Source organism: Saccostrea echinata, unplaced genomic scaffold, assembly GCF_033153115.1.
Source record: "Saccostrea echinata isolate AGI-Se365-2 ecotype Australia unplaced genomic scaffold, CSIRO_AGI_Sech_v1 ptg000023l, whole genome shotgun sequence".
Taxonomy (NCBI): Eukaryota; Metazoa; Mollusca; class Bivalvia; order Ostreida; family Ostreidae; genus Saccostrea; species Saccostrea echinata.
The window spans coordinates 14,237,303-14,309,391 of record NW_026889772.1 but is presented as its reverse complement, the minus strand read 5'-3'; the positions used below and the strand labels follow the sequence as shown (position 1 = coordinate 14,309,391).

The following is a 72,089-nucleotide window of genomic DNA, read 5'->3' as shown; positions in this document are numbered from 1 at the left end:
ATCAAAGATAAATGAATATGTTAAACATTGTTAATTGTTTCTTGAATCTAGAAGTATTTTGCTTTTTTGTGCATGAGGCTCATTAAGATCTTGCTAGTAAAATATTGCATCTATTTTTTCTGAGAAACGTCGAAGTACGAGCATGACTTCAGCTCTTTTGATCAGAGCTAAAAATAGACAGCCCAATTGAAAATAAGCCAATCAGTCTGAATATTTTTTTCATAAGCCCTGTCTCTCCTCAATAACAAAAAAAAACACTTTTTCTAGTATTAAATCTTGAGCTTTATGCAAATCACAAACGCATGTTATATTTGCAGCGTGTTGTGGTCCGTGAATTTGAGTATAGATCCTTAATCAAGACAATTAATCAAACAAATGATTAGAAATGATAAGTGACAAAGCATGTGAAAATAAACGAGTCAATATATGCAGATATAATAATAGGATTTCCTATCCTTAACATAAAAGCATACAACTTTTTTTAAACAATAATGGTATGGGTCTCGCACACGGACAGGTCTGTGTCCTGCATGTATCAGTACCAGGACAGGTATGTATCTCGAACCGGGATGTGACCTATACTCGGACAGGTCTGTGTCCTGCATGTATCAGTACCAGGACAGGTACGGATCTCCGAGGTCTCTGTCCTATACACAGACAGACCTTAATAAAATTCCAGGAAAAAGTAATAACAACTTTATTAACCTTCAAATACTATGACCCAGTATACTAGACACCGTATACTGTATTAATGACAAGCCTTATTATCCTCCGCCGTACCTCACTGTTACGCTTCTTAGGACCTTCTACCTTGAGCTCCTACCGTCAACTGCCAGCTTTCTGCTGAACGCTCATATATATATATATATATATATATATATATATATATATATATATATATATATATATACTGATCTATACCCGGACTACCCTTGGCCGCTATCGTATCACATTACGATAAAGTCCGGCTGACGTAATGCATAAAGACATCCCGAACCCGATCTCTGTCACATTATATTACTCACAAGACAACAGTTCAAAAATAGGGTATTATTATATTAAGGCATAGCTCTATAAACTTAAACAAGATTACACTAAATTATGAGGTTTTTTGTGCTGTGTATTTGAAAAGCTTTAGAAAAATCAAGCATTTTTTCATGATAATTAAGTGATCATTTTATTGTGTATATCCTTTTTATCAATAAAAGTGCAACTATGCAAGAAATAAGAATAAGAGCGAGTATTTCCCATTATATCACATTTGTACAGAGTTCATCACTCAGAGTCTGACCGACTTATTGTTCTACACGGATTTTCTGATAATAAGATGTTTAGCAATGTATCCCTCAATAAATTTCCTTTCAAATGTTTTATGAGTGTGTTTTTATTATCACTTCCCTTATAATATATATTTAAAAATATCTTAAATAAACCAAAAAAAAAAAATGACATCACCTTTTCGAATTCTAATGGCATTTAAAACAATTATTCAGGTCAAATTCTTTATAAAACTGTCATCAACGATAATTACATGATTGTTTAATGACAACATATACAGTATACCTTGAACAAATGACTTAATCTCTTGTTCGCATTCGAAAACATTCTAAGATATCTGTTGTTATTTCAACCTGGCAAACAAAACTAGCCATTAAAAACACACCTCTCCCTATCAACACCACTAATTAAGCAAATCACCTACCCTAACCAATGGGATTATCTATAGTTATACTCCATGCTGATGACGCAGGCTTAAATTGAAATTTCAGAGTAAAATCTAACAAGACGAATAACATGAAGACCCCAACTACCATTTAAACCAGTAATTTATCATATACTTATGGTCATATTCTCACAGAAATTTATGAGCTGTGCTTAATTTTCTTAGAAGCTTTGAGAGTATCTATCTCTTTTTATGTATTTGATTTTGAAAATGATATGACCCTAGCCTACAAGTCTAAATTTGTAACAGCTTATATGTATTAATGTCAGTGAATGACCTTAAAAGAGGCCATTAAAATGATTCTCCGAACTCTTATTAATACCTTTTTTTATGAATATCTCTTTGCCATTTCCAGGTATCTGCACGAGCAAAATACCACGAAAAAAAGTTGAAAATGGTTTCCTATTTTTCTTGATTTGACATGTTCATTTTAGAGGCTGAAAGGGGAAAATCATAGAAATCCCCTCTTAAAATCCTTAACCATAAGCTATAAAAAAGAATGAAATGAAATTTTTTTTTATCATAAGGAATTGGAAGGATGTTTCACTTCATCTTTGTGGTATGTTGTATATTAATATGTTATAATATAAATGAGAGAAATTAAAAGTTTATAGAGGTAATAGGGCCTTATATCAAACCTTTATTGCAAACTTAAAACATGTTAGATAAAAGATTGACTGCCAGCTTTTGCAATGCTTATGTATTTTAATATATTAATCAGAGTTAACAATGATTTTAAATTATCTTTATTTGAATGATATAAAAATATTATTTTAAAAAAAATTAATATTAAAGTAATCCATCCCCAATGCTAGCCTCAGATTCATTGAAATTGAATACATAACAGATACATGAATGTATACGTATAGGTTGAAAATTCAGTATATTCATTAATAATTCAGATTGTGTTTTAATTTATGACCTTGGACTGCTCTTGAAGAGTTATCTTCCTTTAATTAATAATACCCCCCCCCTTTTTTAAATCTATCTTGTTAAAATGTTTTAATTGTTTGTTGTTTTATTACATTTTCAACAGTGAAATAAAAGTGATATTTTGACAGAGTGTGAAAGGATATCAAAATGGTATTCTCAAAGTGTGAGAGAATATCAGAAGTGCGGCAAAACTCGAGATTTTCCTTCCCTTCACGTAGAGTGTTTTTTTTTTAAAAAAAACTCCCTGGCCTGTTATAAGATAAAGTAAATGAACCATCCCGACAGCTAGAGACTAAAAATGCCAGAGTTTCTCCAAATATGTTGTTAAAAATCCATGTTTATTACATTTTCAACAGTGAAATACTGTGATTTATTCATTGAATAAAAGTGATATTCTCTCACAGCGTGAAAGGATACATAAGTGATATTCTCTCACAGTGTGAAAGGATATCATTTATATAGGATTTTTTTTTATATATTTTCACTCTTGCATTGCACTCGTGAAAATACCAAAAAATCCTGTCCCACTTGTGAAATAAATTCCATATCCAACTACACAACATTGAATATCCTCTATTTACAACGATTTTCAATCTCTCAGTCGCTTAGCTATGACGTCTCAACCGCACAACTATGACGTCACAGCCTATGACACTATGTTACGAAAAGACAGAGGCAAAGGGAGAATCAAAGAAAATGTAATCAAAGGGAGAATCAAAGAAAATGTAATAAACAGAAAATTCAATGTTTCGTAAATGAATATGGAATTTATTTCACTCGTGAGAGAGGATTTTTTTTTTTATATATTTTCACTCGTGCTTTGCACTCGTGAAAATATAAAAAAAAATCATGTCCCACTCGTGAAATAAATTCCATATTCATCTACAAAACATTGAATATCCTCTATATATTCATGGTTAAACACATATTTCCACCACAGCATTGATTGATATTCTAAGTATTTGAATTTTTATTTTGAAAAATATGATTGTGCACATAGACCTCAAAGCAATAATCGATGATTAATTACAGTTTAGGTAATTACATTGTTGAAAATTTCACTCGGTAAATCCTTTCTTACTCATGATGGATGTTTAAGGAGAGAGATATTTAATCCTATTAGGGATGGAATACCCAAAGGTACGTTCGGGTTTTTCAAAAACTTTTACCGATCAACATTTTTTTTTAAATTTTGATACATGTAACTAAAACAACTCACAAAGTAACTAAACTCCCAATCAAGGAATATCTTTGCATGCTTATTTAAATGTGTACCCCAATTTTGGTGATATCAAGTTCTTAATAAACGTTGCAAACTTTGAAAAAAGTAACATGGGAAAAGCAAATACCTATACAGTCCTAAAATTAAGATTAAAAAAGAAAACAATTCAACTGGATGAAAAATCTATGACATATGGTCTATCTGTCTGCACAGATCACAAGCAGAGTAATCATTTTCATTTCATGAAATTATTGACAAACTTGCCGTGTTTACTTTTCGATGATCTGGCTCTCTTGGCTTTCTCTAGTCTTCCAAGCCGGCGGAGATGCAATGCTTTCTCAATCATGCCTGTTTGATCGGGGTAATCTTGTATTTCTATTGTCTTTGAATATGTCGATTGACGAAATGACAATCGGGAGGTTATAATCGGTGTATGAAATTTAAACCGGTTGCGTAGGACAACAGCTTTATCTTAATAATAATATACCCAACAAATCAATCAATTAATCCTTGGTTTAAAGATATATCTCAGGTTACAGAAAAACTTCGGCCTTTGGATTTAAAATCCATCTTAACGTCGTTAGCCTGTCATCTACTGAGTCTTTCCTCGTCATCAACTTTTTAATTATTACACGCATTTGGTTATTTGCATGGTTCTGATATTACCTATGTGAAAATTGAAAGCTTTTGAAAACCCAATCAAAAACATCAAGACTAGCAATCAAGAAAATATAATTTTAAAAAATGAAACTTAAAATGTATCCATGAACGAAGTCTGATTTTATTGTTTGGATATTTTCATACTTACGTAATTTGTAAAAATGAAAATGGCTTCATATTTGATGAATAAAAATATAGATTTCTTTATATATCATATAAAAATTATGTATGGGTATTGGAATTTCAAGTTTAAAGAGAGAAAGCATGAACATGCTAAAAAGTGTTTAGAAGTTGAATGGAAATCAATATTTTAACTGAGAAAATTTCTCTTTTTTCCATTTAGGTGTTACTATTCAGTAGTGTTTCTTGTCAATCAAACCCGGCTTCAGTTGAAAACAATGCCCCGCCTACTCTTCAAAACTTCCGTGAATTGTTACCGGCAAATATGTTACCGGAACTCGAAACCCTATCCTCAGGTGATGGCCTACTGAGGGGAAGTTTGCGACAAGCAACAGAAAACATCCAAAGGGTTATTCCAGATGGTCGGTTATCTGCAAGTAGTCCGCCACTTCCGGAAGTAAATATCGGGGAAATTGACTCTTCACCCATCAATCAACTGAGCCTTGGTTCGCATATGCTCCCACAAGGTCTTGAATTTTCCAGCCCTTTCAGCAACTTTCAAAACTTTCAGCCAGGTGGACAAAACCAACAAGCAAGAGGTGCACCAATTTTGACGGCACTCAATCAGAATGTGTTACCATCAGCTCTGAGGAATAATTTTGATCTGCAACAGTTGGAGAATTTCCATGCTCAAAGAGAAATAAATCCTCAGTTTTTCCCATTAGCCCCACGTCAAGAAAATCAACGTTTTGATTTGCGGTTTGCTGAAAATAATTTTCGAAGACCACCTTTCCCAATGAGTTGGCAAAACAACATCCGAGATCTTTCTTTCCTTCCAATATTTTATGGACCTTTTAGTGGTCGCCAAACCACTCGTCAGAGAATACAATTCAATCGAAGAAATTTACAACAACGTAGAAAGCAACAAAAGAAAACAATTCCAACAAAAAAACCGGTAACACCAACACCAGAAACCACAACACATATATCTACCACAACTAGGAAGTATCAATATTATATTCCAAAATATTACGCTCGCGATAGACTTACAAAAGACAAAAAGAAATACAAAAATTCAAAAAATAATCAGTATGATAAAGGTTACACAGGACTGACGAAGAGCTCTGATAAATACGAATCTCCACGAAACAGTCACCCAAAACAATACGACATAATTGGAAAGGAAGAGTACTCGAAATATAGACGCCCCGGTTACCAAAAAAGACAGAATTCACGGAAATCAAGGCAAAATAAATTGTCACGAAAACAGTCACAGAGAAATCAAAAAAGAAACCAGAGACGAAAAAATTCTAGTTCCTCTGATGAGTCCAGCGATGAAAAGTCAGACTCAGGGTCCAGCGAAGATAGGTCAAGAAAAAGCAAGCGGGGAAAGAAAAGAGGGAAAAAGCCACGTAAAGCAAATAGAGATTCGTCCTCGGATGATTAACGTATCTAAAAAGATTTCTGCCCAGTAATATGGCAGTGAACTTTACTTCTTAGTACCAATTTTTTTTTTTTTTTTTTTTTTTTTTTTTTTTTTTTTTTTTTTTTGTAAAACAGTGAACATACTTTTTACATTTTATTCTTGTGGGTCGGGGAAACATTTTTATTTATCAGTATTTATGTTTTGAGTGTGACTTATATGACTCAAATTAAAAAAAATCTTATATTTCCATGTTTTGAATTACTTTTATCCATTAGCAGTATGGTGTCCATTGGTCGAATAGTGATGTAATGCCCTTCTGTTATAGCTTGCCATGATATATTTGTGTAATACGAATCTGCTCGTGTAACGAGCTACATTTCTATGTGCAAGACAACATTAGCGAAATAACGTTTAGAGAAATCTCTCGAAAGGAGAAACAAGGGGAAAGAAAAACATATTTTAAAAACTTAATCTTTAATGGTAAGCATTAAAAAACTGTACCACTCTTATACAATGAAGTATAAGTTAAACTTGTTTGGGGTCAGCTTTATGTTATAAATTCTAAAGAATGAATACTTCGTATGGAAGTTTCATTTTCATGTCGCAAATCAACCTTGTAATTTTGATTGAAATACAACGTCAGCAAATGAATATATATATATGTATATATATATATATATATATATATATATATATATATATATATATATATATATATATATATATATATATATATATATATATATATCATAAATCCATGATTAAATTCCATACCGAAAGCATTAAGTGAGGAACTATATTTTGTGGCGAAAGGTTTTTAAGAAGAAAATGGTCATTTTGTTTTCTCTTTAAGTATCTAAAGTAAGTTAAGTTTGGATTCCTATTTTTCCATGCAGCCTGCACAGAGTTATTCTGTGCCGTGAATTATTTTATGCCGGTCCTAAATTATATATCAAATAAACTATCATGAATTCTATCATCATATTTGATAAATATAGCATATATATTGTGAACATCCCTCTCCCTCCCCCCCTCCTCCCAACAATAGCTCCAATTTAAGCTTAAAATTAGCACTATTTTAGTAATATCTAAAAGTTAACATCACAGACCCCCACTTTGAATTTTCTTTTCTGAATATATAAGATACTTCTAACTATTCTTCTCAAATTCAGTAAAATGTCATTACTTTCAAATGATTTTATTGCTTGTTAAACATTTAATGCCAGAAAAATAGCATTTTTGAGTGTGAAAAGGTCAAATAATTAACATGCGAAGTAATTTGAAAATTTTTTTTTGTCAAAAATTTTAATGTGTCTATTCAAGATGAAATAAGACTGTGTTTGTTCCCATAATTTATTTGAATAAGAAATATTGGAGGAAAAACTTTAAAAATTGATTTACCGGTATGTGTAAGACGTATTTACAGTGCAAAAAGGTCAAACTAAATGCTCCGTAGCGCCAAAAGAAGGGCATTGACCCCCATTTTTTGTTTTGATTTTTAATTAAGCTATGTGTGTTGATTCTGAAAATATACTTGATAAAAAATTCTCATTACTTTTCATGGCAGGACCCAACCTCCTTATTAATAAAATATTCTTGAGTTTCTCCTTGACAATTCTATCTAATCTTTGGATGTCAGACATTCCAACAATCTGTTGGAATTCTCTTAGGTATTAATTGTGCCTCGTTATTAACAGATCTGTATTTTTTCTTATGAAGCAGAATTTGTTCAAAAACGTCTACATGAAAAGAAGAAATCTTTTGCTGTGGCCTTTTATATTGACGATAGTTTATCAATTAACATTGTTATATTCAGTAAAGAATAGTGTCTATATTCTCTATATAGAGAATCAGTCAACATAATTGATATTAGCTCCTCCAAAAAATATTGACCGGTCATTTAATTATACCGGTAACTATTGACCGACAAAGAGAGTTTTCCCACATTTTTATTGATTTGGATTCTGATAAGAAGATTGATTTATTGTGACGTAATGATACCGTCGCAATTTCCAAAAAACATTACGTCACAATAGAAAAACCAAGTAATACACTCAAGGCAAGATTCGCTAACACTAGGTCTACACTCAAGTTGCAGATAATTTATTTAAAACAAAATCCTATTTTAATGATTTTTTTTCATATAACAAAAACAATGTTTGACTGTGTTTTCGGGCAACATTGATTATGTTAGCCATCTGGGGATGAAAATATTGCCCTCGCGTCGGGCAATGTTTCATCCCTTTGAGCTAACATAATCAATGTTGCCCTCAACCCCGGTCCATATTTGTATAATATTCCTATGTTGATTCGAAATATCTCTTTGAACTAAAAAAAACTCCAGAGTGGCTGACACATTTTCCAATTTAGATGATTTACTAGAGATGACTTTGATGGCAAACTGACAACTAAACTTCAGGATAGAATTAAACTTAGGGATAGAATTCACTTTTTCTTTCGTCATCTTCCCTTATTAGTCCCCTACCGGTGAAACCGGAGGGGACTATAGGTTTCCTCTGAGTCTGTCCGTCCGTCTGTCTGTCTGTCTGTCCCTCTGTCTGTCTGTCAGTCTGTCTCACTTGGTTTTCCGCACTTTTTTCCTAAACGCTTGCAGATATTGAGCTGATTTTTGGTATGTGAGTGTATCTTGATGAGTTACAGATCAAGTTTGCATTTTGTTCCGCTTCATCGATTTTTTACGGAATTACAGCCTTTTCAATTTTTAGGGGTTTTCCGCAATTTTCTTCTTAAAGCTTTCAGATATTGAGCTGATTTTTGATATGTGACTTTACCTTGATTAGTTATAGATCAAGTTTGCATTTCGTCCCGCTTCACTGATTTTTGACGGAATTATGTTATTTTCAATTCTTATTGAACCAGATTACACTTGCCGTTAGGGGACTAGTATTGCTAATGCAATACTCTCAGAATGCTTGTTTATGTAGCAAATTAACATTATCACCTGCATATTGGATTTAAGTCTCCTAGTTGATTCGGTACGCAAGAGCATGTTCTATGTGTGAACAATTTCTTAAATCAGGCAGTCTACTGGCAGATAAGTTTATGATACAAAAATATCCACAATCTCGACAACAAAGTTTTCATTTCGCAAATTTTATGGTCGACACAATGTCCTTGTTTGCAAATACAATTTATTGTAAATTCGGTTGTTGACTGAAGTCATTTATAAAAATAGTTAGGCCATTTCTAACTTACCGAAATTGTCCATGGATTTTTCCGATTATCCGATCATGACAAATGGAACACAGCGGGTGTGCCCGATCGACAGGGAGATGCCCACTCCTTTATGGCACCTGATCCCATCTCTGTTTTTAAATGCCTGTGTTTTTTCTGCTCACAATTTTTATTGTTTAATTGGATTTTGAGCATGATTACTGTTCGTTTTCTACACATTTCATGAAAAATAAGAATAACAATAAAGATATTAATTAATAATAACTGTCTGTGCATTTTTACTTTGTGTACAGTGTGGCTAATTTTTCTAAAAAAAATTCTCTCCTCAAATATAGTACATGCTCTTTCAAAATCAAATAAGGACATGGAAACAAAATTGCCATACATATAGTATTTTAAAACATTTGATAGAATCGTAAGTTTCTCCGTATTACTGAGATATTGTGCATCAATTTTACCAGACACTGAGAAGGTCAAGAATGTCCATATGGCTTTTTCTGGTAGAGGGTTGTCCTAAATATAACGTGTAAGAGAGCATAAATAACATGTTCTTCACTTTTCAAGTCTGTTTTACTAAAAGAAACCGAAATGGATACACCGGAGCATATGTTTCTTTGTTGGCATGGAGGATTATACAGCTTAGCACAAAAGATCAGTGTACAAATAAATCATGGTAAGCCCTCATTGTGTTATGTCTCTGCTGTGTGTAAAATTAGTCATTTTTACACTAAGCTGGTCTGAGCTTATATTTCCTAAACGATATCTAAAGTCTTAATCAATACTTTTTGTAAATCTTTAATACATTTTTGTAATTCTTATACAATCCTGAGTTTTCCTGAATATCATAGTTAATTATTGTTTAGGGGGTTCATGATCCTATTGCATTCGTAATATATCTTATTCAATTGTTTATTCCTATCAAACCTGACAGTATAAATAGTATATATTTAAAAAAAAATATGTTGAAATATCTACATGATACTTTTTCTATTCCAAAACAACAAATCAAGTCTGCATAATTGTACTGTTCCTTTATTGATGAGAATTTAAGCACAGATAATCTTGAATACTGGTCGTTATCTCCATAGGTCATTGTTCGTAAATACAATTTTATATATTTATTATATTATTTATATCTGATTGTGAAACGGTATTTATTTACCTAAATAAGAACTATCTATATTCTTATTCAGTAATACATCGATATTACATCGAGGCATTCTTGTTTAAATTTTCTGAATGAGAAATTGTTTTAATCAAAACTTGAAATTCCTATCTGAGATTAATGTTAATTTAATAAAATGGCAAACAGGAAAGCTGTTACCATCAAACAAGGTTTATTCTTGGAATAACAGCTACTGAGGGATAACTCTATGAAAAGTATCATGAAAAATTCTAACTCATGCTTATGAATTATTGACAACTATTCCAAATTTTCAGTCTAAACTTAATAAATGAAATTTGTTTTTTATGACCTAGCTTAATATATTACAAAGCGTAAATACACCAAAGATACCATTAGAAGATATCAACATGAAGTCTATTCCTCTAAATTTATCTTAAGCCTATACTTGTGCATGCATACATCCTTAAGTTTATACATGTGAATATATTTTTAAATCAATACGTATGTATACGTTTGTAAGTCTATATATATATATATATATATATATATATATATATATATATATATATATATATATATATATATATATATATATATATATATATATATATATATATATATATATATATCCAAAAAATGAAAAGAAATATCACAGTGTCCGGTAATTAATATGAAAATTAAAAATAACAAGGCAACAATGTTAGTAAAACGTAAGCGCTTTCATTATACTTCTTCAGACGTTTTACAATTCAAAACAATTCAAACATGTGACGTTATAACGCTACCTGATGATAACGTCAACAACAATGCAATGACGTCACAATGCTTATAGAGGAAACAATTATAGAGTCTAAGTAAAATTACTTTGTTCATTAATAGCGTAATAAATAATAAAGTCATGAAACAGTCTATATTAAACTATTTAAGGACGGTTTAAAAATCTTGATGAAATGTTTTTCTTTTTCCCGTCTTTCTAAAAGATTTTCTGTTTTGAGTTTATAAAAGGGATAAACTGAGAATTGTCCCTGTCCACAAACAGCAAGATGTTCACTGAGTTTTATTTTTCTGTACTCGGGTTGGTTGATATGTTGTCTATGTATGCGTATACGAGTGCGTAGTGTGGTCCCCGTTTCTCCTATGTATAATTGTCCGTATCCAGTGCATGTTATACAATAAATAACGTTTTTAGATGCACAGGTCATATCTGCATTGATAGTAAATTCTTTATTTCCGAGTGTAAAAGTACTTCCCTCTTTAATATACTGGCAGGTTCCACAACGTGAATCAGAGCATTTATTGACCACATACAAATTCCGTTGGTGAAATGTAGATTTACACAATATTCTTCGGAGGTTTTTAGGTTGTCTTTTACTGTTGATGAATTTATATTTTTCCAGTACTTTGGACATTTTCTCATCCGTCTGTAGAATGTTGTTGAGGTGACGCACTGTAGAGGTTATATTCCTGTTCTTTGGATTGTATGTAGTTACAAGCGGTAATATTGCAGAATCTGATGTGTCACTTTTTGAAGAATTAATAAGTTTATCTCTGTCGATTTCTATAGCCTTTCTGATTCCGTCCTCAATGATTCCAAGAGGATATATATATATATATATATGTATGTATCCTTTTTGAGACTTACAATTAATTTTTTTTTATTTCCCCAGAACTTTGATGAAAACTGGCTTACACTCTCCTTGTTTATTTCATTTCAAATGTAATCATTATCTTCATTATTTTTGCTGCGTATTCAGGTGTTAGAAATGCCAGGAAGCTTCCGCTGGTTGACCTTTTAAATCAACTTGTATGATAAACGAAGTATCAACTGCAAAGGTCGGGAGAAGGATGTTTAGGGGAAAACTAAACAAGTACCGGCATCGCAACTTATATAAAGACAATTCCAAGTATAATTTATATATCTGTAACGACATACACACAAGATGCTCGCAACATTACTTTTGGTAAGTCTTTATTTAGAAATGGTACTTATATGAAAAAAAATCAAATTTTAATAAAATTGAATCGTCCTTTGTTTAAATATTCAACCGAAATCAATTTTATCTCTGTTGCATTATTGAACATTTTGGCTTTTATTATTTAGGTATCAATACATTTAAGAATAAATTAAAGTGTAAATCAGAATTTTTTAACACTCGAAGTATATCTCCTTGCATGTAAGAGAATGATTATTGTATGCTTACGTTTTCAATACTTTTGTTGTTTTGAAATTTCCTATGACTTTCGTCGGGAATTTTTCGGAATGAAAAATATTTAATTCAGGCCTCTTCGCGCTCTCTTTCATCGTAGTTTTAAGATGGACGTTTTTACCTCCATCACGATCTTCCTTATCTTCTCCTTATTAAAAGTTTATTAGTTTTTAAAAAAAAAATCTATTTTTTTAATTTCATTTTGAAATCGCTGGGATTTTGTAACGTTTTTTTTTCTTCATTGGTCTTTGACTTTGTGTCCGTTAAGATAATGGCATCTTTAATGTTTCTTGAGGTAATTGCAACTTATCATTAAACGTTACAAGTTTATCAGTCATTGGAGAAAGGTGAGAAATTGCATTTTACTGAAAAAAAAAATTGTGGAAAGAAATGATAAAGTACTGTAGTCATCAAAAAATGCCTACTACAATGATATAAAAAAGAATATTCACATAACATCATAAATGATATTTCAAGAATATTTTGAAAATTGATCGCAGCAACCTTGCATTTCTTAGGAATTTAAAGTCTGAAGAGAGTTCTTTTTAAGCTGGCGACTTGTAAGAAAATCTGTTGCATTCTCTTTATGCATAGGAGTACCATATGTAAGATGGTTTTTGCATGTATTACAAACTCTCTGTGCATAGTGAATATGTTTCAGATGTTAGCCTGAAATAGATGACAAATTTATTACGAAATTGAGCTAATTTATCTTTTCTTGGTCTTTTTCGTAGGTTTTTTTGTTGTTGCAATTTTATAAAGGTAAAGTAAACACATACATATAAAGTATGAATCTTACTTTAACTTCAGTTAAAATACCAATCCCTTGAGATGTGTATGTAATATATGGAGAAAACGAACAGTATTCAAGTCCATTAAACAATACAAATTTTGGAACAGAGCAAACACGGACTTTTAAAGCATCAGAGGTGGGATCAGGTGCCATGGAGAAGTAAACATCCTCTGCCGGCCGGTCACACCGGCCGTGTACTCCTTGTCGTGTTCGGGAAATAACGGACAATTCCTCTGGACAATATTTCATCAGCAGAATGAAAATGTTTACAATGCTTATTTTTTCAGAGTCTATTTTTCACCGCCGTTCTCTCCCAAAATCCAATAGACCAAAGTCAATTTTCTACATGGAACGGTTCACCAGACGCATCTTCATGGACTCCTGGCATTCAACCAGATCAGCTTTCTACGAGTGGTTTTTCTTCAACTTTTGGGACTCAGCCTGGGGGAATGATAAGTGAAGGGCAGTCTAACCTGAATAACCAGTTTTCTACTCAGCAATTTGGACAAAACTTTCAGATTCCCTCTACCCAACAAGACAATACAGGAAGTATAGAAAGTCCAAATTTTGCAAGCCTAATGGGTTCAGGTATGCAACAGTCGTTTGTGCCATCTAATTTTATGAATGACCCGAGCACTCCTCGGTTGTTTCAGAATGAAGGATTGAACCAGATCCAAGATTCATCCATGCTTGGTGGAAATTTCGGTGCGTTAAATTTTGCAAATCCAAACCAAGCAAGCATGTTTCCAAACTCAAATTTTCAAACTCCTTTTCCCAACAATTTCCAGGGTGGTTTCATGAGCAATTCACCGATGAATTTTCCTAATGGTCCTGGCGGTGTAGACATGTGGAATGCAAACCGATTAGATATGATGGACACACCTGTCGCACCAACACTTTCACAGGGACAACAAGATAACTCTATATCTTCTTTTTCACAGGGACCACAAGATAACACTATATCTCCCTTTTCACAAGGACAACAAGATAACACTTTATCTTCTTTTTCACAAGGAACACAAGATAACACCGGGTCCCTATTTCCACAGGGACCACAAGATAACACCATATCTCCCTTTTCACAGATACCACAAAATAACAATTTATCTCCCTTTTTACAGGGACAACAAGATAACACTATATCTCCCTTTTCACAGGGACAACAAGATAACACTATATCTCCCTTTTCACAGGGACAACAAGATAACACTTTATCTTCTTTTTCACAAGGACCACAAGATAACACCGGGTCCCTATTTCAACAGGGACCACAAGATAACACCGGGTCTCTATTTCCACAGGGACCACAAGATAACACCGGGTCCTTATTTCCACAGGGACCACAAGATAACACTTTATCTTCTTTTTCACAAGGATCACAAGATAACACCGGGTCCCTATTTCCACAGGGACCACAAGATAACAATTTATCTCCCTTTTTACAGGGACAACAAGATAACAACTTATCTCCCTTTTTACAGGGACAACAAGATAACACTATATCTCCCTTTTCACAGGGACAACAAGATAACACTATATCTCCCTTTTCACAAGGACAACAAGATAACACTTTATCTTCTTTTTCACAAGGACAACAAGATAACACCGGGTCCCTATTTGCACAGGGACCACAAGATAACACCGGGTCCCTATTTCCACAGGGACTACAAGATAACACCGGGTCCCTATTTGCACAGGGACTACAAGATAACACCGGGTCCCTATTTGCACAGGGACCACAAGATAACACAAGATCCCCATTTTTGCAGGGACAGCAGGATAACACAAATTTCCCTTTTATTGCTTTAGAACAGAATAGATTTAGAGACAATCGTCCAGGACAACTAATGACAGATCAACAAGAATGGCGGCGTAATAATTTCGGATAGCCTGGCCGTGGAATAATAGACCTAGATCGCTGGATATCTTCTCACAGTTTGACAACCCTCGCCTTTTTGCTTGTTAAAACTGTTACAATGATAATGATAAAAATTATGCAGATAATTCAATAGGTTTTTGAATATAAATAAAAGTTCTATTACGTCATGATATGAATTTTATTAAACAAAAGTGACAAGCATAGATATTTATTGAATGTTTGAGATATTTTTACTCTGAATTCAAAGGCCTATGTGTTTAAATAATGAAAATTCAATTCCTGTAAACTTTTGAACATGTAAAATAGAGTTCAGTAATACTTTCAGGTAGATTAATTCGACATGGGCATAAGATTCAGTTTTTAAAATTATGATAAGAATGTTTTTGAAAGATTGTTGAAAGATAGAAAATAACTTAGGAAAAAAGTATTAAGGATGTAAAGAACTATGAAAGTTCATAATCGATTCACAATTTGAACGAGGAAATTACAAATACTTTAATTCAAGTTTAATGAAATAAATGCATATATACATATTTCATTATAGATATGCATGTAAATGTATGTCCAATTAAGTAAATATGAATTTTGTTTGAGCTATTGCATTATGTAAAATATTTGTTAATACTATGATTTTTACAATAAAAATGAAATTCATATTTTCAGCGATTATCTTCTTTTATTTCAGTTTTTGTACTGTTTTATTGAACAAATTCAATACACCCATTATTTAACAGGTAAATGTTCTTTTACCTTAAATATATCTCTTGCACATAATTTTTTTTCTCAAAAATGAACTTAAAAATCCAGCTTTAAAGTCCTTTTACATCAACAAAATGGTACCCACAACATTTGTTAACTTTTGAAACAACTGCAACATAGTAAATTATTCTCCAGATTGTGATGATGTCAATCATGTCAATGATGCTAAAAATGTCAGGAGTGCAACACCTTTTTGTGGCATTTTGAAAATGCAATAATTTTTGATGATCTGTGAAATAAATAAAAATGGTTTATGTTGAAAAAAAAGACTTTCCTGATAATATTCAAAGTAGTGAGCTTTAAATGTAAACTGTAGCAACTTTTGTTTGACCAAGTTGTGGTCATGGTTGATGTTGAGAAAAAATAAGTAATAGCATGTCAGGAGTGCAACAGAAAAAATGTAGTGTTGCCAAAAAAATCAATTTTAAAAATCTGAAAGACAATTAAGTCAAAAAATAATTTCAAAGTGTAAAACAAAAACTGATATACAATTTTAAAGTTAAGAATGTTATATAAATCACAAGCAGCATCAATGGGAGTCAAGTATCTGTGCATACCCGACAATGTTAGGAGTGCAACATTTGACGTTTTGCTCCCCAGCATAAAATTTTTTTTATACGTATATGATTCTCTGATTTTTATTTTGGATAATAATGACACAGAAAACATTTTATCCAAAACGATTTATCAATTACAGGGTCTGTTTGTGTTTCAGATCTATATTTCTAAGGTTGGGAGTGCAACACATTTTTAAAGATTCAAGTTATACGATGAAAAGACTCTTATTCACTGCTAAGAAATATTCTTTAATTAATAGTGATCTATTTAAATAATTTTGTACTAGATTATTGACAGTTTTCTTTAAAAAAAAAAAAATCTTCCTCTTTTTCAATTTTATAAATTCAGATGTGTTTTTCTTTTCATTTCATATCAAGTACAATAACAGGCCTGTCGATTTGGTTAATCAATACATAGAGCTCACGGCCGGTGTGACTGATGAACAGGGGATGCTTACTCTTCCTATCCACCTGATCCTCCTCGGGAGTTTCCAGTGGTCCGTGTTTTATGTCCTATTCACAGATTTGTTTGTAGGTGTTTTGAAATCGATCATTGTTCGCTATATTCGCCTATTTCAGAATTAATATACTTTTGTGTATCATATACCTATACACTGCCGATAATAATATCATCATAATATTATGAACAAAATGGTGCCCTGATGTTAATAGCAACATACGGATCCAGTATAAAAATATGATTTCTGGATGATAAATAAATTGTTATTACCAGGTAATGAAACTTGCCTAATACTTTGTGGCATACCCTTATGAACTAATTATCTTGATTAATCGTTCTGGAGGTGATTGTAAAGGTTCCGTATATAATGAATGGGAATGGTGGTCTAGCTTTTCTCCGAATTTCCAGTTCAAGGTCGGCTGCATTACTAAATGTGCTTGAGCATTTTCTCAGCTGATCTTTCACCAATAACCAGCATTTTTCAATAATGTTAGCATCTGGTCACTGTGCAAACCACAATAATCATCGAATATTTTTTTTTCAGTTTTGTAATTTTGCACAATCCTTGCACGATGCACTGGTTCATCCCAGTGCATCGTTTCGAAAGATAATCATTTTGTGGGAAATGCTGGGCAACAACTGTTCACACTTCATTATCAATCATTTTTCTGTAGTTTTCTGCATAAATATAACAATTGAAAATTGTCAGAGTAGCTGGTCTATTCAGATATATACCCAATTTATCAGACTAACTCTTGCGCATGACTGTGACTAATGCATTGCGGCATCCACACCTCTCCGCCACACATATACGCGATTATTCTCGGCAATGATCACTTTCCATTCATAAAAAAATAAATAAGTTACCATCAACTTTCCAAAGTCTTTTCCCCCTAGCCCATACAACGCGTTTTCTTGAAGTTGACATCTCGGACTCGTATGTTTTTTCTAACAACTCGGCTGTAGTATTTATGTCAGAACAAGCATCTCTTAACCAAAACTTCTGAAACAGTAATTCTCCGACACTTGTTGAATCAAGCAGTGTTTTCTTTCAGACGTTTAACACTATGTAAAAAAAAACAGGATTTGTTCAGTAATGGCCAATGTCAACAATGATATGTCATCCATTTTCTCTAGATCGGCCGACCGTAATACTAGAAAGTCAAACAACATTATGGAGGTATTGAAATCTGCAAATATGTCAATCGTGAGAAGTCTGTCCCCGATATAACAACCTTCATGTGTGTGTCCAGTGCAAACAAATTCACTCTAGGGTAAGATCAACAGAATACCCCCCTCCCCCCAAGAATCAACTAAAAGAGAGAAAAGATAGTGTTTTAGATGTGCCAATCAACTCAGCCTCTTGTGTAAATACCAATGGATTACAAGACCTATGAGCATCTTACTCAACCAAACCATTAATTCATTTGTGATTTGCCATCAGAGTAAGATAAAGATTTAACTCTAGTTTGAGTACTTGTTAACAGAGAATCTGATTTTTTTTTAAAATGCATTTTGCTGGAAATCAAACTGATATACCAAATGACCTGCTACAGAAAAAAGTATATAAAATTTTTATAATCGCGCAATTGTCTATTCATCTGCACCACAGTGAGAACGCCAAAACTTGGAATTAAGATTTTGAATGATCTAATCAATATACTAAATAAAAGCAACACACAAAACTGTAGGTCGAACATCTTGCCTGGAATATCTACGATTCATACTTGATACTTCAAAGATGGATGCAAGACTACCACAGGAAAAAGTTGTTCTTACTGGGGAAATAATCAGAAATTTTTCTGCTCAGAAATCGTGTGCTAAGAGAGAACTATAAAGTTTACTAAGCCATTTGAACTTTGCATGCAGAGTTATAAATCTTTCATCTCGTATCTTATAAAGTTGTCTACAAAAGTCAAGGAATTACACCACCACAACTCCTTGTGTTCCACCTCATCAACAATGATGGATTGAACGAAGAAGTGAACAAACTGTGGGATACTGTCACCAGTCTCCAAATAGCAAAGACATATCGAACTGCCATTGATCATTTTTGTGTGTTTTGTTGTTCTATGTAGCATTGTTATTAAAGACACATTACCTTGTAAAACTGGAGACGGTTTCACTCATTACTGTTACAATTTATTTATTTTATTATTATTCCATTTAATTAAGCTACAATACCACCAAATTACATGTATATTTAGCAGGTGTAAAATTAATAATAACCATAATTAGTAATGATATTCGAGCAAGATTAAAATGTATTTTGCTGAATATAGATCGTTTAAAGCGAATTTCTAAAGATAAACGAAGATCGCAAAGTTTGTCATCTTGTAATAGTGGTAAAAAAAGGTTTCCTATTCTATTTATTATTTTGTACAAAATCACAAAGTTATTAGAAGCAGCGTTTTTTTTTTCTTCTTTTTTTACCTAGAGTGACAGAATGATGCTGGCTGTATATCAGTGTGGAGTGGAGAAAATATTTTTTTAGCAATGGACATTTCTTTTTTTTTCTTCGTCATCTTCATTGTTTGTTTTATCAGTAAGCGCACGTGCGAACGAATTTTCGCTTCGCGTCAGAGCACACGGAGCTCTCAGGTAAGACAGATAATAGCTGCCCCCGGTAATTTTTCGTTCCAGAAAATTGACAATTGTAAAATGAAGTAAAGTGTACGATGATAAGGTCAATTGTTTTCCAATTAAATTATCGGAAAAAAAAATTAGTCGCCTATGCAATTTTTTATTCTCCAGGCAAATTTTTCTTAGGCTTCAATTTTAAGAGCTGATTTGAGTCAACATATTGTATAGAGACTGATGCGGTAGACAGGGGAAAGGGTGTCTGTTGAGAGTATCTTGGCCCCACCCACTCAACCCCTCTCCCACCCCAAGTCGGGATAGTAAAGTAGGAGGTATCTAGGAAATGTTCAAAGAAGAATTGAAAAAAGACCGTTTTTGCTTTGCAAATATTTTATACTTGATTGACCCCTCCCCCCCCCCCCCCCCCATCTTTTCACTGTCCACATACAATCAATGCATTCGCCAACAAATAAATGAATTTTTCTTTTTTTTAATCATAAATTAAAAATTACCATGAAATATCAGCCAGTTAAACGCTTGTAGATTTTAACTTGAGCCTGCTTGTAAACATTATTAAATTGTATTTTAGAGGAACTGGGATTTAATTCTGCAAGTGGAAGTCAACTTATGTCCATTACTCTCTTTCCAAGTAGGAAATTCTTCAAAATCATATGTCATTTTTAAATATTTTAATAGTCCCAACATTCAATTTGAATTTGAATTACCATATCTATACTGGATTCATAAACTTCATAAAAACCCTAACAAACAAAGATACATGACGGGTTCCAGTAAATGTTCTTCCAAGTGTCTTTCTTTACTCCTCACTAAAGTATTAGCAGCCGTGTTCTGTACAATAATATCTTCGAGAAGTGGTGTAAATCAGATGTGGATACTTTAAAACTCTAAGGAACTTTTTAAATCATCAAATTTTTCTTTAAAAAAAATCAATAACATCAACACGTACGACTTTTCAACACTCTATTCGACATTTCGCCACGATTAATAAAAGTACAGGCTTTCTGATATCACAGAAAACTGCTTTTTCAATAAAAATGGAACTCGTAAATTTACTTACCTTGTCATTGGTCATTTGCAAAATTATTTTGATAAAAAAAACATTCTGATTGTACACACAAGTACTCTGAAGTTGATATCAAAAAGATGCTTGAATTTCTGATTGACAATATCTATGTAGTTTTTGAAGATCGGGTTTTCCAACAATCTGTCGTAATTCCCATCGGTACCAATTGCGCCCCGTTATTAACAGACCTATTTTGCAGAATTTATTCAAAAACTTAATCATGAGAAGATGAAAACACTTGCTGTGGCCTTCAACTCGACATTTCGATATATCGATGACGTATCACTTAACAATATTAACTTCCATTCATATGTCGACTCGTTGTATCCCAGTGACCTTGAAATAAAGGATACAACAGTGTCTGCCACATCTACTTCATATTCGTATATTTTACTAGAGAAAGACGTTAATGGTAACATAATGACGAAATTTTATGATGAACGTGATGGCTTCTATCGTCAACTTCCTTTGTATCATTATACAATTATCACCTGCATGTGGAGTTGATATCTTCCAGTTGATTTGATACACAAGAGCATGCTCTTCGTACGAACGATTTCTAAGACCAGACAAGCTTTTGACAAACAAGTTGATAAAAAAAAGTCTAGTTTATGTCGTCATTTTGCAAGCTCTATAGTCGATATAATGACCTTGTCAGCAAATACAGTCTATTTTGACTGACTTTTTTTCATATAAATTGTTAGGCCATTATTAACACACTAATTTGTCTACGGATTTTTCAATTTCTCCGATCATGACAAGAGCTGGTGTGACTGGTCGACAGGGGATGCTTAATCCTCCATGACACCTGATCCGACCTCTGATGTTTTAGTGGCCCATGTTTGCTCTGCTCTCGATTTGTATTGTTTCAGTAGACTTTTGAGCTTGATTTCTGTTTTTATCTCCATATTTCATTCTTTTCTTAGATTTGAGCATCAACAACAACTTGATCTGGACTGTTAAGAACGTGAAAGAGAGCGACCGTCAAATAATATTTCAGAATTATCTACAGGTCCTTCGGATGAGACCTTAAAAACCGAGGCCCCATGTCACGGCAGGCGTTGGCACGATAAAGATCCCTCACTGCTCAATGGCCCTGAGTGCCGAGTAAATATCAGAATTTGAAGCCCTTCACCGGTATATGGTGACGTCTCAAGAGTGAAAAATTCTCGAATGGGACGTTAAACAACATACAATCAATCAGAATTATCTGCTGGTTTTGGGTTTAAATCAAACTGTATTGTCTTTTACTTAGGTCTAGCGGCCTAACATTTCCTTTAGCTATTTAAAGACAGATGTCGTAAATACTGGTGGTTTTACATGTTTCTTCAACCATATATTGGTTCTATGTTGGCGTTCTCAAGAGCATTATACAGAATTTGATAAAAGTGCACTGCTCCGTCAAATAACGAGACGTAATTCTTTGCAGTTGTTTTCATAGTAATCACAAAGGAGAAAAATCTCAATATGTCTGTTAGTACTTATATATTACATCAGAAATCTAAATACATATCAAAAAAGCAATAAAAAGAAAGGTTAGAGAAAATTGTTGAATTATATCACGAAGTTTAGAAAATACACGAGTAAAATTTTGGATCCCGCACGATTTGTTGTGCTTCGTACATCACCATCAACAATATCAAAATAGCAATTATTTTGAGGGAAATAAGTGAAATCAGAAACTTTTCCCAATATTTACAGGAATATCAAAAAAAAAAAAAAAAAAAATATTTATCTGTGTTATTTTATTACTATTTGACGTCTGTAAGAGTAAATTACAGCAGAGTCCGCGTAAGGTTTGAACGGCCTAGTACGTTTAAATGTTTGTATATACTGTGGTTGTCACTCCTCATATTGTATATACTGTGATAGTCCCTCCTTGTGTTGTTATATGAGAAAAAAGTAATTCTATTGAACAAGTTTGATAAATGTCATTCTAGTTAATTAACCTTGAAATTAAGGATGGTTGTATAAAATGTTGAAAAGTCAATCGTTTTGAAGCGATTTCTTGAACATGTCGTTGCGCAGTATTTCTGAAGTTTCTCCTTCGCAACTGTTAATGTTTCTGAGAGGAGTAAAGATAGAGGATTGAACATTTATTGGATCCTCCAATATATCATTGTGTGTTACCATATTTTAATGAAGTGTTGGAACCAGTATCGATACGGTAATAAGAATTCTCTTCCATTTACGTTAAAAGTAATTTGTATTTAAAGCCGAAATGTTATTTGAATCATTTCATTCCTTGAAAGGAAACTTCGTTTAAGTTTGATTAAGGGGAGACTTCCAAAAATTGGAGCGAAAAAATGACCTAAATAATCGTTGTTGGAGTTTTATAACTGCTGAATTCTAGTATGCAAGGGATTGTTTGTGTAAGACGGTTGGAAAAATCAACCCCATTAGTACATCTCTATTTTGATTGCTACACATTACAACTTTCCAGAGCTTGGGTTATTTATATTTTACATCCTGTTTCATAGGCTTTAAGTTTAATCTTTAAACTTTCCATATTCTTGATAAATGGGCATTAATTAATTTGTGACATAGGTTGACAGTTGAAAAGTTCAAGTGTAAACGTTAATACAGGTAAAGTATTGCTAATATGTTTAATTATTGATATACATGCACACATATTTTATCTCCTCTCCCTGTTAATTCAAAGCTTAGAATGCTAAAAATGCTTAAAATCACTTTTATAAATGCATAGTTTGACTTATGAAATGTTGGGATCAGGATATAAACTGGCATAAATTGAACATCTTTGCTATTTCATAAACAAAACATGCAGGTATTTATTCAAAACCAACCTAAACAGAGGAATACACATTATATGAAGAGATTGTCCGTGGCAGCAACGAACTGCCAACAGTTTTTGGTCTTCACTACCATTCAAGGACACAGAAATGATTAATAGCTTAAACTGTCTTTCCTTTAAACAATTGATATCCCCACAGCCTTGTGGTTTAACCCTTTGTCTGCTTGCGAGTAATTACATATATATTAGAATTTCTCCGAAATACAATATACACATCAACAAGGGATTTCTGAGAATATTTCATGCACTGGCCTGTTGTATCAGCTAAGCAATGAATAGGTCATAGAACTCGAAAAGAAGATATATGATTTAAAGATACTTACTAATAACTACCCCCCAAATTTTTCTCCACTGATATTATATCCGGAGGTCATTCATCACTAATAATATATCAATCAACCATTTTTTTTAATTTTGATAATTTATGAAAGAATATTTAATTTGTCCAAATATCTAATTCGTTCAAAGAAATTCCTAATTGTCCGATTCATAATAGTAATAAACTCGTTATATTGGCTGGGTGATAAATGCCATTGTGCTGCAGTCACTCAAACTAGTGTATACGCTATTAAATTTCGTTTTAAAATGACATGTTTTTGATAATGCAGCATTTCCGTAATCTTCAAGTCTCAGCAATCACTTATGTATGAAGTTCAAGTCCGGAAAATATATGGACTTTGATAGCTTTCTGTGCCTTTGGCCTTTTCAGAATTAACACTACCGAAATTTAGGGTCATGTTACACATTTGTTAGAGTTTCACTTGTTTTTTTCTCCAAACTTTGATCCATTACGTAGGAAGGACTACCACTAGGATGATCAATCTATATTCTGCATGCCGTGAGTATAAATTATGATAATAAAACATTTTTAAGTAAAGATAAAAACTGCAAAAATTTAAAGAAAGAACTTGTGTACTTGATATGCTTTTGAGTGCAAAATATTAGGTGTTTAAAAATGTCATACAAGAGAATAGCAGGAGTTTTTAATCTTCTAGGGGTTTACTATAGCCATAGAATACATTTCCCAATCATGCTTTAAATTTTTTTTTTTTTTTTTTTTTTTTTGCTGTAATAATTGTAACAACTGTAACAAATTCTAGTTTTTATATAAAAAGGGAAATATTGTATTTTTCAAAAATTATTTGAATTTTATTTATTTACTTATTTTACAAAAATTCTCCACTATTAATAGAACCTATTCCCCCACGGGGTAATTCTTTTTAAGAAGCAATAAAAAGATATGTGCGATCTTGCAAGAAAAGTATACTATACATTAAACTGAAAATTCCTGTGGCCTGTTGAAAATTCCTGTGGCCTGTTGAAAATTCCTGTGGCCTGTTGAAGTATAGTAGAAGGTTGTTAATAGAGGTCGTGAGGGATTGTTGTGTTGAGTATGAAAGTGCGATACTCTATAGTCCTAGCATTACATAATTATGATTAAAAAAAGTTGAATCATGTAAAATTGTCTTTATCAAAAACCATGGCTACAAATCTTGGCATTCTTTAGGTCAGAATCAGTTTTAGCTCGTCTGAACCGCCGAAGGCTCAGGTGAGCTTTTCTGATCAAAATTTGTCCGTTGTCTGTTGTCGTTGTTCTTATATCGTAAACTTTTTTAAAATTTCATTTACTTCTTCAGAACCTCTGGTCCAATTTCAACCAAAATTGGCACAGAGTATTCCTGGTTAAAGGGGTTTCAAGTTTGTATAAATGAAGGACCACACCCTCTTTTAAGGGGAGATAATTAAGAAAAAGTGAAAATCGAGTGGGGTCATTTACAAATCTTTTTCTCGAGAACGACTTGGCCATGAAAGATAAAACTTAAGTGAAAGCTTCATGACATAGTACAAATCTTTTAAAAAACAGCAAAGCCATGATTAGACATATCTATAAGGAAGCATCCTCGGGTAGTTTACATTCAAGTTTGTTCAAATCATGACCACAGTGGTAAGGGAGGGACCACAATTGGTGATCAAAGTTTTACATGGGAATACATAGGATAGATTGTTTAAAATCTTCTTCCCAAGAATAGAAAATCCAAGATGACTATAATTCAGAAGCATTCCCAGGTAGTGTAGATTCAAATTTGTTCAAGTCATGTTCATAGGGGGTAGGGCAGGGCCACAATAGAAGATCAAACACATAGAAGAAAATCTTCTAAAAGAATCATGCCCCCCGGATCACATATATTTAATCTTTTCAATGCTAAACTGATTTCTCGCTTTTTTTCCTAGCCAATGTGCACAGGTGAGCGATGTGTCCCATGGGCGTCTTGTTGTATTAAGTATAGCCTCCATGAAGATGCTCGTCCAGCACACGGTTTTGTCTGACATTTACATTTGACACTTCTGATTAATTGATATTTTATAACGCCGAGTCGGCAATATATTAGCCATATTTCGACGGTTTCGACACTTCTGAACCTGTGACCTTAATTCTGTCTAATGATCTTTTTGTAAGGTCATGACATGTCCTATGATCATGATAACCTCAAACATGTATGATCTTCTAAAACTATTTCATTACGACAACATTGAATTGAAGAAGAATTCTACAATTCATGCAACCTTTTTACCCCGTTTAATCTAATTCCTCTCTAATTTAGATTTTTGACGAAAACAAATCTTTAAACCTCTTAAAGCAGTGACCTTGACCTTGACCTTTTTCCAATACCCTTGAGCCACAAGCAACTTTTGTCTTAAGATTAGCTTCTATAGTTCCTCCGAATTTCAAATTCTCGTTAACTTATAATTTTCTTTATATACGTCACTCCCTTATTTATGTAGCAATATACCATTATCACTTGCATGTCTCCCAGTTGATTCGATACGCAAGGGCATGCATTACGTACGACAATTTCTAAAACTAGGCAAGCCATTGACAAATACGTTGATGATACAAGGATATCAAGTCTCGTTTTAAGTAAACATTTCGAAAATTCTATAGTCGATACAAAAACCTTGTCACCAAATACAGTATATCATTAAGTAGAATGTTGATCGACTCTTTTCATACAAAATGATATGTCATTATTTTCACACAAATTGTCTACGGATTTTTCAATTTCCCTGATCATAACAAGGAGCATACGGCTGGGTGTGACCGGTCGAGAGGGGATGCTTACTCCTCCATGGCACCTGATCTCACTTTGATGTTTTTTTAAAGGTCGCGTGTTTGTTCTGCTCCCAATTTTCATGGTTTCCGTGGACTTCAATTTGAGCTTAATTGCTAGTTATATTCATGTAGACATTTTAGATTAAAATGAAAATAAATAATGAAACTATGTGCATCTGGGATTCAGAGTAGATTTTATCATTAAAAAGATTGTTTCGATAACTTACTTTTAGTGGGCAATTTTTTTATTATATACTAGTAATATCATTAAGCCAAATTTTAGATTGTGCGATTGAAAGATAAATCTCAAGAATACTTAACAGCAGTTGAAAGGATCCGGATGAGTGCTGCCCAGACGTAAAATATATTGGCCCCAGCTGCCTATGTAAATGTTTCATTTCTACCTCAGTTACTAGTAGTTACTGTACTTAATTCGATGTACTGGTCAAGAGGCTTGTACACCTTGCGTAAAATCTGTGTCATGATAGTTTTGCTCCAATTTAAAATGAAAATGTGGTTCTGTTTGTCATATTATTGGGGTGGGAGGGATGAGGAGAAAATGTTTACCCCAAATGTCAAATATCAATAGCTGAATGAGGAATGTCTTGTTCCTTGCAATGCGAGCATTTTAAAAATATTTTGATGGACATCGTGGGAGTTGAAACCATTTGTTGATGTTTTATGAAGACAAATCTTCAAACGATGTAATGAACTTACAGGTTAGAAGGTAGAAGAGGAGTGCTAAAAATTACCTGTACTAAAATATATATAAAGAGAATCAACGGCCAGCGTCAGCTTCTTAATCAGCATGATGATAGCAGTGTTATTATTGGTGAGTTATAACAGTAGTATTATTGGTTTAAATTATTTAGCCGTTTCATAATTAATAACAATAATATAAATAATGGTAATCTTTTTTGTTACGATGAAAATTTTCAACAATTTATATTATATAAGAATTTTAAAAACACATAATTAAATCCTTTCTTTCATGACCAATTTATTTCACAGGAACTGTCGCTGATTTCTTTTTCTTCATAGATACTGATATAAATATGTAAGAATAATCACAAACAAACAACGCTGTAACATGTTTTTGAGATATTTTTGCGACGTTGCATAGCAGTGATATACATCTTGAATATCGTATATTTTGCCAAGTAGAAGTACTTATTGGCAAACGAGCTTTTGTGCAATACCAGGATTATAGGTGATCTTGAACTTGACATTTGACTCACTATTACAATAATTACAATGAACATTGGTAACGATATAGGACCATGATGATTTACATATGCAATGTTTGTCGTGTGTCCTTTTGCAAATATCAAGGTTATTTTTATTGTAACCTTACTTCACTTAGACATTATTTCTGAAATGTTAATCTCACCTTAAATTCTTTGAAAGTCAAAAAAAATATGGCCTTGGTATTTAGTTTGTATATCGCTAATTAATATATCTTCCACACGACATTATGCTTATGGTCGATGTGACTTTTTGAACTTGAGGCCATCTTTAAAAAAATCTGAGTTGCCCTCTCCCGACCGACTGGCTAAAATAGCCAGACTCAAAACTTTTTTCCTCCAGGAAACGATTTTTTTTAAAATTTATTCCAGAATTTTTTTTTATCCCGAAAACAATTTTTTTAAGTTTATGAAAACCTTCATCCTTAGTAGATTTTGAACATTCAGCATTGATGTTGAAAATTTCTGGAAAAAAATGTCCCACCTACCTACCGACCCAATTTTTTGTCCAGAGTCGAGAGAGGGCAAACAAACATTATTTTAAAGATGACCTGAACTTTAAATATTCGATTAATCTCTTTAACCGTTTATGTTTGACCTTAATTATCGACCTTGAAATAACCGTACGATTTGGGGTTAGATTCCTTTCATATAAGACTTTTCGAAAAAAAAAAAATGAGATTATTAGCCCATGACCATGAACTTTACCTTTGACCTTCATAAATATTGCTTTACACATTTAGAACCTTAAAAATGCAGAAATCGATATTTAGCATGTTATAGGACTTTTTAGAGAGCATTATTTTACTGCGTTTGAATTTCACGGTGTGTTTTGGGGAAAAGGGACATTTTTATACTTTAACAATAAGAAATAGGATATGATATTTAACGTATTAATTTCTAGAAATCTTCAGTAGGTTAAAACCACTTTGTGACCATGAGTTTTAATCTTCCATTTAGTTCTAGGATAAAACTAACTTGGGGTTTCTACATGAAAGGTTAAGTTAACAATATTCTTCATGTCACTGTTGCAGCCGACTCATGTTTTATGAAAATAAAATCAAGTTTTCTTTACACAAAAATTCTTAATTAATGATGCGGCCATTCTTAAGCAATGATGTGGTCAACGTTTAACAAATGCAAATCGTAAATTGGAAGATGAGGCATTTTTGTTAAATATATGACGATATCCCTTGGAGTAACATTTACACATCCTCGACTTTCCTTTGAACATCCGTCATGAAAACAGCTTACGGTGAAGATTACCACGAATCTTACTTTTTAGGATATAAACCTTCACTGGTGACAAAGCACAGTTTCATCACGATATTTAATGACCTAGAAGTATGAAACACGCAGAGGAACTCAGTGTACTTGAATAATTGAATAACAATATAATTATCAGTGAAACATTCCAGAGTTACTTGCACGTTGAGTATTTTTTAACTAAATCTATTTGAAAAAAGGACTAAATATTTTTTTCGTTGTGTCCATAAATAAATGCTCCTATATACTTTTTTGTAACAAAAAAATGTACTGAATTCTTTTGGTAATACTTTTTTCAGTGGTAAGGCTGCTTTAAAACGTGCATAGAGTACGCAGGAGTCCCTGAAATAGAAAGTTTTTTTAGCTTCAGAGAAGGATGTAATATGCACAAAATCAACCGTTTGTAAACTTCGATATGTAAATGCTAGTATGCAATATATGTACACAGTCAATATAAAATCAATTTTATATCTTTATAGACTGGATTTTTCAGTGGAATTCTATCCCAAAACCCGACTGATGTCTCTGGCACATTTCTAAGTAGTCATGCTTTTCGTAAAGTGGCTCCAATGTCGAATAGATTTACAAAGCACAAGAAAATTCTACCAGATAATCTGCAGCCACAGCTCCCTCTTACATCTTTACGTTCTGGATTGTCAGAAGCTATCCGACAGAACCATCCAAACGATTTTGTTCCAAATTTTGAGAACACAGATGATAACAGTTTAATTCGAAATATTCAGCATACTGTCTTCCCTTCTACACTTGAAGAAAACCCCAACGTAGCAAACAAATTTAACAGTTTTGGAATACTTTTAAACGATGAATTCTCCGAAAGAGAGAGTGTGGTAGATCATTTCAATATGGTGATAGCACCAGCAGCCTTATCTGGCGAAAGGAATGTTCCAGCATGGGTAACAAATTCAATATCAGAAAGGTTTAAACATCCGTTTATGTCTGAATTCCATGATTCTTACAAACCACATACAACTCACACTTCACAATTTACTAGTCAATCAGGATCTTTCGATATAGGTGCAAGTTCTAGCCAACATAGGTTAAATGTTCCCGTTATACCGGATCCTCATGCGTTTTCCAACTCTGATAATCATTTGGTATCGGATGTCTCTCCGGTAATTTACAAGAAAGAAACAAATGATAATAATAAGAATATTCAAGGAATATTCACAACCGATCAGGAACACAAAAATGACTTTACCTTCCATTCTCCATCCCTACAAGACAACGACTTCTACGGACGTCTTGATGATTTAGAAAATATACTGGATTCATTCTTTCAAGACAACGTGAGAAAAATGCCTTGTTCTGTCAAACTTTATCCGGTTTATAGGCGAATCATGGTAAAAATAGCGAAAGAAATTCAAAAGAAGAACATTGCTTCTGAAGAAGATACACTAGGGCGGCTTTTCGTCATGTTATGGCTAGACCTAGAGATTTGTGACCAGATAAAAATGTCAAAAACAAAAAGACTCATAGAAAAGCTAAAAAAATTCGACGAAAAGGAGTCGAAAGACGATTCAAGGGAAACTAAAAAATTGTCAAAGTATGTGATGAAAAAGAGGTTATTTTTACAAAGAACCTTAAGCAAGCGATACAAGTATTATGAATCGCTTATACGACGCACTGAAAAGAAAAGAAATAAAAATCGAAGCTTTCCTGATTTTCGACAAAATGATTCAGGATCTCAGGGCCATTTGAGTAAAATACCAAAGAAAAAATTGGAACATCATCATAGCGGCGACTCTTCTTCTAGTTCTAGCGATGATTCAATAGAAGGAAGAGATTAAAATTCATTAATAAAGATAATTCTTTTGTGTAAGTATCAACTACAAACACGTGAATGTTCTTCGCACTGATGTATTAATTTTTAATTTTTTTTTACTACTAGTATTTTACAAACTAGTTTATCATGTATACCGTAGTTTAATTTTATGCACTGTTTACAATGTCTTTCATGAAGAAATATTGTATAATATATACTAAAACTATGTCTTTCGATGAACGATTTTTTTTTCATTTCATTTACATTTCATTTTTTTAAATCATGTTCAATATTCTTCATCTCTGAGGGATGTCAACGAATATTCAAATACTAGTACTCGAATATTCATTCGATGAGTTGATATTCAAATACGAATATAAGATTGGAGTATTCTCGTGTTTTTTTTTTCAGATTTCACAAAAGAAATTTATGATTTATCTGAATTGGAACAGTACTAAAATTATCCGTGTTTTATTTACTAGCGATCAATTTCAGTCGCATGATTTCTTTCAATACCTTCTGATGTTATTGATCTAAATTATTTCGTTTAGTTATTTATTTAAAAAAAAAATGTTGTTCCCCAAAATCAAATACATGTATTTGGCAATATTTTCGAGGGTAGCTATTTGACGTGTAAACATTCCAATGGTGTATTAGGATTTTTTTTTTTTAATAAATCAATATGACGGTATCTTAAATCGAGGACAACAAAATGAAATCCTTCTTCAGTCAATTCTTTATTCAGTGGTAGACAGATATCCCATCAGGTCTACAATACGTAGTGTTTTTTTTTATTAAATAATTACATATAACTAGAGCAGAGCTCGTTGCAAAGCAACGAGTAGGTCTTCCGTTGGAGCTGCGAACAGGAAAAAGTGACCTTGAGTCAAGGTCATGCCACATTCTAAGGTTATAAGCAATCTTGTAAGGGGTATCAACTTGCAATGTCTCACCAGTAGAAAGACAGTTAAGGAATGTTGTTTCTCCGTTGATGACCTTGAACTCGTTCAAATGACCTTGCATCAAACCATGACACACTCTGGTTATAAGCAAACCCCATCTATGTGTTACCGACTCGACAAGTTCACACATATTCTTTCAGACCATTCATCCAGTCAAAACATTCTTTCCTTAGTGACCCTAAATTTAATCAACATGGCTGTAGGAAACGAGGGGGGGGGGGGCGTGCCCCCCAATAATTTTGCCGATATATAGATTACTATAGTAGACATAGATACTATAGCTTGTGCCACCTCAATAGAAACGTCTGATAACCTTCTTTTTTTTTTTTGCTTGTCAAGGAATTTTTGGTAGTTGGTGACCTTTTTTTTGCTTGTCAGGAAATTTATGGTAGTAGTGCCCCCTCAACTGTCAACTGAAAATGTATGGCTGTGCCCCCCCCCCCAAAAAAAACCCCCTGAATTTGCTTCCTATGGGCCTGATCAAGGCAATGATACACTCTGTATGATATCAGCGATACCCTTTTGTGTGTTTCGCAGTTGACAAGTTCACAGTTTGCATTTATTGCATGATAGTGAGGGAGACATGAAGATTTCTTCGCCTATAAAAAATCATATTCCCCGAGGGCAACTTGAAGATTTCTTCGCCCATGAAAAATCATACTCCCCGAAGGCAACGCCCGAGAGAAATATGATTTTTCATTTGCGAAGAAATCTTTATGTCTCCCTCACTATTATGCAATAAATTGTTTATAATACCGAATTAACCAAAATGCAGGAATTACAAAGGAGATCCAATGAATAAAGCAAACATGCATTTGATGAGAACGATATGAAAGAGATGTAAGTTACAGGTACACCAATAGCCTCGTTTCATTAAAAAAAAATCCTACGTGACAAGTTTGTGTGATCACACCAGTAACATTCAAACACCATTACATTTTTACACATTTAAATCGACACAATCAATCAACGATAATATGCTGACGGTGCGACCGTTGGGCGAGTGCATTGTTCACTTAATTTTAAGATCCGCCTCTTCAAACAGCACGAGACATTTGGAACGTCTAGACTGTGACGTCTCATGACGTATGTTAGCTGTATTTCCATAAACGAATTTTGAAAAGTGCAAACATTTTAATAAAGAACGTTTAATCTAATATCTGTATGCAATTCCATTAATTAAGGTGATTTTTTGGGGTGAATTTTTAGTTGTTGTTACCGCGCGAACGAAGTTAGCAGCGTCGCTATAAACAATCTAACTCCTCACTCGTTTAATTGTGACGTCACAATCGTGAAACACGACGTTTTGTTGCAGGGCAAACATGATGGACACGTGACTTTCTCGGCCAATCAAATTCTATTTTACTAATGATTTTTCACTTGTAAGCTAGTTTTCACAGAGGTATAATAAACGTTTTTTTAGACCATACATCGAAATAAATTATCATAATTTCTATAGTCGTAATTTATTAGGTTCAACTCACTGCTTTAAAGGATCATTGTAAATGTTTTATGCCCAATTTGGATACTGAACAACATGTGATTTTTGAAACACTGATGCCCCCATATGGCATCTTATGGCAAAAGTTAAAAGTTTCTCAAATGCAAGTCAAACTCCATGGTCAAGATCAAAAGATAAAACAAGAGGCCCATGGGCCACATCGCTCACCTGAGCACATTGGCTAGGCAAAAGCACGAGTTCAGTATTGAAAAGATTACCACCGCGGGGGGGGGGGGGCTTGAATTTTAAACTACCTGATGATGCTTCCATGTCAATATAACAAATGGCTTTCTTGTACTTGAGATGTTCAAAAAAAATTTCCCATATATTCCTTTGTAAAAATTTTATCCCCCATTGTGGCTCCTCCCTATCCCAGGGGTCATCATTTGAACAAATTTGAATCTACACTACCTGAGGATGCTTCCAAGATATTATCCTATATATTTCTATTTAAGACTTTGATCCTCCATTGTGGCCCCACCCTACCCCCGGGGGTCATGATTTGAACAAAATAAAATCTACACTACCTGAGGATGCTTCCACATAAATATGATCAATCAGGGCTTTGCTGTTCCTGAGATTATAAAAATTTTTCCTAAATATTTCTATGTAAAACTTTGATAGTCAATCATGGCCCCGCCCTACCCCCGGGGGGTCATGATTTGAACAAACTTGAATCTACACTATCTGAGGATGCTTCCAAAAAAATATGACTCATCATGGCTTTGCTGTTCTTGAGAAGAAGATTTTTAAAGGTTTTTCCTATATATTTCCATGTAAAACTTTGATCCTCCATTGTGGCCCCGCCCTACCCCCGGGGGTCATGATTTGAACAAATTTGAATCTACACTACCTGAGGATGCTTCTATATTAATATGACTCATCATGGCTTTGCTGTTCTTGAGAAGAAGATTTTTAAAGGTTTTTCCTATATATTTCTATGTAAAACTTTGATCCTCCATTGTGGCCCCGCCCTACCCCCGGGGGTCATGATATGAACAAACTTGAATCTACACTACCTGAGGATGCTTCCATATAAATATGACTGATCATGGCTTTGCTGTTCTTGAGAAGAAGATTTTTAAAGGTTTTTCCTATACATTTCTATGTAAAACTTTGATCCTCCATTGTGGCCCCGCCCTACCCCCGGGGGTCATGATTTGAACAAACTTGAATCTACACTACCTGAGGATGCTTCCATATAAATATGACTCAACATGTCTTTGCTGTTCTTGAGAAGAAGATTTTTAAAGGTTTTTCCTATATATTTCTATGTAAAACTTTGATCCTCCATTGTGGCCCCGCCCTACCCCCGGGGGTCATGATTTGAACAAACTTGAATCTACACTACCTGAGGATGCTTCCCCTTGAGTTTCATCTTTCCTGGCCCTGTGGTTCTTGAGAAGAAGATTTTTAAAAGATGCTATTAATTTTTCACTAATTCTTTATTATCTCCCCTTGAAAAAGGGCGTGGCCCTTCATTTTAACAAACTTGAATCCCCTTTACCCAAGGATACTTTGTGGCAAGTTTGGTTGAAATTGGCCCAGTGGTTCTTGAGAAGAAGTCGAAAATGTTAAAAGTTTACAGACAGACAGACAGACAGACAGACGGACAGACAGACAGACGGACGCCGGACAAAAAGTGATCAGAAAAGCTCACTTGAGCCTTCGGCTCAGGTGAGCTAAAAAAAAATGTTATTACCCAAATAAAGGTCTTGAACAAAGAATATACTGTGAAATATATACTTGTATGAAAGCCACAGCAGCAACAGTTTAAAAGTTATGGCCAAGGTTAATTTCTTTAAAAGGTCAAACTCCAAGGTCAAGGGAACATAATTGTTTGTACTTGAGGGAAGGTCTTAATTGTTACAAGGAATACACATGTGGTATTAAAAAAGCCTTAGCACCAACTGTTCAAAAGTTAAAACCAAGGTTAAAGTTTTTCAAAAGTAGGACATAATCAAAGGTCAAGGTAAAATGGTCAAAATTAAAGGTATACAATGACAGGCCTTGTCACAAGAAAATTACCTATGTAATATAAAAGCCCTAGTACTAGTCATTCAAAAGTTATTGTCAAGGCTAAAGTTGTTTAAAAGTTGGTCAAACTCCAAGGTCAAGGTCAAATGGTCAAACATATTTATACCCAAGGAGGAGACTTATCACAAGGGATACAGATGTGAAGTATAAAAGCCGTAGCACCAACTGTTCAAAAGTTTTGGCCAAGGTTATAGTTTGGTAAAATTTTGCGAAAGAGGATCAAACTCCAAGTTCAAGGTCAAGAGGTCAAATATGTCGGTACCTGAAGGAAGTCCTTGTTACTAGGAATACACATAAGAAATATGAAAGCAGTAGTTCCAACCAATCAAATTTTATGGGCATAGTTAAAGTTTTTGCGGACAAAGAGGCTAACACAGTCTAACAGACAAATAGACAGGTGGACAGGACAAAAACTGTATGCCCCCCGGATCTTCGATTACAGTAGCATAATAAAATGTCGGCGTCTTTGGGTTTTCGCATTGGCCTTAAATCTGAAAATCCAACGGATTACAAGGTGCATTACGATACGCTTTCACATCATGTTCTATAACCCAGAGCATATTGTCTGCAAAGATAAATATTTAATTCAGTATTTAATTAGCTATGCATAATTATCTATGTTGTTTTAAAAAGGAAATATATAAAAAAAAAAAATATTTGTTCTATATTTTTCGATGTAGAGATATACAGAAAATGTTTTCCAATTTTAAGTCCTATCGCAATACACATTTAAAAAAAAAGTGTGTGTTGGAGGGGGGGGGGGAGGGGTCATTACATTTTTGCTGGGATTCGCCTATGTATGATCGTAGAGAAACAAAGAGTGGGGAGGGTGCAAGCAGCAACTAAATCAAAATTTACATATTAAAACTACAACAAAAGACTATTTTCAGAAGGTCTCCCCCCCCCCCCGTACAATCCGTACAACGGACCTGTGAGAAAAATACTGATCCTACATTCAGAGTCCCAGGGCACCAGGAAAGAGTGGCAAAAAGAGAATATGGGTTTATTTCAGTCTATAAGTCGAATCAAAATATCTTTTCCTCAAGAGTCTTCTTTCTTTGAGTTCTTCCCAGTGATCGTGTGATTTATTTCATTTAATTTACGTTCTGTACTGGACTTGGAAAATGAGGACATCTTTAGGTTCCTGAGCTGGCCTTGAAGCCCGCAGAACAGATTTTCAGCTTTATGATAAATTCAAGTGATATGTAATACGGTATTAATTTTGTATTGATTTTATTAATGTTAATTTCATCAAGAAATATGAAAAATTAATGTTTTAACTATACATAGTGAGGCATTTTTTGTGTGGAACGATTATTTTGGGGTTCTCACGATTTTTTCATATGGTACACATGATGAGTAAGTGCAATAAATATAATTTGTGGGGTCTGTCCACAAGTACCTGTTGTCAAGCCCGTAGAAAACAATTTCAGTTTTTTTGGGAAGGGGGGGGGGGCAAATAGAAATTTCCACAGGTACTTGTACTCGATTTTTTCCTATGGTACACATGATGAATAAGTGTAATAAATATAATTTGTGGAAAAAAATGTCCAACAAACATTGGGGTTGAATTTGGGGGGGGGGGGGTCCTGTCCACAAGTACCTGTGGAAATTTCTTGATACATAAACAGAATTTAAAAGCATGTATTAGACATCTTTTGAAGGGGAGAGGGCACGGCCGTAATTAAAAGTTATATAGAGACTAGGAAGGAATGAACTGTCATTAAATTTTGGTTAAGAACTATTACCTAAACTCTTCACTTTCACATTTTCAATTACAGATTCTTGTTTTTAAAAAGCTATACATGTACATTTATATGTATCTATTAGATGCATAAATTATGTTATTAATCATTTTATCTTAAAGGAAAAGTAAAAATCTCAATCAAACTTGTTCCGCATATTATGCTCTCTGATTCATTACTCAACAGATGCTTCATATACATGTAAGAAGGGAAGACTGCAGACTGCAGGTGTGATAAATTCACAGCATGCAGCTCCAGCCTTAATTCCAACTTTGTTCCAAAATATTATTATTCAACGCGAAAAATTAGAATTAGCCGATAGAATATTTTGAATCACTTCGGAAATGCTGCCGTAACACCAGACTGAGTTCACAATATCGAGTGATTTTGATTGACAGGTGTAGCGCCGTTGTGCATGGATTTCGTGTAACTATCATGTACTGCAGATTGTGGTTGAAAATAATAAACAAACAGATCTAAAGAAAAGATATTGTATACTGTACATATATTTGTTAAGAACCAGTTCATTCATGAAACGAATTTAGCCGTATTATGTGGGCCCATGTTAGATTTGACAGGTTGATTTACTAGTAGAAATTCAATGGACCACCGTCATTTAGGGTATTCCGAATCACCCCGCACATCGCGACTCTCGGTAATTTACCTTACCGCTGTACCTCGCACGACACATGCACAGGTGTGACAACCAAACAGTCATTATTAGTAAGGTCTATACTTATTGCATACAACAAATAAAGAGGTAAACATAATGCGTTAACTAAAAGAATTAATTATTTTAATTCATTAACTTCCTATCCTTTTCGAAGAAAATGCCCGTGTAGAAACGTATTTCTCATCGATGTCGTGGCGTTGTTGGTGGATGAAACATGGCATATAAGGTATCGATAGAACGGCAATTTTATAAGCTTTTGTGAGTATTATTTGTTTTTTATAACACCTCAAAAATATACTAGTTATGGCCGCATTTGTAGCCCCCTACAGTTTCGAACCACGTGTGTACATGCCCCTAGCCAAATAAATTGCACACGCTACATGTATACTTGTTATATGTCAGATTATTATTTTTTTTATAACATTGTTTTTCTTAAATGCAAGGGGTATGAAAGTAATGATTTGACAAAGCAAGAGCTATAATAAGACTATCCCGGGTCCCGGTATACACTTGATCAGTGTTGATCAATGTTCATATGTACGAGTACACGTATGCAAATAATTCGAGAGCTTTTGAAGATTTCAACATACATTTTTGTAACACGCATATTTGTAATAACCACTTTATATACAAAACAAAATTTCATTCTCTTATATGGTAATATGGACGTCGTAATAGATCTGACTGAATGCTTAACATGCCTGTTTCAAAAACGTTTCCTAAGTTATCTTAAGATATGCCTAAGTTATAACTTTAGAAGTTCCTAAGATTTATCACAGCTGTATCGCGAAACAATCTTATCTAAAAAAAAAAATTATAAGTCATTTCTTAAGTTGTGCCTTTAAGGACTAATAAAATAACATTCCCGCTCTATATACAACACTCAGTATGGTATATATTTTTAGATTCAAAAAGGAAGGGTGCGAGGATTAGGGATTGCCCCCACTTTTAAAGGATTTGGACACAAGTATGCTTAACTTTGCGAAGTGTTTTGCTAGATCTAAGCATTCACAGACACACCCTTTCAAGCCATCTTCCCTTCCGAGCACACGATATTTGTATTTTAATTTTTAAACATTGTTCTAGGCGTTATACATTTACTTTATTTTGTTCTTATAAGGTATCTACATGTAAATAAAATTTTAAAATGAATGCTTCGTAGCGAACACATGCGAGTTTATATTTTTCAAACAATCTTTGCCAATTACTACACTGCATGTACACGCTAGTTGTTTGTGCGGTGTAGAGCAACAATGTATTTCAACATCGAGGTGCCCGCGGCTCTCTGTGGCCACGTGTATGTAAACGAGGACTGGACTACAACACTTAAAGACACAAAGCGACAGAGACGGATGAAACTGTTTGCTATATTACAAAGACTTGAATTATAGTACATGTATATTTGAAGGAATTTTTATTTATGTTAATGTTTATTTAATTCTATAAATAATAAAGGGACATTCACAAGAGTGGTGGTAAAAATAATATGTGCTTAGCATGCGTAGGAATTACAATTATTTACCGAAGCCCCCATTCAATTACAATTGCAGATGAATTAAAATACAACAACACGGGATAGAGCAATACTTTTTTTAAATGTATTGTTGCGTGAACAGACAAAAACAGCGATTAAAATTCAAAATGATTTTTATGCACCAGTGTTTGGAATTAAGATTATAAAAGATCGGTAAAGTAATCTTACTGATTCGATATAATTAAAAACATAACTTTCCATTAATTAATAGCTCTTTGTACAAAATTGACATTATACGCGATCACAAATACTAGCTTTGTTTATGGCCACAGGTGGCTAGTACACTGGTGACCTCGATCAACAGCGTGGGATTCGCGCGTTGGGTTACATAACTAAACATCGAGCTGAACATGGAGACCGTAATATGCATACAGCTAATGATCGTGAATTATTCAATGCATACAGTTTAAAATCACTTACAAAGTTTGTTGTAATAATAAACGTAGAAAGATAGATTTAATATTCTCCGCTTTTGAACACTATTAACCTAATTTAAAAAAGAAGAAAAGAAAGGCTAGTTGTAATAAATAATTTAATAGTGAACCATAAACCACGTTTTAAACCTTATTAAAAAGAAAATTAACATTAAATACCGCAGGGTATATTATTGATAGCAAGTCTGTTTAAGTTATACACATGAAGAGGTCTGATTTCCTTGCCGAATGAAAAACGTTACCTGTTTACCTGGCCTGCTTTCTTATACGTATTACGCAATACCCATGGTATACTCGAACAAAACAACATTTTCATTAGATCAAAAAGGTGTAAAAGAACAATTTTGTTCCCAAGATCCAGATCGAAATATTTACCGTTTTTGAGTTATAAAGCAAAAACTTTTAAGGGCCCAAGATCCCTAATCATAGGGGCCAGCCCCTTTTAAATAGTATAATATGAAAGCCCTTGCAATTATGCACAACTTTTGTTCTACATGTCTTAACAAAATATTTCTAGTTTTCAAGATATAAAGGAAAATATGTCAAATTTTTTGCTGTTTTCCGCGTTCTAACTTTTGACCCCTCTCTAGCGCCATTTTTAATGCAAAAATCAAAAAACAAAAACCAATGTGCACAACTTCAATGCTTCCTCTTTTCAATTTCAAAGGGTTTTGTGCTCCAATTATAACCATTTCTGAGCCTTTGTCTGGAAATAAGAGGCATGCAAAATTCAATCAAAGGAGAATAACTCATGAACAGAAGGTAATTTCCGAATTGTATTACGGTATTCTGACAGTGTTTTGTAAAGTCTAAAAGCTCTGAAAATTTGAACAAAATATGTTTAAAAATGAGGAAGATATGAAGCGTCAAAGTTGGCGTCTAGGAAAAAAAAAAAAAAAGAATAATCTTAATCATCACAATCAGTAGAAGGTCTTCCGTTGGAAACGGAAGACCTTAATAACATGTTATACAATTACAAAATTAATATACTTACATATTATACTGACATATTACTGATATTTTAAGCATTCTTATCATTGTTTGTTAGCATGATATAAGAATTGTCTTATGTTACAATTTCTTTTATGTTTGTAAATAGTAATAAAATAATTGTATAAATTTGAAGACTTTTGGTTTTCTGGAGTAGTATTTTAAAATAAACTTGTTCCTTACAAAAAAAAAAAAAACAAATATGTACAAAAAATGAAATCCATTTCAATATCATTCAAATCACATTAATTACATTTCCAATAACCTTTTGTTAAGTAATCATACATTCCAGTTTCGCAATAATATATTGACGGTGCGACCGTTAGGGCGAGCGCAGATACCTTTCAGTTTTCATTACTTAGATCGGGCTCGTCAAACCGCACGTGGCATTTGCTACTTTGCTACTTCTAGACTCTGACGTCATATGACGTCGTATGTATGTTGCATTAGCCTACCAAAACGAAGTGTGAACAGTGCTTATTTAAATCAAGTACGTTTATTCTACTATTTGTCTGCTATATATCCATTAAATGAAAGTGATTTTATATTTTGTTGAATTTTATTGCTACCGCGAGAACGTAGTTTGCGACGAGATGCAATTCGCTAAGCATTATGGGACCACAGGTAACTGCGGAAAAAAAATCATTTGGATCAATGTGCAAAGTCCGAATTTTCTCTTCGCCCAGGCGTTGCTTTAACGCAGTGACGAGGGCCTGCGCGCCACTCGCTGCGCTCGCTAATATGTTGACGGTGCGACCGTTAGGGCGAGCGCAGATACCTATCAGTTTTCATTACTTAGATTGGGCTCGTCAAACCGCACGTGACATTTGCTACGTCTAGACTTTGACGTCATATGACGTCGTATGTATGTTGCATTAGCCTACCAAAACGAAGTGTGAACAGTGCTAATTTTAATCAAGAACATTTATTCCACTATTTGTCTGTTGTTTATCCATTATATCAAGGTGATTTTATTTTTTGTTGACTTTTATTGCCACCGCGAGAACGCAGTTTCCGACGAGATGCAATTCGCTAAGCATTATGGGACCACAGGTAACTGCGGAAAAAAATTCATTTGGATCAATATGCAAAGTCCGAATTTTCTCTTCGCCCAGGCGTTGCTTTAAGAGCTCGCAGTGACGAGCGGCGCTTCGCGCCGCTCGCTGCGCTCGCTATAAATTATGTGATGATAATCTAAACATGTGATTGCTTTTTCTGTATTTGACATAAATGTATAGGTTTCCTCAAGAAATAGCCTTGCAAACAAAAATAGTCAACAAAATGTTTACTGTAAATAACTTTTTTATACGCGAGAACTTTCTTTTTTTAAGTGTATTTATGTATAATTCTACTATTAAAGGTTATATAGAGCTATAACAAAAAAATCGTGAATATTTTTCTCGTCTATAAATACCTAAAAACAACTCACGAAATAGGGTGTCGCGAAAATTTAGTGATTTACAGTAAATAGCATGTATTTTGCAATTCCTTATGCAGAGTTGTCGTTAGTTCCTCTCTCAGCCACCTCTGCAATGGGCTCGCGTCAAGATTTTTGACAAAACGTAAAAAACATAAAATTTCAAGGATTATTTCAAATTAAACTAATAGTTTTAGATCTAAACAGTAAAATAATATCTATCCTTAAGGACTATCATTTATATAGCTCAGACATTTATAATTATAATGAATTAGAAGAAACGCACTATATATTTCTCCTGCTTATCACTGTGATATACGCGAGCCAACGACAGAAGTGAATGTATGAGCCGATGGTAGAGGGTGTGCATTTTGATGATTCACATATATCTGATGTTTAAAAACTCTCACATTTTATTATATGTTACATTTAAAATAATATTACCTTTTCGATTAGTCGCCCGCGTAAAGCAGTGGTTAGAGTGCTGCTCTAGTAATTAAGGAGCTGATCCTTACGTCGCGGGTTCGAATCCTCTGCTGGACGTGGAGATCGGTCCTTCGGATGAGACCGTATAAACCGAGGTCCCGTGTCGCAGTAGGTATTGGAACGAAAAGGATCCCTCACTGCTCAATGGCCCTACGTGCAGAGGATAGGCATAAATTTGCAGCCCTCCACCGACAAGTGGTGGCGTCTCCATATGAGTGAAAAATTCTCGAGAGGGAACTTAATGAACTTAAGTCTGTAATAATATTACATATCTGGTCCCAATATAAAAGTTTATTGTTCAAAACACACGTCGTACATAGGTTTGCTAAACAACTAACCAAAATCATGCCTCTGTAATTATTTGGTTCTTGTAATTCGCCCTTTCTAAAAATTAGTACAATATGCCCTTTTGACCATCTGGATACATACCAGATTAAAAAATGTCGTTATATAATTTACATAAAATAGAAATCATACCCTCTTTACATGCAATAAAAAATTCATTAATTACATCACAGTCTGCATTACTCGTAATACACCTAAGTTTGAACTTTCATAATTGCTTTCCCTACTTTCAAGTCCGAAATGTGGATTTTTCAATTCCTCTTAATATAAATTTCATTGATCATTTTACTATTCTTTTAAGAGAATCAATCTGTAATATTGGGATGGGCTCAGTTTTAGAATAAAACGTTTGAATTGCTTGATTATTTTGGATTGTACATCTTCCTCACTTTAACAATTATTATCGGGAAATTAGTTAAATATCAAAGAAAATTGTCTATGGAAGTGTTTGTTCAGTAATAAATAAATATATATATATATATATATATATATATATATATATATATATATATATATATATATATATATATATATATATATATATATATATATATATATATATATATATATATATATATATATATAATGTGTGTGTGTGTGTCAATTAAGGGGCTAGGACACAGATTTGAAGTTTTATCTACAATTTAGTATAATATCATGACATATCTTTCTGGAGCATTTCACAGCGAAATATGATGAAAGCGTGTTTAGAAATAATGAAATATGTTGCGATAACATACAGTTTTCAAGCTCAAAAGTCCATTTAAACAATACAAATCGGGAGCAGAGCAAACAAAGACCTCTAAAACATCAGAGGTGGGATCGGGTGCCATGGAGTAGTGAGCATCCCCTGCCGACCGGTCACACCCGCAGTGTGCGCCTTGTCATGATTGGGAAATAACGGGAAAATCCGTAGAAAATTCAGTGTGTAAATAATGGCCTAACAATTAGTATGAAAATGTCAGTCAGCATTTGACTTAATGATAGATTGTATTCGCTGACAAAGTCATTGTATCGACCATAGAACTTCCGAAATAATGACTTTAAACGAGACTTAATATTCTTGTTTCATCAACTTGTTTGCCAATAACTTACCTCGTTTCAGAAATTGTTCATAGGTGTAGAGCATGTTCTTGCGTATCGAATCAACTGAGAGATATAAACCCCGTATGCAGATGATACTGGTATATAGCTGCATAAGTAAGGGATCGAAGTTGACGATTGAAAAGTTAAAGTCGTCATGTTTATCATAAACCTTAGTTGTTACGTTACCGTTTACGTCTTTTTCTAGTAAAATATCTAAACATGATCGAAACAGATGTGTCAGATCTGTGGTATCTTTTATTTCAAGCTCACTGGGATATATATCGTGTCGACATATGAATGGAAATAACTATTGTTAATTGATAATACGTCGTCGATATATTAAATGTCGAGTTGAAGGCCATCGGAGGTGTTTTTCTTTTTCTCATGTATAAAATTGTGAATAAACTCTGCTTCATATGAATACATAGATAGGTCTGATAATAACGGGGCGCAAATTTTACCAGAGAAGCTTAAGAAGATTTAAAAAAAAAAACCCACTGCATTTTGACTACATAATCAATAGAGCCTTGACCTAACACCAGAACCCCTGACCCTGGGAAAATAATATTAAAAATTTTGGAAGACGCACCCTTGCTCATAATAAGTAAGCACTTTGTATAATACATAGGAACAAAGAAGATGTATAAAGAAATAATGCACTTTCACTATATTATGATCTATATAGCCCCGCTCTAGCACCAGGACCTCTGACCCTTGGGCCACGAATTTTCAATTTTAGTAGTGGGGTCACTACTTATTACAAAGTTGTCAACAGTTGAGTACCTGTAAAATGCGAAACGAAATAGAAACGAAACGGAACGAAATGAAACGAAACGAAATCTGCCGAAACGAAACGAAATGAAACCTACCGAAACGAAACAAATCAACAGTTTTTTTTAAAGTTATGTTTAAAGACATTCGCAATACAACAGCTAGTACAGTAACTTTATTTCTATACGTAAATAGAAAAGCTTTTACATGTAGCACATCAATTATGAGAAATTTATTGTATTTCGATGGTTAAAGGCTAAAATTAAAAGTAAGACATAAAAATTAGAGAATACTACGCTTATTTTGAAATGAGTATTTTGAAATTATATAGTATGCTCGTGCATATTTGTAGCTGGCAGTTGATTTACAGTATATATAAGCATGTATAAGTAAATACATCACTAGAGAAGGGAGCATTTATCGGTGTTTAAATATTCTATTAACAAGTGCTTGAACTATATAAATTTTATATGAAGTAAAAATAGTCCATATACAGTTACACATTATATATAATGATATACCTTGATTTGAAAAAATTCTGTTTCGTTTCGTTTCAGTAGGTTTCATTTTGAGTTCGTTTCGTTTTGTTTCGTTTCGGTAGGTTTCGTTTCTATTTCGTTTCGCATTTTACAGATTCCCGTTTCGTTTCGGTAGGTTTCGTTTCGTTTCGGTAGATTTCGTTTCATTTCATTTCGTTTCGTTTCGTTTCTATTTCGTTTCGCCCTTTACAGGTACCCGTCAACGTTTGCTTGTTTGATGTCCAGGAATAAAGAAGATTTTTAAAGATTGCAGTAATTTGATGGTTTTAGCCTCACCCCTCAGGCCCCAGGGGGCAGGGACCATGATATTCATAGTTTTTGTTCCCTTCCACCCCATAGATGCTTTATGCCAAAATTGGTTCAGCAGTTTCAGAGAAGAAGCTGAAAATGTTTTTAAAATTAATTGTTAACACTCGACGCACGACTAACGACGACAGATAAAAACTGATGGAAATGCAGATAAGCGTCTGATATACACGGTTTGTAACATGTATAATTTCTCTGTTTTTGACAAGTACTGATTCGTTGTAATTTGAACTTTCCTTAATTAAGCTGTGACAGGGTTAATCTCAAGTGATATTAACCTGTTAGAGACGCATGCTGCATCACTTCATTTTAGAACATGGAATTGAACTTGGAAAATTGATTCAAGAATTGAAAAGCGGTTTAATTTTATATAGTTTTATTCATACTTGAAGTATACTTACATGTACTTTGAAAAAAAAAGAGAGTGGAACATCATCTTGTTATGTCTCATAAAATTTAGGGAGTTTAACTGCATGTATGTACCTCTTAATATGTGCGAAATTTTCGATTGATTGTAGCACTATTGCATTCGCGTGGATCTAGAGGGAGGTCCGGAGCTCGAGCCCCCCCCCCCCCCCCCCGGGGATTATTTCTATGGAATGTCAGAACAAAATTATCTTCCCCCTGTAAATCCGTAACGGAGCATGATACGCGGTAACACCTGTAATATTTATGGATTATATTCACAAGCAGTTGCACTTCATTTGGTTTCATTTGGGCGGAAAAGATAATTTTTGAAAATTTTTGATATAAGGTGGGGTGGGGATGTTTGCTTGGAACGCCTCATTTGCTTTTTTCTGACACAAAAAAGCATCATTTGCTTTTTTTCTGACACAAAAAGGCAGAGATGCAAATGAAAGTGCAAAAAACTATTTTACTTTTTTTTTTTTTTTTTTTTTTTTTTGACTGGGTAATATGAAAAAATGAATTGACATATTATTTTCAAGTATTACTTGAAAAAGACGTTAATGGTAATCTAACAATCAAGCTTTATGATAAACGTGATGACTTTAACTTTTCAATCGTCAACTTCCCTCAGTTACTTATGCAGCAATATACTTTCATCACCTACATGTATACGGGGTTTATATCTCTCAGTTGATTCGATACGCAATTTCTAAAACGAGGTAAATTATTGACAAACAAGTTGATGAAACAAGAATATCAGCAGTCTTGTTTAAAGTCATCATTTCGTAAGTTCTATGGTCGATACAATGACCTTGTCAGCAAATACAGTCTATCATGGAGTCAAATGCTGATTGACGTGTTTCATACAAATTGTTAGGCCATTATTTACACACTGAATTGTCGACGGATTTTTCCGTTGTTTCCCGATCATGACAAGGAGTACACGGCGGGTGTAACCGGTCGGCAGGGGATGCTCACTCCTCCATGGCACCTGATCCCACCTCTGATGTTTTGGAGGTCCGTACGTGTTTGCTCTGCTCCTATTTTGTATTGCTTAATGGACTTTTGAACTTGAATACTGTTCGTTATCTCCATATATTTCATTTAAAGTAATTTAAAGTATATACTGAAGCAAATAATAAATGACTTTGGACCCTCCTAGAAAACGTGGACCCCACCATCACCACAACGAAATAAGTCTTTTTCACGGTTTTTTTTGTGTGTGTTTGTTTGTTTGTTGTTTTTTTTTTTTTGTTTTTGTTTCGTTTCGTTTTGTTTTTTTGCTTGTCAGAAAATTTCTGGGTTGGAAATTTTTTTGACTGGGGTGGACCCCCCCCGGCAAAAATTCCTGGATCCGCGCCTGATTCGTTAACTAAATATGACACAAAAATAGCTGTTTAATATTGTGCTTGTGTTTGTTTTTAGTCTCTTGTTTGATCTGTTAGTGTATCGTCAACTTAAAAATTATAATACACTTCAGTTTTAATTAAAACATTGGATATAGTGCTAAACATCTATAATATACAAATACAAATATTTTATTGGCACAAACACAATTACAGTAATTGGTAAAGGCCCATACAGAACACATTAATAAGTATAATAATACAGTAGAACACAACTAGAATACAAACAATTGGTGTAGCAAATAATGTAGTGTACTCATCAGATACTAGGTGATTCATAACAATGTAGTTACTCATTTATAGCTAGAACATTTTTTCTAATATCAGATATTTGACATAAAAATGAAGATAATATTTTAAGAACCCTTTTACACCTGGTTTTCATCAATGATTTTAACAAATTGTCATTATTATGGATTGTTTGGTTGAAATTAGGGAAAGTAGATAATTTTGTTTTGAATATTTTTCTCTGTGGTTCATATTTCGGACAGAGCAAAATGAAATGTTTTTCATCCTCAATATCAAGGTTTTGACAAACTTTACACAACCTATCATTTTTATTAATTTCAACATATCTACCTTTTTCAATTTCTAAATTATGTGCACTTAACCTAATTTTTGCTAAAAATGATCTATCATGCAGTGACTCTAGTTTATCAACATAATGTGCACGTTTATTATTAAAACAGAAGTTTCGATAGAATGATAGTTTTGAGGAGTTCATAATACTTGCATTTTGTTCTTGTAATATTTGATCATGAATACGTTGCTTAACAATGCTAAGCACTGGTTTCAATGACATATTAAAATTTGTTAAATAAGAAAACCCTAAGTTATTAAGACAATTAAGTCCTTAAACACATAGACCATGTGTTATTTTCTTTAGTTTTGATAAAAATATCATGTGCCAATGTATGTTCAAATGAAATTAAATGATCAAGGTATTTGATAGCAAACATAATAATTTTTTATCTGACTGGGAGTCTTCCGAGTTCAGAATAGCAAACATTATTTGAAGTTTTGCAATGAACTCCTAAAATTTCTTTCAAAAATTTAATATGAAACTTTTCATAAGATGCCGAGCCTGAATTTTTTATGACCGACTCAATACCCCAAACTTCGCTTCCGTATAGCAAAATGGGAATTACCATGGTATCAAACAATTTTTCAAGTAATCGACAGGAATTATGTATTCCAAGGGTTTTCTTTATCTTGAATAAAGCTTTTCTGGCTTTATATCTACCAACTGAGCTGCAGCAAGGTTAAATTTGCCATTACATTTAAGATTTATACCAAGATAGCAATATTTGTCAACAGTTTCAATACAGATACCATTTATAGTAAAATGGTTTTAAAAAGTTTTACCATTAGAATTAAATACTATAATTTTTGATTTGGACGTGTTAATCTGTAGCTTCCAATTAACACAATAATTTTCAAGAATATTCAGGCTACATTGTAGACCATCAGGACTAATTGACAACAAAACTAAGTCATCTGCATATAATAAGCAGTGTATTTTTGTATCTTTTACTAATATAAGAGGGCAAATTTTAAAACCGTATAAAAAAATACACAACTGTATGTTATGCATGGACAGTTAATTTAAAAAAATCTTTTTGGCAGTCATTATTTTTTAATTCACCCTTATGCAGTATATTTTGAATTTTTTTCTTTGTTTTTCTCGTCTCAATTTCCGGGGCCACGGGCAACGGAAATCGAAATCGCCACGTATATTTACCATATGTTAAATTTCCCGGTGTGTTGTAAAAGAACGTTTACGTCACGGCGGAGTGATTTAAACTTTATCAAATTTTGAAAACAGACAATGAAATATTTTCATCTTCATCTGATTAGAATATCTATATTTTATCAAAAACTCTATAATTGTACAATGTTGAAGGTAAATTATAGCATAAAGAAACATGTATTTTAGAACTATTTTTATGCGTAATAATTTCCTCTCTTCTTTTGATATATAGAGCACTACTCTCGTCACTTCCTTTGAGTCCCTCTTCTCTCCACGCGAGGTCATAAGATAGTGTTGTGTGTTACATTTTAAATCACACACCACGGAAAAAAGTGGACAAAAAAACTAAAAAACTTTTCAAAAAAGTACAAAAAAATACGAAAAACTTCTAAAATACCAAAAAAAGATTTGAAACGGTAAGTTTTTAAATCAGCTTTTCACCACCAAGTCTCCAACGACATAACGCAATCCTCGAGCGCCATATTGTTTGAAGAAAAGGAAGAAACATGTCTACAACAAATATGAACCCAGCTGGTCCCAGCTACCCAATGGCTTCCTTGTATGTTGGGGACCTTCACCCAGACGTCACTGAAGCTATGTTGTTTGAAAAGTTCTCTACGGCTGGTCCCGTCCTTAGCATTCGTGTTTGCAGAGACATGATCACAAGGCGATCCCTGGGGTATGCTTACGTCAACTTTCAACAACCTGCTGATGGTAAGTCATTGCAGTAATAAAAGTTATCAACATTCAATTCTGCGATATGTAAACAATAGATAAAAACACCAATTGGTAGGGAAATTAATGCACTAGAGTATTTTAGAAAGAACTTTCTTTCGTATCTTGCCAAGATTCTTGTTTATGACCATTAACAGCATTGACATTTGTCAAAAAAAGGTACATAGTGACAACATTTAGTCTTGAGTAAGTAATTGATTGGAAGGTTGTAAATGTATAAGATGCCACAGAAAGACTGCAAGTCATTTCAATATATATCCTAGTCTCTGTGAACAAAACCTTGGATATATGTTTTATGGTATAAGTGGTATGCTTTTATTGCAGCTGAGAGAGCTTTAGATACCATGAACTTCGACACCATCAAGGGACGGCCCATCAGGATCATGTGGTCCCAGCGTGATCCATCCCTTAGAAAGTCTGGTGTTGGCAATGTCTTCATCAAGAATCTGGACAGGAGTATCGATAACAAAGCTCTCTATGATACATTTTCTGCATTTGGCAATATTCTGTCTTGTAAGGTATATAAGATTATGCAAAGAAATTGAGTGGCTTCTTTTTTATTTCAAATTTTAGCAGAAAAAATTGTGATGATGACTTAAAGCCATGATTCTTTCTTGAATTTCATGATAGTATATTTTGTAGTGATTGTTATAATGTAAGATGTATTTTTTTTTCAAATTAATTGTTTCTTTTAAGATTGTGTGTGATGAACATGGGTCCAGAGGGTATGGCTTTGTACACTTTGAGACTGAAGAAGCTGCTAGGAGTGCCATTGAGAAGGTGAATGGCATGTTGCTGAATGGAAAGAAGGTGTAAGTACTGCTGGAAAGGAATTCATAATATATATTTGTTTATGATAAAAGAAATGTAATGGGTGAGTAATGCGAATAAAATTTAAGCAGTTACTCTGATAAAATATTTTGAAAAGGAGTTCTTTTGCATCAGTCATTTGTAAATAAATCCTGAATGTGACTATCTTTTTTATCAATTTATGGAGTAGTTCAAGATTCATAATGAAATGATGAAATCTGAGCATTGGGCTATGAAAGTCTATGATTCCATTGCTTAATCTGATCAGCTTTGTGATAATAAAGAGCAGGCTTAACTTTTACAGGTTTAAACAATCTTTACCAAAACGAATTTGCTCCTTTGGTCTGTAGGATCTGCCAACCAATGAAAACTACGCCCTTGGAAAATATGAGGCTCCCTCAATTTTCTGTTCATTCAAATATCGGAAAAAAAGTGTTCCTTATAAATATCAATAGGCCTTATTATTAATCTGATATTCAACTTCTTGAAATGTTTTCTATTGTTTATCAAAATCAATGTGAATATAAAAAAAGTGACTCAAGTAGTGCAATCTAAAGTATATCTTCAATTTATAGTGCTGTTTTATGAAAAGAATTAGATGTGCAGGAGACTTGTAGTGACACATTTTATCAAAGTTGTCTTTTCTTTTTGTATTAAATATTTTAAATGCAAGCATAAATATATTTTTGTATCTGAAAAACCTTGTATAACATTTATTTTTTAGTTGAGTAATTGAAAATATGTATGGCATATCTTTGAGTTAATGGCCATTTAAAGATGTTTAATTTATCATACCTTTTCATTTGTCAGAATAGGATTTGACGTTTGTGATTTTAGTCGCCATTAAACCTCTTATTCACATCTCTTGATGTATATAACAGGTTTGTAGGCCGATTCATGAGCAGGCGGGAAAGGCTTGAAGTGCTTGGAGACAAGATGCGGAAATTCAACAATGTCTATGTGAAAAACTTCAGTGAAGAAATCGATGATGAAAAACTGAGGGAAATGTTCGAACCTTATGGCAAGATTATCAGTGCCAAAGTAAGTTAACTGAAAACTAGAGGTACTGTGAGCACTGAGCTCACAAAATAATACTCCCACTCCCATAAGAGTACAATAGCAAAGTCCATTTTTTTGCCATGGGAAAGCCCAAATAATTGTCTGATCAATATGTAAAATAGGAAGTGCACAATGGCACTATGTTATAAAGATTCTGGGAAAATCTTATTTAAAATTTTTTCAATGAATTTGCTGTTTGATTCCTTTGTAAAATGGTCTGCAGAAATGTGGCTGAAATACAGCTAAATCAGCATAAAGGAATAAACAAGCAATTTTTGTAAAATGGTAGAGTTCTCTTAAGATGTTTTCCAGTTCTGTCTTGGCTGAGTTGCCCTACAAGGGATAATCTGTCAGTAAGCCATTTTTAGGTCACCTGAGTCACTCAGGTGACCTATTGCTATCCATTTTCGTCCGTCGGCGTGCGTCGTCCGTCGTGCGTTAACTTTTGAACATTTTTAACTTCTTCTCCAGAACTGCTTAACCAATTTCAACCTTATTTGGTATATAGCATCTATGGGTGAAGGGGAACAAAAATTGTGAATTTCATGGTCCCTGCCCCCCTGGGGCCTGAGGGGTGGGGCTAAAACCACCAAAATTAATGCAATCTTTAAAAATCTTCTTCTTTACTCCTGGACATCAAGCAGTCAAACTGTTGGCATGATTGTAATAAGCATTGAACCCTCTACCAAAATTGTGAAAATCATGACCCCCGGGGGAAGGGCGGGGCCACAATAGGGAATCCAAGTTTTACATTGAAATATATAGAAAAAATCTTTAAAAATCTTCTTCTCAAGAACCACCTGGCCAGAAAAGCTGAAACTTATGTGGAAGCATGCTGGGGTAGTGTAGATTCTAAATTGTTAAAATCATGATGCCCGGGGGAAGGGCGGGGCCACAATAGGGAATCCAAGTTTTACATTGAAATACGTAGAAAAAATCTTTAAAAATCTTCTTCTCAAGAACCACCTGGCCAGAAAAGCTGAAACTTATGTGGAAGCATCCTGGGGTAATGTAGATTCTAAATTGTTAAAATTATGACCCCCGGGGGAAGGGTGGGGCCACAGTAGGGAATCCAAGTTTTACATTGAAATACATAGAAAAAATCTTTAAAAATCTTCTGCTTAAGAACCACCTGGCCAGAAAAGCTGAAACTTTTGTGGAAGCATGCTGGGGTAGTGTAGATTCTAAATTGTTAAAATCATGTCCCCTAGGGGAAGGGCGGGGCCATAATAGGGAATCCAAGTTTTACATTGAAATATATAGAAAAAATCTTTAATAATCTTCTTCTCAAGAACCATTGGGCCAGAAAAGCTTAAACTTATGTGGAAGCATCCTTGGGTAGTGTAGATTCTAAATTGTTAAAATCATGACCCCCGGGGGAAGGGCAGGGCCACAATAGGGAATCCAATTTTTATATTGAAATATATAGAAAAAAAATCTTCTCAAGAACCACTTGGTCAGGAAAGCTTAGACTTTTGTAGAAGCATCCTGAGGCAGCGTAAATTCTAAACTATTCAAATCTTGACCCCTGGGGGTAGGGCGGGGCCACAATAGGGAATCCAAGTTTTACATTGAAATGTAAAGGAAAAATCTTTAAAAATTTTCTCCTCAAGAACCTCTTGGCCAGTAAAGCTAAAACTTATATGGAAACATCCTGGGGTAGTGTAGATTTTAAATTGTTAGAATCATGACCCCCATGGGTAGGGCGGGGCCACAATAGGTATTACAAAAAGATCATCTGGTGAAGAGCAGCAGGGCCAAAGTTATTCAGGTGAGTGTTGTGGCCCATGGGCCTCTTGTTTGATTGGGGAATTCTTATAATCCTAATTATTATCTTAAAAAAAAATAAAGTGTCCTTGAATATTTAGTTGATAGATGGTGTATATAATTAAAACAAGATGTGTAAAACTACGGCTACACCTTATGTTAACACTTACCAGATTGTAAGGAAGTAAAACTAGGTTTGAAAATATTTTGTGTGCAATTCTATGATGATTTGATGAGAACTGAGCATTGGGCTATGAAAATATTATGATTCCATTGCTTTTTCTGATCATCCAGAAGTTCCTCTCCATATATTGAGTATTTTTTGTTTTATCATCTAGAAGTTCCTTTCCATATACAGTGGCTTCCATTTTATCGGATAGCGGTTTAACGAATATTTCGGCTATTTCAATATAATATCAGAGCACAAAACCATTTCTTATATATTTATTAATAATTTCACCTGATATTCTGATGAGAAAATATTGGAATTTCGTTTTATCCGATACAAAAATTTGGACTATCATAGTGTTTGTTGATAATCAGCACCTTGTTCACACCTCCAACTTCGTATGTGAAGCCTTTGTTTACACAGTTTGACACCAATTACCTTGACTGGCTTGAGTACGACAATGAGGGGATTAGTTACGGCTGGACGCACACAGGCACCTTACCTGTGTCAATAGTGGGCATAGTAAATAGATATGTTTTGATTACCGTTGTGGTGATCAGCTTGGGTTCAATGATGCACTTGTTAATTATGACAATTATTTGCAATTTTTTCGGCGTGAAATTTTAATTATTGAACTGATTAGCTTGTGTATGACAGTTTGCTTGGATAATGAAATAAGCCTATTCAATCGTTTAACTTGGTCAATTGGCTTAATATTTATTCACTTTTCAGTGCAAAATTTATGGTAAAAATCATAAATGGACTGTTCTATAAAAATACGTCTCAAAATTCATACCATCTTTCTCCACATGGCTCTCAAAATCTCTCTTCAGCAGACAAGAACGAGACTGGTAAACTCACACACAGTATAAAATATGTAACCGTATTAAAGAAACAAATAAAAACGAAACAATTACATATATTTAATATTTTTGTTTATTTTTAATTTACAATCTATCCAGGGAAAAATAGTTTACGGTTATTAGTCAAGCATTTAGTCTACTTCCGTTTCCGAAATGGCGACCATCGAAGAAGGAATGTAAACATGTGCTGAAGAAAGATGGCAATAACTATCAAAGAATATATTCTATACGTCAATTTATTTGAAAAAAAAATTCATATTAAATTCATAAGTAAGTGAAATAAATCATTTTTAGTAAAGTCATTAAGTAAACATGTCAAAAGAAAACGAAAGTGCAAGCTTGAAATTTGCTACGATGTATTATCAATACATGTAGCTCTATACATCTATCTTTGGACTCGGTATGGAGCAATCGGCTATTCTAATTTTCGGCTATTCGGATAAAACTAGGCTGACAACATGACTATTCGGTAAAACGGGAACCACTGTATTGAGTATTTTTTGTTTGATCATCTAGAAGTTCCTCTCCATATATTGAGCATTCTTTATTCGATAATCTAGAAGTTCCTCTCCATATATTAAGTATTTTTATTTGATCATCTAGAAGTTCCTTCCCATATATTGAGTATTTTTTGTTTGATCATCTAGAAGTTCCTCTCCATATATTGAGCATTCTTTGTTTGATCATCTATAGGGCTTTGTCAATATATCGACTATTCAATACGTATTGATATTCTGGAATGTATCATATTGAAAAAATAACTTCCAATACGTATCGGACAGGCAGTTTTTCTTATAATTCTGTAAAAAATTTGGGAATTTCAGTTACCAAAGATTATTTTGAACTGTTTTGAATTAAAACTGGTCAGTAATGAAATAAACATTGAGGAGAGAGCACATCTTAAATAACTATTACAAAATACATAGACAACTATATTTTAACATGTTATGTTAGACTCACCCAGTTTTTATCAAATTTATGCATTAAATGTCATTAATAAGACATTTTTGAAAGACTTAATAAATAATCCAATATATGGCATATCGCTTTATAAAATATCGTATCGTATCGAAATATTTTGCTCAATACACAGCCCTAATCATCTAGAAGTTCCTCTCCATATATTGAGTATTTTTTGTTTGATCATCGAGCAGTTCCTCTCCATATATTAAGCATTCTTTGATCATCTAGAAGTTCCTCTCCATATATTGAATATTCTTTGTAATGTAGGAATCTGTGTCATGAATGTGAAAAAATAGTGAAGTAATAAAAATGACTAGGAAGTAAATGGGAGGTTACTTAATATAATGTAAAAGCCATTCATCTGTAAAACCTTTATTAGGCTGCCATTTTGATAAATGTTTGGATAGAATCTGAATTGTTTCTGAAAACTGCATTGTACACTGAATTAAAGATTAGTTTTCAGTTCAGATTGTGATATAAGAAAATTAATATAACTACACAAAAATGCAAATGTTAGATTGCAGTTGATAAAAGTATATTGGTATATGCTGAAAAGGTATAAATAGTATAGATTTGTCATTATTTATTTTTGGTAGTATTAATGGATATTATAGAGATTAGATATATAAGTCATAAAAGATTAAAGCAGCTTTGTCATTTGATATGACACAGCCTTTTTTAACTGCAGGACTCGTTTAGACAATATTCTATTTAGAACCCAAGATGCATGATTTCAATTTATTTATTTATTTATTTTTTTTTGATAATTGTGGTCATGGACTTGTATTAAAGCATGCCAATTATATTTGCAGGTTATGACAGATGATTCTTCAGGAAAAGGTAGAGGATTTGGATTTGTTAGCTTTGAAGACCCAGAGGCTGCCGAGAAGGTAAGCATTTGATTGAACATAAAGAACTTCATACAATGTAGAACAGAGTCAAAGGAAATTGGTCATAGTCTTTGCTTTAGTTACCTGGGAAAACGGAATTTGTTGTATTCAAGGAATATTTGCTCTAGGACAAACATATTCAATGACAGTCTGAAAAGGGAAAACAGTAATGTCATGATTATTTTAGGCTGTTGATGCACTGAATGGAAATGAGTTTAGTGGAAAGGTGCTGTATGCGGGACGTGCTCAGAAGAAAATTGAGCGCCAGGCTGAGCTCAAAGAGAAGTTCGAACGCATTAGGATGGAAAGAATCAATAGGTACCAGGGAGTTAACCTGTATGTCAAGAATCTAGATGACAACATTGATGACGAGCGACTGCGAAAAGAATTTGCTCAGTTTGGTACCATTACCAGTGCTAAGGTAAGAGGAGACATTTCATCCAGTGTAGCAAGACATGCTTGTAGAATGTTCATTAAAACCGTGGAACATTGACTGGCAAAATTGGAAATATGCAGCTTACGTCATTTCCATCTGTTATAGTCAAAACATTTAACATTTAATGATAGACAATGAAATGGGTGGGTACAATTCAACACGGATGTCCGAGAAAACATTGGATTGAAATTCTAGTTTGAAATTCATTTTTCCACCTGAGCTACGCTAGAACGAACGGTGTTACTGATTGACCCAGAAGACAAATAATTTGAAATATATATGAATAAGAATTTTCTATCCCATCTTTTTAAAGAAATATAAAGGGACAAATATTTGATTTCTGTTTGGTATGTGTATGTGTGTGCTGGGGGGGCAGTGCCTGGGAAGGTCAAGCAACAGGTGGGGCCAATGGCCCCACTGTTCATAAAATGATGGGGCCATTTTGAAATTTAAGGGGCAGAGAGGAAATATATTGGGCCATTCTAAAATAAATCATAGTATGATGCTATATGATAATGCATATATCTCTGACAAAAAATTTAGGAAAATTAAAAAGAAAAATGCGATAGGCATTGACAAGTCACATGACATTGATTCACTGACTGACTAGTGCAAATAATTTTTCCGTTTCTAAGAACTTCAGTCAATCGTCATCTAGATTCTAACCAACTAGTATTTAGAAAAATTATATTTAAACCAAAAGCACCATATTTTAACGATGCCGATTTAGAGATCACGGGACAGGCCAAAATAAGTGGACGTCGTTGAAAAGGTTTTTCATCGTAAGGTATATAAATTTTCCATGTTTCGTAAAGTTGTGGTCAACCATAGAAAACGACTTGACACTTACGAATCGAACGACATGAAAAAAAAAACTGTTTCTTTGCCAGTGGATGTCAATATGCTGAATGATGGTTCCCATTTTATTATATAATACATCACAGACCCCATCTAACTTCGACGAAGATAGCGCAGACTGCCATGAACTTACAAAGTAATAAAACATGCATACCCGCATTTTGCGGGGCGCGCCGCATGGCGCTGCGCACCATTATTTCATTGCGCCATTTTTCGACAGTTTGCGCATGGCGCGGCCCCTTCCCAGGCCCTGGGTGGGGGGGGGGGAGGGTAGAGGGAGCTGAACGATCTTGGAAATGAATAAATAAGAAAGGTTTCTTTTAGTTTGGACAACCTCTCCCTGTTTTTGTTTATCAGACATTTGTTTGTCAAACATTTTTCAGAGAAGAAAAAAAAACTAAAAAATAAAAGCTCTTGTCATCCTAGAAATTAATTTTTTCTTCTGTGTAGGCATGCTCTGACTCAACAATTTTTGACACCCCCCCCCCCCCTTCTAGAATCAAATGACCTTCCTCTGAAAAAATAATCTCTGCCTTCTATGTCTTTGACGTGTCCTTAAAATTATAGGCTTAAAAACTCATATAGATATAAATTTCAAACAACATATATTTGGGAATTGACTTTACATGTCTTTTGGATCATACATTCACACTTGAGGTTTGAAAACAGCTCAGGTGGATTGAAATTGAATTTCGAATTGCTATTTCAATCCAGTGTTTTCACAGACGTCTGTGTAAAATTGTACCCGCCCATTTCATTGTATATCATCAAGTGTTTGACTGCGACAGATGGAAATGACGTAAGCTGCATATTTCCAATTTTGCCAGTTAATGTTCCGCGGTCTTATGTGATCTGAATTAATAACACCATGATATATATGCCCAAAAAACTGTGAAAAAATCAAGTTCTTTTTTTGAGACCACAACAGGAAATCTTTTCTTTGAGAGATAACTTATGGGCATCATTAGAAATTGAAAAAAAAAATTTTTTTTGTTTCTACTCCATTCCACATTTTTCAAAAATATCTTTTTCTCAGAAACAGCATGCTCAGTGTTCATGAAACCTTCAGATCTAATAGATCATTAAAAAAATCTAGATATATTTTTTCCGTTTTGATGACGTCACTAACGGTTCTGAGATTTCCCCATTTTAGGGATTTCTGGAGGGTTTGTTTTTTAAAAACAGCTCAAGATAGAAATGTGAGATTTTTAGTGATGATAGGGCAATATGTGTAGATGTAACATACAAATGTGAATTTCACCGGAACTGCTGCACGCCAACACTTCCTATGACCAAAAAAAAAAAGAAATATATTGAGAATTTCAAAACTTTTTATGTAGAATGGCCTTCTTTATAATGAACAGTCTACATTCCAGGACTGATCTTACAGCAGGGACTTAGCATCGTTTTTGAAAGGGGGGCCCAGCCAGAGAAAAAAAATTTCAACTTACATGAAAGAACTTGACAAGCAAAAAAATCTCGAAAATCCTATTCCGGGGGTGGGAAGGGGGGGGGTTCCAACTTCTTTCAGTACCAAATTTTATTCATACACTACTACAAAACCCTTATTTGACTATTCTACAACATTAAGTGGGGGGAGCCAACCGGCCTTTCAATTAATATTTCAAATAGTAAAAACTGTCTTTGGGAAAAAGTGCCCCCCCCCCCCCCCCCCCCCTGTACAGGTACCTGTACCTGTGCCTGTACAGGTAGCAAAACTGAAAATTGGATGGAAGACCTACTCCTTGCTTTGCAATGAGCTTTACTCTTAGTTTTCTTTTTTCTTTTTTTGAATTATCTAAAACATTGATAATCATCATTACAAAAGGTTAAAGTGCCTAGAATCGATCTTTTGATATATTGTATAACCCAGTCATTTCTAAGCCCTTTATTATCCGATATAGATAAAGCCTTAAAATCTCAAAAGTAGGTCACTATGACCTTCTTGGTTATCAAACTCTTGAAAACCCAAGATGTTTCAACTGAGAAATTTTGATGATTCTAAGCCTCTTCTTATCTTAAATATTTAGTGAAATTCCAGAAGTAGGTCATTGTTACCTACTTTTTTGATTAACCTAATCCGAGGAACCAAATGAGTCAACTAACAAAGTTTAATGATTCTAAGCTTTTTAGTATCCTAAATAATGAGATGCAACTATAAAGCATGGCCCTTTATAATCCCCTTAATTTAAAGATACTTTGTGACAAGTTTGGTTGAAATTGGCCCCGTGGTTCTGGAGAAGTTGAAAGTGTGAAAAGTTTACAGACGGACAGAGGCTGGACAAGCTTTGATCAGAAAAGCTCACTTGAGCCTTCATCTGAGATGAACTAAGAAAAAATAAGATCGGGTAGGGATGACTGTTACAGGAAGGTTGGAGTAGATCAAAAAAATCAATTTTTATTGTTGGCCTTGATTTCTGGATACATGTGCCTGCCAGATATTTTCAGTTTTATAAGCATATAGAAAATTTTCAGATTTCATTGATTGTATATAGTCATATTTGATCTATTTAAAAAAAAATCTCTGAAAAAATTTGAATTATGAAATGAGGCAGTAATTTATAAACCCAGTAACCGGGGTTAGATTTCATCTTGGACTAGCCCTTCCCTAGGTGGGTGAAATAAAATGCATTTCTCAATAGCTTGCTTGGTATGTAAATGGACCAAGTATATTGAAGATGCTACATTTCTAAGCCATTGTGTTAATGATACATATACGTATTACATAAGTTTATGCCTAGGATAATCAAATTTATGTACGTATGACGTAAGTGTATGCCTAGGATAATCAAATTTATTGAAATTGAGCTTATTTTAATCAAGTGAATTTTAGATGGGTTTTGCATTGCATCTTCTAAAATTTAATAACTTGCTGTCAATGTTGTTTGAAAGATTTTTTTCTTCTAGGTAAGAATATATTAATACCCACTCCATTGGGTAAAATAACATTGGAATAGAACAAATTGGGAATTTTCTATCATATCGATGAATGACATGTATTCTAAAATGGACTACAATTAATATATGTTCTAAGGAAACAGCAACAACTATCAGACTGTTGAACAGTTTATTATAGGTTGTTTGCATGCTTTTTGAAAGTGTCAATAATGTCAAATGCTTGCAATATATGCCACTAGACTGTTTACTACATGATTGCTTTCCATACTATTTCTGATTTAAGGAGTTACAAATTTTGTCACTTTGTACAATGCTCTAAGTGAATGAATAAAGACATAACAGATCTGTTTCTTGGCAGTTTAACTGGGATTTTTAGTCACAAAACTGGGAAAAGTCAGCATTTTTAGCTCACCACAACGAAGTTGGCGGAGCTTATGTAATACCCTCGGCGTCGGCGTCCCAGGTTAAGGTTTTTGGAGCAGTTTTCTTTTCAAGTACTTCTATGGCCTATATTAGTCAGAGATGCATGGAGGATGCTTCTAGTGTGTTTCATTGTACCAGTTAAGGTTTCAGATGCTGCAATTTCAGCTAAAGAATGACCAGGTTAATGTTTTTGGAGCAGGTTAAAGTTTTTGGAGCAGATCTCATTTCCAAGTAACTATAAGGCCTATCTGAACCAAACTTGCATGGATGATGCATCAAGGGACGAACAATCTCAAAACTTGCTTCGGATGCTGGATTTGACTTCCATTTTCTGAATGAGTGTCTAGTTTTAAGTTTTCAGATAAGTCCATTCCCAAGTAACTGCAAGCCCTATCAGACCAAAATTGCATAAATGTTGCATCTAGGGATGCACACTCCTAGATTATTAGTTTAGTGTGGGACTTTGCCTTACTTAAAGACAACATTCGTTGAGGTGAGCTCTGTAATCTGTGATTACCTATGTTTTTTGCATATATATAGGGAATGGTACTGTTAATTGGTTCCAGTTATACAAAGAAAAAAAACAATTTTATGATGTTTATGGCTCTAAATTCGCTCTTGAGTACATCTGGGAGGACAAATAAAGAATTCTGTAGACACGTTTTTTTCTTAGATTTCTTTATGTTTATTTGAAGTTCTGACTCTAAATAGGACAAAAAAATGATTGAATAGATAATCAGGTCAAAAATAAATATTTTATTAATGTTTGAAATATGTGTCACGTAACACATGACAGACATATAACGTAACATGACAGACGTATGATAAAATGTGACATGATTAAATTACATTTCTGATGCTTAGCAATACAAATAATCTGTAAAAAAAAAAAATTAAATTAAACAATTCCTTAAACAGTGCAATTTTGTTTCACTCTTATGTAGAAGAAAAAAGATTTTTAAGCTACTTTTGATGCACAAACTGATGATCGTAACACTGACAGACTCCTTTACTGAGCCAGCCAAATAAACCCAGGGATTTTTTTAGGGTCTCTCCGGGGCTGAAATTCGGCCCCATTCCCAATGCTGAAAAGTGCATGTTTTTCCCAAAATCATACCTAAAAATTCCCAATATGAAAAAAAAGTATTTTAAAAGTTGTAAATTATTAAATAAAACAATGACAAAAATGTTTTCTCTATGTGCGATCTACGAGCCATCCGAGGACTTCCGAGAAGTTATTCGAAATACTATGGATGTTTGCATGCGTACTTTTTAAAGCGGGATCGATGTTTAAAAATTAAAGTTGGGATCATTATCTTAAAAATAACGTTCATCATGTCAGTCTCTCCAGTTTGCCTAGGACGGTAATTTTCAGGCTGGGTTGAATCGCTCTTATTCTTATAAATTGGTCAAACAATACCGATTAACCACTCATTTGGAACAAACCCACTATCAAATGTTATTTTAAAGAACTTCTTACATAAAGGTAAAAAAGACAACGTAATATGTTTTACAGTGTGACCGTTGGGGCGAGCGCAGTTATACCATCAAAAAGCTATAGCAGCTTACACTTGTAACATTGATCCGCCTCTTCAAACGTCAAACCGCACAAGACACAGGCTAGACTGTGACGTCACATGACGTCGGAATTTACGGAGACAGCCGAGTGTCTGGTTGAAAGAGACTAAAGATCTTGTGCAATAATAAATGAAATACGCTGTAGAGTAGATGCAATTATTTTTTGTTTCTTTTAAGCTCTCTGCAAAGAAAGAAAAGTAAACGTATCTCTCTGTAATGAATAATTATCCTTGGTCTTTTGTATGTTTTGTAAGAATTTCGCATGGAACCCTGGTAGCGAAGGAATTCTGGGAATGTTGCACCAGAAAATTTGCCTGACGTATGTACAGATTTCATTCCGAATTTCCTCTGTTCTTACACATTAGTCTATTGAGCTCGCTGCGCTCGCTATAAATATGTTCATTTACAATGTTATCATACCCTGCGGCTTTGCCATTTTTTAGCTTCTGAACTTCAACAGCCGCTATTATTTCATATCACTAAAAAGCTGGTTTAAGCCAGCTTCATACTATAAAAAAATAAGAAAAATGATTAAATATTTGACTTTTGTTTTTTCCTATTTATTTGTATGAAGATATTTTTCCCAATTTCAACCAAATATCGCTATTTTTCCCAATCTTGACGGCCCCGGCCCCTGGAATCAAGGGGTAAAAAAATCTCTGAAACCATAAACTTTCATTATTTTATCAAAAAGATAATGTTGCCGTAAGAAATGGACATTATTCAAATTTTTATTCCTTATAGATTTTAAATTTGAATTTTTAAAAAATAAATCTCTGCTATACGCTTTGTAACATACAAAATTTCCACCATGTCTGTCATGTTACGATATTTCTTGAGCAATACCTGTTTGAAACGAGCCAATAAAATTTATCATTCAAAGTTTATCTTTTATTCTTGGAAATTATAATACACAAGACATTATTATTTATGAAAATACTAATAAAATTTAAAAAAATAAATTATTTCATATAGATCAAACCTATATCGTAACATGTACGGATGCACGTAACCCTGACAGACTCGTTTTAAAAACTGCAAGAAAACAACTTCAAAATTGTATTGTTTGAGTTATAAAGACAAATTTTGCCTTATGATACACTAATATTCTTAAATAAAAATACTTTTTGGTTTAATTCACTGAACGTATAAATCTGAATGCACCCGCTTGATTCACGTAACATGAACAGACATTCGTTTTGTCCGTCACCGTTATGATAGTATTCAGGCAGTGTCTGTCAATCGGTACATTATGTAAGAAATGTCAAATTTTAAGTGTTTATGTAGTGATGAAGAGCGTGCAAGTTCAAATTTTTTTTTTTTTAAATCCAAAATACATCTACTAGCTGACAATATTTGATGATATGTGTTTAAAATCTAGGATAAAGACAACTTATATTTTCATGAATGTAACGTACTTTGTGTAACATAACACTTGACAGACAAACGTCCGTGGCTTCTCGGACTCTCTCTGTAGCTCTTCTTAGCGAAATGTTAACAGATTTGCATAGAACACTGGAGAAAATTTAAATATTCATAACCTTTAAGTCAAATGTATAAGAAGAAGCATCTTTGAGCTCCATTCTTAAAATAGAACGTAACGCCCACTTGCCATGACAGACACAGGAAGCATCCCACAGATTTTTTAATTTCTAAGGACATGTGCTTTTCTGTTGAATCTGCGATCAGTTAATTGATAAACAGGTAAATTTTCTATCAGTAGACAAGAAAGATAAAATAGTTTGCATAAACAATGGCCCATTTTATAACAATGTACCCGGTGTATTGAGTCTGACAGACGTTACGTTCAAAATATGAGAAGAAATGAATTCCAATTTTTCTTTTATTTTAGACATAATGTGCATTAAAATACTTTTGTATATTAATTTTATCCTTCCTAAACAGTAGTAAATGAAGATATTCTGTGTACAAGGTATTATCGCCGTATATTTGACTTTTATTTTGACATGGTTGAAAATGTCCCCTTACACATGCGTAATTCTAGTGGAATTATCGAATTCATTTCAAGAAAAAAAAGTAAGTTGATGAAAAAATTTTCTTATTTTATCTTTTTTATATATTTGCAATATACTTTTCGATATAAAACATTTCTTATTTCATTTTTTTAAATGATTTATTTTGTATTCCTCTTGTTAAAATCATAGGTCAAGATGTACTCAAGAGCGAATTTATAGCCTTATATAAGTTGAAAGGCTCCATCTCTCTACTTTTATAAATACTACAGTTCAAATGAGCTATAAACCAATCAAATTTTAAACCCAGTACCCTGGGGTTAGTAAATATTTAGACTGACCCCTCCCTAGCATGGGTGAAATTACTAGCACCTAACCAATTTTGTGTCAAGTCTAAAGAAATGACATGGCATTATATGGGTGCTTACAATTATGAAACTTTTTTCTTATGATGTTCAGTGTTGGATATGGTTATTTATGGAAACTTATCAATGTCATTATTTCAGGTTATGTCAGAGGGAGGTCGATCCAAAGGCTTTGGATTTGTATGCTTCAGTTCTCCAGAAGAAGCTACCAAAGCTGTGACTGAAATGAATGGAAGAATTGTGGTGGCAAAGCCCCTGTATGTTGCTTTAGCTCAGAGGAAGGAGGACCGTAAGGCTCACCTTGCCTCCCAGTACATGCAGCGTATTACGAGTATGCGAATGCAGGTAACATTGAATTATCTTTTATGGAAACCTCAATAATATTTAATGATGTGTAAGCAAGAAAAGCAGCTTTGAATATACATGTTGTGTAATGGATTAGATATTATCCAATGATGATAGAAAAAAAAATGATGGTAGAAATGTCTCTAAGTTAAAGAAAATGTGCAAGATAAAAACATGGAAGTCATTAATTTAGGGACAGCAAATGGGACAGGTGAGCCAGATGTTCCAACCAGGTGGCGCTGGATACTTTGTCCCAACAATGCCTCAAGCCCAGAGATTCTATGCTCCCAACAACATGCCAACCATGAGAACCAATCCAAGATGGCAGACAACTACTGTACGACCAACTGGTCAGCCTGCAAGTGGTAAGGGGATATGTGGTTTTACATCTTGGGTAGTTAAGTATTTAAACATCCACATGTATTGAGTAAACAACCCCCCTATCTGTTTATAGCCGACCTAAGCCAAAGGCTCAAGTGAGCTGTCCTATTAAATGTGTGCAGCTTCTTTCTGTCTGTTGTGTCATCTGTAAACTACTTCTCCAAAACCAAATGGCCAATTTCAAACAAATATTGCAAGAAGCATCCTTGGGTTTTATTCTACTGTAGGAAATGTTCTATTTTAAGGGAATGTAATAAATAGTGAAAATGTTGTGGCATCATAGTAAATCTTCTTAAGAACCACAGAACCAGGAAAACAAAATGTGTGAATGCTTTCATGTATTGTTTAGATTCAAGTTTGTTCAATCAATGCCTCGGACTAGGATTGAAGTAAAAGTTTTATGTAGGATTATTTAGGAAATATCTTTTCAAATCTTGACAACATCTCCAAAATTAGTCATACAGATATATACTGGTGTCGTCATGTTGTGAAGAACCAGGGCCCCATTTTACAAAAGAACTTGCGCTAGACCAATATGTAATTTGCAAATAACCTTTTTTACATTAATTTGAAAATGGTTTTATTCATTTTATAAACAATTCAGAAAGATATATTTATACATGGAGTTTTAACAGAATCATTCATGATGCAAGTTTTTGCAATCAACTGAAGTTTTTGGTCATAGTCGTAAGTTCTTTTGTAAAACGGACCCCAGGTCTGTAAATCTTCTAACTGTCTCAAATATTTTAGAAAACTTTATGTATTCTGCCCATATTTGCCTTGGATTCAATCAATTTGAATGCCCAACAGATATGTATTGTCATTTCTTAATATATTTAGACATAATTTCTATTTATAACTATTTGTATGGAGGGTTTGAATGTGCCATTGTGTATTATCGCCCTTGATTTATCGATTTAATATAATATACATTTATTGACTGGGTTCGAGGGCAACATGTTTTTGTCGGACCCAAGAATTAAACTGTTTGCCTGAGGCCGTTAGGCCAAAGGCAAACAGTTTGGTTTGAGGGGTCGACAAACACATTTTGCCCAAGAACACAGTCAATAAATGTTTTGTTATACCTTTTACTTTTTATTGGGACATAAGATGTAAAATTTGTTTACCCACACTGCTGTTTAAACTTTGCCAATTCCGTAAAGTTCTGTCGAACTCCAACGAATTCAAATAAGATACAGCTAACCCCACCCACACTATGACGTAAGCAGTCCAACATCTCATTGACAAGTCAAACATCTCGATCTGCAGTGCAAACATCGATTTTTTTATGACCGCTCAGTAAAACATTAGAAATGTTACACTTTTTTTTAGTATAGAATTATATAGGAAACAATTTTTAAGGTATAACAATCTATTTTCACATACCTGTTAGTCTTATCCCATATGACAATTCATTAGGGCATTTTTACAGGTATTCTTCCTATTTGAATTTTTATTTTAAAAAAAAGTAGGTTATCTTCATAGACCTCAGTGCAATCTTCATTGGTTAATTACAGCTTAGGTAATAAATTAGTCTTGTGATTTCTCTGAGTTAATCCTTTCCTACTCTAATTTGCTGTAGATCTATAATTACATGCCAAAACATTTTATATGAGGGATATTTAATGATAAAGAGTTGTCCTTTTAGGAATGGAATATCTAAAGTTGAAGTCTGAATACCTTTATCTTCAATTAAAATTCAGATTTAAAATGTTATCAAAGAGGAAACTAAATGGACAGAATTCATAATTTCAAAACATCTGTTGTAGGATTCCAGACCATGCCAGGAGCTCCACAGATGAGGCAGCAGAGACCAACAGGTCAGACCAACGTACGTACTGGAGTAGGTGCTCGTCCTATTACAGGTCAGTCAGGAACACCGAACACCCAGCAGCGCATGCCTGTCAGCCAGCAGGTGCCTGGACGTCCCCAAGGAGGCCAACCCAGTGTGCCTGCAGCTGCAAATCGCCAGGCAGGCTACAAGGGATACAGTGCTGGTCATATGATGAACAAGCATCAAGGACAAAACCCAGGAATGCAGCAGGTGGGTGTCTTGGTCAGAAGATTTGAAATAAAGTTAAAGAGTTTTTAGTGTGATAATTTAAGCTAAGTGGTTGCTTGTTTCACAGATTGGGTTTTTGTATTGAAAATGTAATCAAATTTTGTGATAGGCACCACCACAAGCTGTGATTGTCCAGGGACAGGATCCGCTGACTGCCACCATGTTGGCTACAGCTCCACCACAGGAGCAGAAGCAGATGTTAGGAGAACGCTTATTCCCTCTGATCTCCAGTATGTTCCCAGACATGGCTGGAAAGATCACAGGCATGTTGCTGGAAATCGACAACTCAGAGCTGCTGCACATGCTGGAATCTCAAGAGTCTCTAGAGGCTAAGGTAAACAGACTATTGAGCTTATTTTTCTGAATCAGGAGTCTATAATTATCATGTTTCCAATTAACTGATATGTTAGACAGAACAAAAAACCAGCAATGGTATAGAAATTAAATGTATACATGTATATAAAAGTTGAACACATTTGACAGAAGCTCATAATATACATGTTCCTAATTAATAACTCTTTAATATTCATGTAAAACCCTTTATATGAGTACTGAAGTAATTGTTAAGAAATTTTATTTCCATGCATTAATGACAGATATACATAACCTTTCTTCAACATGTTCAAAAATCATGAAAAAAAGGAATTTAAAACATGTTTTTATTAAGTAAAATGAACAAGTTCAGTGGCATAGATTCTAATTTTTCATTCAAATTTTCAAAATAATATCCTATAAAGTGACGCAAAGTTGTATAGATTTTTAAGATTGACAACAAAAGGGTAGAATTTTAAAGAGACGCTGTGACGGAAAAACGGGAAAATTGACAAAAGTAGAATTTTTGCAAGACAAATGCAAATTGTATTCAATTCTTGAAAGTATTAGGTTTCAGAAAATTGCAGGTTTCAGGACCTAAAAAATATACACTATTTTATGGAGAAAAATATATAAGTAAAAAATTTTTGTTTGCCCCAACACGAAAATATTGCTTCACTTCTACCTCTTTAAAGTACGCATGCACTGAAAAGTTGAAGTAGTTATCATGGTGTCAATTCCATAGGTATAAATGTCGGATGACCAAGTATTTTGATATAATCTTCAAAAAAAGATGATCAGATGATCTTATTCCTCACTTTTGATTGCTCCAGTTCAATATTGTATACAAGTTTCACGCTAAAAATAAAAGACACATAACCTTGACATTGTTGACATTGATGATAACAACCACGCCATAGATACGGCTTTTGTTTTTCTGGCACTTACATTTTGCAGTCTTTTCTTGCTTTTACCCTGCAGTTGAGATCCCAGAACTTCGCCTTATTCATATTTCTTGTAAATCTTTAGCTTTATGATACAATTATTTTAAAAGAAACACATTATATTGACTCACTATGTAACTTTAAATATCATAGAAAGTTAACAATTCCTTAATATTTTTTTTAAATTTGATATAAGGGATATCCCAGTAAGAATTACTTTGTGTATGTGAATCTATTGTAAGGGAGTTTTCTCTATCAGAAGGGTGTATACTGTGGAGTCAATTTTATTGGTTTGTGGGGATGTTAATTCACAAGTATTACACTATGTTGTTAAACCAGAGACATATATAACATTGTTATATGTCTGATTAAACATGCCATTGAAACATCAAACCTTGTTTTGCTAGAATTTCCTTGGCTTTCTATTTAAAATGAGAAATAATGAAAGTCATAGTATTTAATTGAATCATATATCGGAAATACAAACAATCCTTTAAATGATGGGCACAAGTTCTTTTAATCCCACACTACTGAGTACTGAGAAACTCTCTCATACTGAGCTGACTTCTCAGCTATCATGCCATGCCATAACTTTAACACAGCTTTTGGAAAGATAACTCTACAACTTCTGGGATGACTCTTGTAGGTTAGTCAAAGAAAACAAAAGAAGGAAAAATTTGACTATTTCCTAAAGATTTGTGTTTTATTAGACTTCATTATAATTAATTTGGAAGCTTTAAACTGGAAAGCCCCTCCCCCTACCAACAGTAATACATTCAATGGTCTATTACCCTCCAGATTAGAAAATGAACTCCCCACCTATTGAAAAAAAAAAAAATTGGCCTTCCACTCCACTCAGATAAGTTTTACTGGAATAACCCTTAGCATCATTTACAACCAAAAATAGGTCCAAAAATATGCAGACAAACCTCTTTATCTAGAACTTGACGGGACCAAGATTAAAGTTTGAGATATTGGAGGATGTGAGATAACAAAGTTAATAAACATTAAAGAAAAAATTGTAGGGACTGCCAAATAACAACATATCTCTGTTATCCAAGATACTGGGTCAGAGATAAAGATATCAATCAACAAATCCAATTTTTGTTTGTATCATGTCCTAATTATTTGCTTGAACAGCTTGTAAGAAGTCTTTGTAGTAGCATTTATTATGTAAACGTACCATACAATTAAATTCTTTTTATTTTTTAGGTGAAGGAAGCTGTTGCTGTATTGCAAGCCCACCAAGCTAAAGAAACTGCTACAACTGCTAAACCAGTTGAATAAACTTGTGTATTGAAACATCTTCCAGTAACTGGAGATGGTCGTATATAGAAACATGACAATATTATGCATTCAACATCTTAGTACACCAATCTGGTACTTGTATACATCTGGAGTGTTTTTGTAAATAAGGAACATCGCATGAAATTGTTTTTATTGGTGGTTGGTTCAAAATTATCTGTTGCTGTTTTTGGCTTGACTGTTGACAAAATTTCTTGAAATTGTAAATTGATTTTACAAATTGCTCTTTGATAATAATTTTAAGAACAGAAATTATTTACCAGAAAATGAAATGTGATTGTTTGATTATTAACTGCTTCCTTTCAACAAACAAACAAAAAAAAAATCAAAAAAATTGCAAAATATTGTGTAAAACAGCAACTTATAAAAATTGTATAAATGTTATTGGTTTCTGTAACTCTTTCTCGTTTCCTTTAAAATTTTTTTACAACATATATATTGAAAGTTAACAGGATTGTTGATGTTCTGGTTAAAAAACGAGAAGGGGTTAATCTTTCCAGAAAGAAACTAGAATTTTTGTTTTAGTTCATATAATTTTTTAGAACAAGCACAGCATGGAAACGGTTCCACAAAACATTGAGAGTCGGATACTCTATGATGACTTCACAGATTGTGGAACCCAGATTTTGTTGCTGTGTTTGACTTAAGTTTTGAAAACAAGCATGTAAACATCTACAACAACAAGAAACAGAGGAGAGGGTCTTTGGATTCAGTTAATAATCAGCTATCGCCTTTTATAAATAAATTTCCGTTTCAAACCTGTGCGTTTTGTTGTTATTTATTATACTATAATATTTGGTTGATGTTTTATTGTTAATATGCATTTTATATGTGAATATATTTATGAATTTAGTAATATTAAAGGTAGGACTTGTCTAAAACCTTAGGTGTGAGAGAGGACAGAATACTGATCAAGTTCTGGACTGCACATTCTAATATGTGGCGGTTAGACCGTTTCAATTGCTGGAGCCAGAAAGCTCAGTTGTTAGAGCACCTGACTGGAGACTCGGGGGGCTCAGGTTCGAATCCCAGTGTGGTCCATCACATTTTTCTCTTCTGCTGTTACATTTGGTGCCGTGCCATGCCCTGGAAGTGACAGATGGAAAACCTGCAAGGGAAGAGCATGGGTTTGTGTCTTCAGGGTCAAAGACCTTTAAGGAGGGAGGAATGTGGTGGTCGGACGGGTTCGATTGCTGGTGGCCATGTAGCTTGGTAAAGCACCGGGCTGGAGATTCAGGGGGCCCGGGTTTGAATCCCGGTCTGGTCCGTCGCATTTTCTCCTCTCCCGTTACATATAAATGAGATTTTTAAATTCTGAAATTAAAAAGATGCTGGAAAAATACACCTCCCGTTTGCTGGATTATATGTTCTGCATAAATCTTGTTACCCACAATAAGTTAGTTGATGGAAGAAGAAAAAAGTGATCAACAATTAATCGATAATCGTGTAATTCAGTATAAAGGCAATGGTCAATGGGAACACAGCACTGCATATGTTGTATCCAGGTTAACATTGATTGATTCGGTTTAAATATATGGAATCCCAGATCAGCTGGACCCCTCAGCTTTTTAGCTCACTTGAGCCAAAGGCTCAGTCGAGCTTTTTCTGACAAAAGCTGC

General features: G+C 33.8%; 3 protein-coding genes across 3 annotated transcripts; all 3 read left to right on the top strand.

Moving 5' to 3' along the window:
* The first annotated feature begins 12,339 nt into the window (after positions 1-12,339).
* On the top strand, positions 12,340-15,873 carry LOC133191514 (repetin-like). Its single transcript, XM_061327265.1, has 2 exons — positions 12,340-12,366; positions 13,693-15,873. Exons 1-2 carry the CDS (start codon positions 12,346-12,348, stop codon positions 15,292-15,294), a joined length of 1,623 nt encoding a protein of 540 aa, XP_061183249.1. The 5' UTR covers positions 12,340-12,345; the 3' UTR covers positions 15,295-15,873.
* Positions 15,874-29,660: 13,787 nt separating this feature from the next.
* On the top strand, positions 29,661-31,105 carry LOC133191558 (uncharacterized). Its single transcript, XM_061327305.1, has one exon. It carries the CDS (start codon positions 29,731-29,733, stop codon positions 30,967-30,969), a length of 1,239 nt encoding a protein of 412 aa, XP_061183289.1. The 5' UTR covers positions 29,661-29,730; the 3' UTR covers positions 30,970-31,105.
* Positions 31,106-49,570: 18,465 nt separating this feature from the next.
* Positions 49,571-71,228, top strand: LOC133191236 (polyadenylate-binding protein 4-like). Its single transcript, XM_061326991.1, has 11 exons — positions 49,571-50,048; positions 50,394-50,587; positions 50,766-50,881; positions 51,761-51,920; positions 56,513-56,590; positions 56,778-57,011; positions 65,263-65,466; positions 65,660-65,831; positions 67,617-67,891; positions 68,019-68,243; positions 70,378-71,228. Exons 1-11 carry the CDS (start codon positions 49,841-49,843, stop codon positions 70,450-70,452), a joined length of 1,941 nt encoding a protein of 646 aa, XP_061182975.1. The 5' UTR covers positions 49,571-49,840; the 3' UTR covers positions 70,453-71,228.
* Positions 71,229-72,089: the final 861 nt, after the last annotated feature.

What these genes read in the sequence shown, in the direction of transcription:
- LOC133191514 (XM_061327265.1), top strand. Translation starts at nt 12,346, where the DNA reads ATGCTCGCAACATTACTTTTG. An exon ending in TGCTCGCAACATTACTTTTG is followed by an intron (nt 12,367 to 13,692) that starts GTAAGTCTTTAT and finishes TTATTTTTTCAG; the next exon opens with AGTCTATTTTTCACCGCCGT.
- LOC133191558 (XM_061327305.1), top strand. Translation starts at nt 29,731, where the DNA reads ATGTCGAATAGATTTACAAAGCACAAGAAAATTCTACCAGATAATCTG.
- LOC133191236 (XM_061326991.1), top strand. Translation starts at nt 49,841, where the DNA reads ATGTCTACAACAAATATGAACCCAGCTGGTCCCAGCTACCCAATGGCT. An exon ending in CTTTCAACAACCTGCTGATG is followed by an intron (nt 50,049 to 50,393) that starts GTAAGTCATTGC and finishes CTTTTATTGCAG; the next exon opens with CTGAGAGAGCTTTAGATACC. An exon ending in AAAACCCAGGAATGCAGCAG is followed by an intron (nt 67,892 to 68,018) that starts GTGGGTGTCTTG and finishes ATTTTGTGATAG; the next exon opens with GCACCACCACAAGCTGTGAT.